Genomic DNA, 72,089 nt, shown 5'->3' on the forward strand with positions numbered 1-72,089 from the left:
TAGGGCCACAAAGAGTTGGACACTACTAAAGTGACTTAAGAAGTCTGCAGCATGCACTATTATTCTGTGTATCACATTTTTTAAAATATTTTTTCTACCTTTAGAATTTAGTATTATATTAGTTTACTCAGGCTGCCATAACAAAAATCCAAAAGATTTAATAGCTTAAAGAACTAATACAATTATGTAAAGTTTAAAAATAAAATAAAATTAAAAAAAAAAAGAACAGAAAATTTATTTGCACAGAGTTCTAAAAGTAAGAAGTTTAAGATCAAGGTGCCAACATTGGTTTCTGTTGAGGCCTCTTTCCTTGGCTTAGAAATGGCCTTCTCCCTCTGTCTTCACATGGTTTTCCCTCTGTGTGTCTTTGTCCTAATTTTATGCTGTCCTGTGACTAGAATGGATACTGGTTATATTGGTTACCCTTCATGATAATTTGGCAAAGTTGCTAGAATGCAAAATTAATACACAGAAATCAGTTCCATTTTTATACACAAACAGTAAAAGATCAGAAAGAGAAATTAAACAGTTTGATTTACCATTCCTTTAAAAAGGACGAAATACCTAAAGATAAACCTACCTAAGGAGGCAAAAGATCTGTACTCAGAAAACAATAAGGTACTAATGAAAAAATTAAAAGATGACACATACAGATGGAGAAATACACCATGTTCTTGGATTGGAATAATCAATATTATGAAAATTACAATACTACCCAAAGCAATCTATACGTTCAGTGTAATACCTATCAAATTATCATTGGCATTCTTCACAGACTTAGAACACCACCACCAAAAAAACCTTTTACAATGTGTACAAAAATACAAAAGATCCAGAATAGCCAAAGCAACCTTGATAAAGTAGAACAGAGCTGGAGGGATCATGCTCCCTGACTTCAACCTTATGCTACAAAACTAGAGTAATAAAAACAGTATGTTACTGGCACAAAAATAGACATATAGATCAATGGAACAGGATAAGAAGCCCAGAAATAATCCCACATACCTATGTTCTATCAGATGAGAAATCAATTGAGAAAAGACAATCTCTTCAATAAAAGGTGCTGGGAAAACTGGTCAGCTACATGTAAAAAATGAAATTAGAATGTTCTCTACCACTGTATATAAAAATAAACTCAAAATGTGCTAAAAACCTAAGTATAAGATCAGATACTATAAAAAGCCTAATGGAAAACATAGGAAGAACACCATTTAATGTGAATAGGAGCAATATCTTTATGGTTCCATCTCCTAGAGTAATGGAATTAAAAACAAAAATTAAAAAATGGGAACTAATCACACTTACACGTTTTTGCACAGGACTTCTCTGATGGCACAGTGAATAAGAATCTGCCTACCAATGCAGGGGACATGGGCTTGATCCCTGGTCCAGGAAGATCCTACTTGCTGTGGAGCAACTAAGCCTGTGCACCACAAATACTGAGCCCCTCTCTAGGGCCTGCAAGTCACAATTACTAAGCCTGCCTGCTGCAACTACTGAAGAGCGTGCACAGAGAGCCTGTTCACAACAAGAGAAGTCACCACAGTGAGGAGTCCATGTGCCACAGCAAAGAGTGGCCCCTTGCTCATTGCAAGTAGAGAAAGCCCTCACGCAGTAAAGAAGATCCAGGGCAACCAAAATAAATATTTTTCTTTAAAAGTTTTTCCACAGCAAAGTAGTTCAGTTCAGTTCAGTCACTCAGTCCTGTCCGACTCTTCACGACCCCATGAATCGCAGCACACCAGGCCTCCCTGTCCACCACCAACTCCCGGAGTTCACTCAGACTCATGTCCATCGAGTCAGTGATACCATCCAGCCATCTCATCCTCTGTCATCCCCTTCTCCTCCTGTCCCCAATCCCTCCCAGCATCAGAGTCTTTTCCAATGAGTCAACTCTTTGCATGAGGTGGTCAAAGTACTGGAGTTTCAGCTTCAGCATCATTCCCTCCAAAGAAATCCCAGGGCTGATCTCCTTCAGAAGTAAACCATAAGCAAAACAAAAATGTAATCTACAGACTAGGAGAAAATATTTGCAAACAATGCTACCGACAGGGATTAATTTCCAAAATACACAGTCCTGGGCATATATCTAGAGAAAGCTATAATCAAAAAGATGCATGCACCCCCATATTCATAACAGCACTATTTACAATAGCCAAGACATGTTAGCAAGCTCAATGTCTATAAACATGAGGTTGGATAAAAAAAATGTGGCACATATGTATGTGGCACATAGAGTACTGTTGTTATTTACTAACTTGTGTCCAATTCTTTTGCAACCCCATGGACTGTATCCCACCAGGCTCCTCTGTCCATGGGATTTCTCAAGCAAGAAAATTGGAATGGGTTGCCATTTGCTGCTTCAAGTGATCTTCCCAACTCAAGGATTGAACCTATATTTCCTAAGTCTCCTGCAGGTGGGTTCTTTACCACTGAGTCACTTGGGAAGCCCACAGTGGAATATTACTCAGCTGTAAAAAACAATGAAATAATGCCATTTGCAGCAAAATATTTGGGTGCACCTAAAGAAGGCTGAGTGCCAAAGAATTGATGCTTTTGAACTGTGGTGTTGGAGAAGACTCTTGAGAGTCCCTTGGACTGCAAGGAGATCCAACCAGTCCATTCTGAAGGAGATCAGCCCTGGGATTTCTTTGGAAGGAATGATACTACAGCTGAAACTCCAGTACTTTGGCCACCTCATGCGAAGAGTTGACTCATTGGAAAAGACTCTGATGCTGGGAGGGATTGGGGGCAGGAGGAGAAGGGGACGACAGAGGATGAGATGGCTGGATGGCATCACTGACTCGATGGACGTGAGTCTGAGTGAACTCCGGGAGTTGGTGATGGACAGGGAGGCTTGGCGTGCTGTGATTCATGGGGTCGCAAAGAGTCGGACACGACTGAGTGACTGATCTGATCTGATCTGAAAGATTATGATATTAAATGAAAGAGAAAGAGACAGATATCATTTGATATCACTTACATGTAGAATTTAACAAAAAATGATATGAATGAACTTATTAAAAAAACAGAAACAGGCTAACAGTTATAAAAAGCAAATATATGGTTACCAAAGAGGAAAGAAGTGGAGAGGATGAATTGAGAATTTGGGATTAATGGATACCCAGTATTATATACGGAGAAGGCAATGGCACCCCACTCCAGTACTCTTGCCTGGAAAATCCATGGACGGAGGAGCCTGGTAGGCTGCAGTCCATGGGGTTGCTAAGAGTCGGGCACGACTGAGCAACTTCCCTATCGCTTTCAGTTGCATGCATTGGAGAAGGAAATGACAACCCACTCCAGTGTTCTTGCCTGGAGAATCCCAGGGACAGGGGAGCCTGGTAGGCTGCTGTCTATGGGGTCGAACAGAGTCAGACATGACTGAAGTGACTTAGCATAGTACTATATATAAAATAGATGAACAATAAGGACTTACTATATAGCACAGGGAACTATATTCAATGTCTTATAATAACCTATAATGGAAAAGAATCTATAAAAGAGGGTCTATGTATATGTACTATACACACACACACACACACACACACACACATGAAATTGGGTCACTTTGCATTATACCTGAAACTAAAACATCATTGTAAATGAACTATATTTCAATTAAAAATAATTTTAAAAGATATCAAAATTACCTACAAAATAAGGTACTACAGTAGTTTTAACATTTTTTTAGCATTGCCCTACTTTGGGATTGGAATGAAAACTGACCTTTTCCAGTCCTGGGGCCTCTGTGAGTTTTCCAAATTTAATGACATATTTAGTGCAGCACTTTAACAGCATCATCTTTTAGGATTTGAAATAGCTCAGCTGGAATTCCATCACCTCCACTAGCTTTGTTTGTGCTAATGCTTCCTAAGGTCCATTTGACTTCACATTCCAAGATGTCTAGCTCTAGGTAAGTGACCATATCATCATGGTTACCTTGGTCAATAAGACCTTTTTTGTACAGTTCAACTGTGTATTCTTTCCACCTCTTATTAATCTCTTCTGCTTCTGTTAGGTTTTTTGTCATTTTTGTTCTTTATTGTACCCGTCTTTACATGAAATGTTCTCTTGATATCTCTGATTTTCTTAAAGACATCTCTGGTATTTCCCATTCTATTATTTTCATCTATTTCTTTGCACCATTCACTTAAGAAGGCTGTCTTATTTCTCCTGAACTGAGACACAGAAGAATCTTATACACATTTATTCTTATGATCAAAATAAGTAATAATGAGCCATAATGATAAAAGTTGAAATTTTAGTTATGGGTTGCAAAAAAGAAGGTAATTGCCTTCAGCATGAACTTGTGCTGTCCTTATAGTTTTCTCTTTCTTGATCTAGAGAATGGATATAAGATTATGCTGACTTAAAAAATCACCAAGCAACTCACTTTAAATGAATATTGACTCCCTCAAATATACTATATGTTGACCACTTGGGGAACATTTTGTATAGATATTTTTTCTTCCATCAAGTTTTTGCTCATAATTTTGAAAATAGGAAAATCAAATTAGACAAGGTAGGGATTGGCTATTGACATGAAAACTGAGAAAAGTATTTTAATTATATTTTCTGAAGCTGATGTATGGACAAAAATGAAGACATACCATGCTTAACAATCTGATATGTGGTAAAGTATAAATAACAAATATTTTTTCATAAAAATATAGAAGTAGACTTTAAGGTTGACAATAATTTATTTTAAGTCAGAGAAAATTTTATATAAAATTGAGAAAAATATGCTATGAAGAGGATAAAATTTTGTTATTAAGTATATTACAGGATAAAACTACTCTGCTGGGAATATTTCCCATGCTGTTGTAAAATTTAAAACAATCAGATAAGCAAGATTAAAAAATAACTATTGCAGCAAATAACTGTAAATGATCATAAATTTAAAACCAATTCTTTAGAGTTACACATTTTCATGTGTTCACTAAAAATAATCAATTTGTAGAGTATTTTTTTTTTATTTTAAGGAAAGTTTAGGGGAACATAATAAATGCTGAGGACCCTAGAAATTAGAAAAACATCAAATGAAATTTTGAGTAAATTTACATGATTACTGAATTTCATTAATTGCATAATAAAGTTTATAATCAAAACCTTTAGTACAAACTGAAGTCTTATGTGAATCCAGAGCCCTTTGAAGGCTCTTTATAAGTTCTAAGAATGTTGACATTTTCCAAAAATTTTATTAATGAATCTTCATGAGTATTGCAAACAAACTATCATAAAACATTTTGTGAATGTCTACAAGGAAATAGGTAGCACTGAGTTTTAAGCTATGGGGGCCTGACTCCATGCAGTCACGAGTTCCTGATCTTTTGCCAGATTGAAAGGTTTACCGGTTGTCTGCCAGTTACACTAACTTGCCCTCTAATTCTTAGAGCTTCTGTTTAGAGAACAAGACTCTTTTTTTTTTTTTTTCTTTTCGAAGTTAGACATAGTATAAACCAAACATTTCAAGCAATTATGCTCAATGACACTGTATTAAAAAATGCTTTTTAAAAGTACATCTTATGATGATCTGAAATATCTCTTCCAATCAGTGTATGCTCGGTTTACGTTAATCATCCTGCTCCTTCTTAGAGATATTGATATCTGAGAGAAAGACAGCAGTAGTAAAATAAAAGTAATGATCCAACACAATGTTTTTAAGCATAATTTAATGATAATCTGGTGTCTCAGGATAAATTAATTGAAAGGAAACAACAAATTATCTGTACTAACATCATCTTTACAGAAAGAACTGGGGTAATATTTTTATGTATATTAAAACTCCAGCTCACAAAAGTAGGTTAATAGAGCATAATGCTTGGTCTGTTACACAGTTTGTTCAAAGTTTTACTTTTTATTTAACATTAAAATAATCAACACACAAAAACCACCTCACTTTTTCTGGACTAAGACATGGCCAAACTTGTCAATCTACATTGATTCTGGAACAGTTGCTGGTGATTTGATTGGAAGGTCAGATTTTTAGGAAAGAAAAAATTTGAAAGATTGGTTACAGGAAGATGTGGGAATGAGGTATGTGAGTGGAACTTTTAGACTAGGCTAATGTGAAGATATTTAGTCCCTCCTAAATGATTAACACAAGCTGGAATCAAGATTGCCGGGAGAAATATCAATAAACTCAGATTATGCAAATGACATCACCCTTATGGCATAAAGTGAAGAAAAACTAAAGAGGCTCTTGATGAAAGGGAAAGAGGAGAGTGAAAAAGTTGGCTTAAAGCTCAACATTCAGAAAACTAAGATCATGGCATCTGGTGCCATCACTTCATGGCAAATAGATGGGGAAACAGTGTCTGACTTTATTTTTGGGGGATCCAAAATCACTGCAGATGGTGATTGCAGCCAAGAAATTAAAAGACGCTTACTCCTTGGAAGGAAAGTTATTACCAACCTAGACAGCATATTAAAAAGCAGAGACATTATTTTGTCAACAAAGGTCCATCTGGTCAAGGCTATGGTTTTTACAGTCGTCATGTATGGATATGAGCTTTCTATAAAGAAAGCTGAGCATTGAAGAATTGATGCTTTTGAACTGTAGTGTTGGATAAGACTCTTGAGAGTCCTTTGGACCACAAGGAGGTCCAACCAGTCCATCCTGAAGGACATCAGTCCTGGGTGTTCATTGGAAGGACTGATACTGAAGCTGAAGCTCCAGTACTTTGGCCACCTCATGTGAAGAGCTGACTCATTGGAAAAGACCCTGATGCTGGGAAAGATTGAAGGCAGGAGGAGAAGGGGACGACAGAGACTGGATGGCATCACCATGACATGAGTTTGGGTGAATTCCAAGAGTTGATGATGGACAGGGAGGCCTGGCGTGCTGTGGTTCATGGGGTCGCAAAGAGTAGGACATGACTGAGGGACTGAACTGAACTAAACTGAAATGACTAACCAAGGGCCTCATAACAGAGGAGACTCAACACTCATGGGAATAAAATGACCGATTCTGTGGGAAACCAGTAGCCTGTCTTCTCAGTTAGCCTGGTATTTACTCAATGTGTTTGGGTTAGTCTCTCAGTAGTGTCCAACTCTTTGCAACCCATGGACTGTAGCCCACCAGACTCCTCTGTCCATGGAAATCTCTAGGCATATTACTGGAGTGGGTTGCCATGCCCTTCTCTTCCTTCTTCCTTTTTACATAAGCCTATGTTTAAAAAAAAAAAAAAAATTGGCCATCGTAACAGAGTTCATAGCCTCAAAATCATGTGCTTCTCTTCACCAAACTAAATGCCATGTCTTGTTTAAAATTACAAAGCAAAGAAAAACTCTGAGCCCCTACTCCCAAGGGAGGGCAAACAGTTCATGGAATGCTTTTATATATTGCAATCCATCTATCATCATGTGGGCAAAGAAAGTGGTTTTTCCTGTTACACTGAATATCAAATGTTTATGGAAGGATGTTTATGGATGCCAGTTAGCTAAAGTATGAAGTATTTCAATTATTAAGCTACTGTCTTTCAGCTTCAAAATACACTAGTCTGTGCTAAGTTTTGTGATGCTGAGCTGGGATGATACAAGACCTGTCTCTGCTTTTTCAACTCTCTCCTTGGGAGTTTCTGTCAATAAAATTACTGGAGGGAGACTGCAGGTTGGAGATGAAGGCATTTTCTCCTATTGTTTGCTTCCTCTTGGATGCCTATCTGTTTTGTCTTCCTCTGAGATTTGCCTTCACGATACTTCTTCACCTTGGCAGTCGGTCAGTTTCTGTAGCAACAGGGCTTTTTAGCACCAGCTCCTTGGTGTGCACTAAATAGACTGATTTCCCACAGAGGCTTATTGAAGTTAAATTTCATTTCCACTACATTACTTTTTTGAACTTCCAAGTATTAATATTTCCAAATTCTTCTCTTAATTTTCTCTGCTCTTAGTTTGATAGCTGCTTAATGCCTAGGAATACATCAATGCTCTTTTTAAAACAATTTTTTAATCAAATTAATAACCTTAAATCCAGCTAAGCATTCCTTTTACTAAATTCTCTCTGTTAAAATATCTTGAGTGATTTCTATTCCCTAACTGAACTCTGATCAATAAATATAGCATACCCTTTTTTATTATTTTATTTTTTCACTCTTTTCTATATCCTTGAATTTAAATGCATTTCTTTTAAGGAACTTAGAACTTAGTTTGATTATTTATTCAGCTTGAAAATCACTTTTTATGGAAAATCAAATTTTATTGGAATCAATTTGAAATTAACTAATTTTATTATGCTTTATGACATGACTGGCATATTTTGTTTAACATCAGTTTTCTGAATAAAATATTAAAATATCCATTATCTGGTTGCATAGAATAGATAGATGATAACTAACTAGCTAGATAGATAATAGATGCAAAGATATGGAAATATTCAGTCAATATTCTGTGAAAGTAATTTATTTTATAAAAATATATTGTGTTATTTTATTAGCTTGAGAAAAATCTCCATTTGGTCAGACTTTAGTTTCTTCATCAACTTAATTAGATAGCATTTACTTCAAATGTTGTTGTTTGATTTAAAAGAGATAATGTTATAACTTACAACTTATGAACAAAGACTGTAATAGCCATTTGAAGCTGAAATATTAGAGAGGAGGCTTTTAATTATCTTGCAATACATGATAGGAACATTAACCGAGATGATAATGATGGACAAAGTGACAAATAGATTGTGGATTTAGTTTGAAGTATCCTTAAGTTTGTTCATGTATTTAGAGACAAACAGGAGTCAAGTCTGATACTAAATAACTAGAAGGAGATACTTGCCATTTAGTGAAATACAGAGGGCAGTGAGAGGAGCAGGGTTAGGATTAAAAGTTAAGTACGGACATAATAAGTTAAAAGATGGTCCTGTGAAAGCAAAGCTGAGCGTTGTATATGTATATGATTCTGTTATTCAGAGAAAAGGGTTACATTGACCGGAGATACATAAATTTAGAAATTTAATTCATGTAGATATCATTTAACAAAGTGGAATTCAGAAACTGAATGAAAACACAGAAGAAAAGAAAGGAGTAACCCATTGTATTAAATATCTCAAGTAGAATGAAGGTTTTGGAAAAACGGAGTTCAATTCTGACTAAAGCCAAAGACAGTATTTTTTTTTAAGTAATGCATTTTTTATTGAAAGATGATTGCTTTACAGAATTTTGCTGTTTTCTGTCAAGCCACAACATGAATCAGCCTTAGGTATACAGTATTTTAAATCATCAAGAATTAGTTGCAAATAGTATTGGAGAAAGTGAATAATCCAGGCACCTGTGATGTGGATTGAAAGGCTACATTAAGAAGAAAAATTGCTACTATTTTAGTAATGTATTTTATTTAAACATTTGCTAAATTCATCAAGAGACAAATTTTCAGCTAAAAAGAAATTTTCTTGCATAAATACTGTTGAATCACTTTGCCAATAGTATAATTCATTATTTTTCTATCACAGAGTTTCCCTTGTGATTGTTCTAAGTACTTGTAAATATTAGTAGTTTTCCAAACAGAAATTTTCTATGTTTTTAAAAGTTTGGAAAGTGAGGCATGTTATATTCTGTACCAGCTCAGTTCAGTCGCTCAGTCATGTCTGACTCTGCGACCCCATGAATCACAGCATACCAGGCCTCCCTGTTCATCACCAACTCCCGGAGTTCACACAGATTCACATCCATTGAGTCAGTGATGCCGTCCAGCCATCTCATCCTCTGTTGTCCCCTTCTCCTCCAGCCCCCAATCCCTCCCAGCATCAGAGTCTTTTCCAATGAGTCAACTCTTCGCATGAGGTGGCCAAAGTAATGGAGTTTCAGCTTTAGCATCATTTCTTCCACAGAAATCCCAGGACTGATCTCCTTCAGAATGGACTGGTTGGATCTCCTTGCATTCCAAGGGACTCTCAAGAGTCTTCTCCAACACCACGCTTCAAAAGCATCAATTCTTCGGCACTCAGCCTTCTTCACAGTCCAACTCTCATATCCATACATGACCACAGGAAAAACCATAGCCTTGACTAGACGGGCCTTTGTTGGCAAAGTAATGTCTCTGCTTTTCAATATGCTATCTAGGTTGGTCATAACTTTTCTTCCAGGGAGTAAGCATCTTTTAATTTCATGGCTGCAGCCACCATCTGCAGTGATTTTGGATCCCCCCAAAAATAAAGTCTGACACTGTTTCCACTGTTTCTCCATTAATTTCCCATGAAGTGATGGGACCAGATGCCATGATGTTAGTTTTCTAAATGTTGAGTTTTAAGCCAACTTTTTCACTCTCCTCTTTCACCTTCATCAAAAGGCTTTTTAGTTCCTCTTCAATTTCTACCATAAGGGTGGTGTCATCTGCATATCTGAGGTTACTGATATTTCTCCCGGCAATCTTGATTCCAGCTTGTGCTTCTTCCAGAGCAGCATTTCTCATGATGTACTCTGCATATAAGTTAAATAAACAGGGTGACAATATACAGCCTTGAGGTACTCCTTTTCCTATTTGGAACCAGTCTGTTGTTCCATGTCCAGTTCTAACTTTTGCTTCCTGACCTGCATACAAATTTATCAAGAGGCAGGTCAGGTAGTCTGGTATTCCCATCTCTTTCAGAATTTTCCACAGTTTATTGTGATCCACACAGTTAAAGGCTTTGGCATAGTCAGTAAAGCAGAAATAGATGTATAGATGTTTTTCTGGAACTCTCTTCGTTTCTCGATGATCCAGTGGTGGTTGGCAATTTGGTCCAGTTCCTCTGCCTTTTCTAAAACCAGCTTGAATAACTGGAAGTTCATGGTTCATGTATTGCTGAAGCCTGGCTTGGATAATTTTGAGCATTACTTTACTAGCGTGTGAGATGAGTGCAATTGTGTGGTGGAAAAATTAAAAAATTCTCTACTGAAAAAATTAATTTATGGTAACTTTAGTCCATAATACTTAAACAGTGAAGACTTTTTTTATAGCAGACATTTAAAATATAATAAGAGCTTCCCCAATTGCTCAGTGGTAAAGAATCCACCTGCCAATGCAGGAGACCAGGGCTCCATCCCTAGTTTGGGAAGAACCCTGGAGAAGAAAATGGCTACCCACTCCAGTATTCTTGCCTGAAAAGTTCCATGGACAGAGGAGCCTGGTGGGCTATAGTTCATGGGGTTGCAAAGAGTCAGACAAGACTGAGTGACTAATACTTTCACTTCACTGTTAAAATATAGAATAGTGTCTGAGGGACATTTATTTATGAAATATTGCTCTGAAGATATAATCATGTGATAATAATCTTGGTTCATAGACAGAATAATTATTACAAGGACTCATTATTGACTCTGGCCATGGGAAAAAGACAGTGAGCAAATATTGGCTGTCATAGTACTGTTTTATGAGGCTTCCACTCCATTATTGAGTTGTAATCTAAACTACAGGAATTTATGAACTACAGATTTACAGAGTGTCAGAATAACCTTTGTCAGGAAACTACATTTGCCATCATAATTAGTTTGTCATTGTGAATTTACAGAGCTTGGTATAATATTGAAATTTCTCTTTGTTACCTTAACAGTTATACTATCTTGAAATTAAACCTGTCAAGCAAAATATTCTCTAATATAAAGTAAAATTTAGTCTAGACATTTTTATTGCATAAGAACTGTGAACACCATAGAGTTTAGATTTATATATTTGACATAATTGCCCATTAAAGTCTAGGTGGAGGCATAGTGTTCATTTTAAGTAAAGAAGAATCACTGAACTCAATTCTAAAATGTATGTTAAGGTGTAATCCATTCCTGTGTATTTCCTAGACATTCGAGTGAATAAAATTTTCCCCATTAACATTCTCTTTTATAAGGTTTAAAACCTCTTAATATGACTCTGCTGGGATTTTTGTTTGTCCTGACAGTTATTTCAGTACCCTTAATGATTTACTCAGTTTGGAATGGATTTAGTATCTATTGTTATGTACCAAGTACTGTACTAAAAGCTCATTTGTTAACTTTTTAATCCTCAGAGTAATCCATTAAAGTAGATCTTACTCTCATTATGGCCCAGTCTGAACAGTTGAATAAACTAAGTCATAGAGCAGTTAATTTATCCAAGGTAGAATAGATAGTTAGTTCCAAAGTCTGAGTTTGCACCCAGTTGTCTGACTTCAGGCTAGAATACTAGAGTGGGTAGCCTTTCCCTTCTCCAGGGGATCTTTCCAACCCAGGGATCAAACCCACGTCTCCCTCATTGCAGGTGGATTCTTTACCAGATGAGCCACAAGGGAATAGTATAAGTTATATGAATCTAAATTTTTTAAGAAATCATGAAATATAGCTGATATAAGAAATTTTATCGATTAATCCCAACTTATGTTAAAATACAATAGAATACTTTGATGATTTCAAAATGTATTTTGATAATCTTTCAGTCAATCCTAATTACAAATACATTTTAATAACATTTTGGTGAGAAAGAATATAAATCTATGGATTATTTAAAACTGATAATTACCTCATGGACTATACTGTCCATGGAATTCTCCAGACCAGAATACGGAGTGGGTAGCCTTTCCCTTCTTCAGGGGATCTTCCCAACCCAGGGATCAAACCCAGGTCTCCTGCATTGCAGGCACATTCTTTACCAGCTGAGCCATAAGAGAAGCCTAATAGAATACTTTGATGATTTCAAAATGTATTTTGATATTCTTTCAGTCAATCCTAATCACAAATACATTTTAATAGCATTTTGGTGAGAGAGAATACAAATCTACAGATTATTTAAAACTGTTAATTACCACATCTGAAAAATCTGAAACAATACTTTCCATAGGGTACAAATTCAAATAATTATTTTAAATACATTAATAAGGGAAGTATTATTAATAAATATGTAATAATTGCTTCTGTATAAAACTTAAAAATGTCTTCTGTATAAAATTCCATATAAAATTTCATGTTGTATCCAAAATTTGGTAGTATATCATATAATAACTCTTGTATTCTGTACTTTTCACATTTCTTCTAAACTTATTCTAGACCACGTTTTTATTTATATGCTGCATCCTATCTCTGATATATTTATTTTTATTTTAAAAATGAAGTTTGAAAAATTATAATATATTTGACACAAACAAAACTTGGGATGAATGAAATCACCGTTTTTAGATGGTTGCTAGTACAAGTAGTAGTTATATTAATAATATTCTAAGTAAATAATATTAATCTGGCAATTTAAAAATCCTTCAATTTGTATAGCAAATAAATTGAAATAATAAATATGAATTTAACTAAATTTATAATAATTGAGTGAATCAATTACACTATGAAGAAGTAGCAATTTGAAAAAACTTCAGTGGTAATATTTTAAAGAAATTAAGATTTCTAATGTCAGTATTGGAGAGCCACTCAAAGAACTGCAATATTTACGATTAACATCACTTCTTCAGATAGCTTAATCACATGAAGAAAGGAAGATAATTTTGGTTAACTGATAAATGGATATAAAAATGCTTCAAAATTAAAAATAGCAGCCTGTTTTATTGATTAAATTGGAGCAATAAATAGAAAAGTTAGTTTTATTATTATCTATATTTTTACAAACTGGTTATTGATATGCTTTTTAAAGTATTTAATATTAACTTATTTTAATAACAACCATCTCAGGCCATTTCATTAAATTATTAAAAAAAAAATTTAAAAAGTAGCCCTCAAAAATGTGAAGAACAATGGCTTTTGTTAGTTCTATCAGCTCTGAAATAATCAACACTGTCTTTTTAATTTGTGTTCAGGATATACTAGTATAGAATTCTGTGTCATAGGAAAGCAGGTGCAAGTGGCTAGAACTGCTCAAATAGCTGTAAGTCACATTAAGATGAAATTATTCAACGTAGAAGAAAATATTTTTCTTTATTTGTAGTGATTTCTTTATAAATGGGACCTGCACTATATAGAAATAGTATGTTTACCTGTGGCGGATTCATTTTGATATTTGGCAAAACTAATACAGTTATGTAAAGTTAAAAAAAAAAAAAAAGAAATAGTATGTTTGCTAGTAGCATCCAGTTCTGGTTGTCATATTTTAAAAAATTCCCAAAGAGTTTAAGAGTATAAGATTCTGCACAGCTGCTAATGCTAGGATTGCTCTTAATTTAGATAATGATAGTGATCAATTACTCATTTCAAACTAATTTGAATTGCAATAATATGTAAGGATATAACAATATGTGAGAATATATATCTGTTAATTATCTAATAGTCTAAGTCTTTTCTGTATTAAGCTTCAGCATGAGGACCTGAAATTCCAGGTGAGTTAATTATACAGGCAGCAGTGGGCCATGGAAAAGAGTCCCAGCATGTCTGGTGAACATTTTTAGTCATTCGCTGAGGCCACACCCATTTATGCAAAGCCATTCTTCTGTTTAAGTTATGTGACTTCTCACAATTATAGGCCTGGGGAGAAATATTAGAAAGTGTTCAGAGCCTCACTGGATTTCATTCATCTCAATCAAATGATTACTATTTGCCTTGGACCTGCAGCCAATTAAAGTGATCCTCTAAACAAATTGTAAACAACTGACAAATAAATCCAAGTATATTTTAAGAACTTTTACCTATAGAAATAGGTTTATTTTCCTATCAATTTATATTTCACCTTTCCCCTGAGAATACATGGATCTTTTTACTCTTTCCTGTCTCAATCGGGTTAAATATTGCTCTTGCAAGACAGCTAAGCTGCACAAATCTTTACTCATTAAAAGTTAAAATAGCATCTCATATATTTATGAATTCGTCTTTTAAGCATATGGCTGCAGAAACAGATAAAAGGTTAGTGGTTTATTATTGAAAGAATGGTAACCACTGCTGCCCACTTATAATAAAAGGTATAAAAGTATTTTAGATACTATAGAAGAATACCATTTAAAATAAAGATTATTACTATTAAGAATATTAAACTTGAAAATAAATCATTACATTACTTCTGGTCCTCTCAGCTCACTGGCACTCATCACTACCAAAAATATATTAATCTTTAAAATTCTATAATAATGTTGGATAAATATCCGACAAGGTATTAGCACAAGCAGAGGAAGTTGTTAGTAATTAATGAATAAGAGAGAAGTGAAGTAGAAAAATATTGAAAGCCTGCATACTAAATTGAACAACAGATAAAAGAGTGATGTTTTTACAACTGGGAGCAGCACATTGTTAAACCATTTGTATAAACAGTTTTTATTGTTAAAAAGTAATATAGTAAAATAATAAACAAATAACCAACTGTAAAGTTTTATTATTTTCCTATAAAAAGTTATTTTCATATACACAGTCCTGAACTTCAGTCGTGGTTAGGCTTGGTTGGCTAGGTCATTCAGATCAACTTCATAAGTCTCATCTTGGGATCTAGGCTGATGAAGCATTGTTAGTGACTATTCTGTGTATGATATTCTCACCATGGGTCAACAGAGTTCAGGAGCAAAAACACATCCTGTTGATCTCCTCATACACACTCACATTCCACTGAACAGCATCACCTCATACTGATATGCCTATCATCAATGGGACAGAGAATGATACTATGTCCAAAATTCAGTTCAGTTCAGTCGCTCAGTCATGTCTGACTATTTGCGACCTCATGAATTGCAGCACCCCAGGCCTCCCTGTCCATCACCAACTCCCAGAGTTCACCGAAACTCATGTGCATCCAGGCGGTGATGCCATCCAACCATCCCATCCTCTGTCGTCCCTTTCTCCTCCTGCCCCCAATCCCTCCCAGCATCAGGGTCTTTCCTAATGAACCAACTTTTCGCATGAGATGGCCAAAGTATTGGAGTTTCAGCTTTAGCATCATTCCTTCCAAAGAACACCCAGGACTGATCTCCTTTAGAATGGACTGGTTGGGTCTCGTTGCAGTCCAAGGGACTCTCAAGAGTCTTCTCCAACACCACAGTTCAGAAGCATCGATTCTTTGGTGCTCAGCTTTCTTCACAGTTCAACTCTCACATCCATACACGACCACTGGAAAAACCATAACCTTGACTAGATGGACCTTTGTTGGCAAAGTAATGTCTCTGCTTTTTAATATGCTGTCTAGGTTGGTCATAACTTTCCTTCCAAAGAGTAAGCGTCTTTTAATTTCATGGCTGCAGTCACCATCTGCAGTGATTTTGGAGCCCCAAAAAATAAAGTCTGACATGGTTTCCACTGTTTCCCCATCTATTTCCCATGAAATGATGGGTCCAGATGCCATGATCTTAGTTTTCTGAATGTTGAGCTTTAAGCCAACTTTTTCACTCTCCTCTTTCACTTTCATCCAGAAGCTTTTTAGTTCCTCTTCACTTTCTGTCCAAAACTGGAATCACTGAAAAACTAGCACCTCAGAGAAATGAGAATAACACTACAATGAAAAAAAAACAAGTGATTGATCACTCAATCTAGTACATCATCCTAAAACTATTTTGAAATGATAACTTAGAACTAAGCAGTTTCCAATTTATTTTCGTATTTTTCCTTTGCCTCAAAATTTATAAACTACATAATCCTCTGTCTTTTAAAGAAAATGTGTTTTAACTAATGAGATCTAGAACAAATTAATGCCTTTTGCCTTTACTTTTTATTCCTCTACCCAGAATCCATCCCGCCAGGGTACGGTAGAATCTTATGTATTGGCTTTAATTAATATCAAATATAAATGTATCTTAAAACCGTGATCACCTTTATGGGGAAAATGATAGAAAAGTAAATTAGATTTGCAGTAGAATAATCATTGTTGTTGTTTAGTTCCTCAGTCATATCTGATTCTTTTCAAACCCATTTACTGCAGCACACCAGGCTTCCCTGTTCTTCACTGTCTCCTGGAGTCTGCCCAAACTCATGTCCATTGAGTCAATGATGCCATCCAACCATCTCAATCCTTTGTCATCCCTAACCTGTCTTATACTGAATGTCACAAAAATGCACAATTAGGTCCACTTTCTACTGATGTTCTTATTTAGCCTGAGATTACCCTATAGAAGTGAAATTATGAAATTTACCACAAATAGAATTAAATTAAAGTAATATCTAAAATGCCTAAGGGTACCAATATAAATTAAGAAAAGTAACTAAATGCCTAAGTTATCCTTGAAATTTTATTGACAATCTTTAAAGCATGTGTTTGTATATTCAGTATAATGAGGTAATCTAACTGAATTGCTTTTTCATACTGTTCATGGGGTTCTCAAGGCAAGAATACTGAATTGGTTTGCCATTCCCTTCTCCAGTGGACCACATTTTGTCAGACCTCTCCACCATGACCTGTCCATCTTGGGTGGCCCTACATGGCATGGCTCATAGTTCCATTGTGTTAGACAAGGCTGTGGTCCATGTGATTAGATTGGTTAGTTTTCTGTGACTGTGGTTTTCAGTCTGTTTGCCCTCTGATGGAGAAGAATAAGAGGCTTATGAAAGCTTCCTGATGAGAGAGACTGAGGGGAAAACTGGGTTTTGTTCTGATCGGTGGGGCCATGCTCAGTAAATCTTTAATCCAATTTTATGTTGATGGGTAGTGCTGTCTTCCCTCCCTGCTGTTTACCTGGAGCCAAACTATGGTGAAGGGAATGAAGATAATGGTGACCTTCTTCAAAAGATCCCATGCATGTACTGCTATACTCACTGCCCCCAACCCCACAGCAGGCCACCAACAACCCATGCCTCCGCTGGAGACTCCTGAACACTCACAGGCAAGTCTGGGTCAGTCTCCCATGGGGTCACTGCTCCCTTCTCCTGGGTCCTGGGGCACAAGGTTCTGTTTGTGCCCTCCAAGAGTCTTTTTTGCAGTCCTGTGTAAGTTCTGGCAGCTCTATGGTGGGGTTAATGGTGACCTCCTCCAAGAGGGCTTATACCATACCCAAGTCTGCTGCACCTACAGACCCTGTCCCTGTGATAGTCCACTCTTGACCTGTACCTCCGCAAGAGACGCTCAAACACAGTTCTGTCTCAGTCTCTGTGGAGTTTCTAAGTCCTGGTGCAGACAAGGTTTGTTTGAGCCCTCTTAGCGTCTCTGGCAAGAATGGGGTTTGATTCTAAATGAGAATTTGCCCCTCCTACTGTCTTGCTAGGGCTTCTCCTTTGCCGCTGGAGGTGGGGTATCTCCTCACAGTTGCTCTAGTGCCTACCGTCTTCCTGGGGTTTCTTTGACCTTGGACATGAAAACCTTGAGAACCCCATGAACAGTATGAAATGGAAAAATATAGGACACTGAAAGATAAACTCCCCAGGTCAGTAGGTGCCCAATATGCTACTGGAGATCAGTGGAGAAATAACTCCAGAAAGAATGAAGAGACGGAGCCAAAGCAAAAACAACACACAGTTATGGATGTGACTGGTGATGGAAGAAAGGTCCTATGCTGCAAAGAGCAATATTGCATAGGAACCTAGAATGTTAGGTCCATAAATCAAAGCAAATTGGAAATGGTCAAACAGGAGATGACAAGAGTGAACATTGGTATTTTAGGAATCTGAACTAAAATGGACCGGAATGGGTGAATTTAATTCAGATGACCAATATATATACTACTGTGGGCAAGAATGCCTTAGAAGGAATGGAGTAGCCATCATAGTCAACAAGAGTGTCTGAAATGCAGTACTTGGATGCAATCTCAAAAATGACAGAATGATCTCTCTTCATTTCCTAGGCAAACCAATCAGTATCATGGTAATCCAAGTTTATGCCCCGACCAGAAATGCTGAAGTTGAACAATTCTATGAAGACCTACAAGGCCGTCTAGAACTAGCACCCAAAAAAGATGTCCTTTTCATTATAAGGGACAGGAATGCAAAAGTAAGAAGGCAAGATATACCTAGAGTAACAGGCAAATTTGGCCTTGGAGTACAGATTGAAGCATGGCAAAGACTAATAAAGTTTTGCCAAGAGAATGCACTGGTCATAGCAAACACCCTCTTCCAACAACACAAGAGAAGACTCTACATATGGATATTAAAATATGGTCAACAACGAAATCAGATTGATTATATTCTTTGCAGCCAAAGTTGTAGAGGCTCCTCGATACACTCAGCAAAAGAAACACCAGGAGCTGACCATGGCTCAGATCGTGAGTTCCTTATTGCCACATTCAGACTTAACTTGAAGAAAACAGGGAAAACAACTAGACCATTCAGGTATGACCTAAATCAAATACCTTACCTTTATACAGTGGAAGTGAGAAATAGGTTCAAGGGACTAGATCTGATAGACAGAGTGCCTGATGAACTATGGACGGAGGTTCGTGACATTGTACAGGAGACAGGGATCAAGTCTATCCCCAAGGAAAAGAAATGCAAAAAAGCAAAATGGCTTTTTGAGGGGGCCTTACAAATAGCTGTGAAAAGAAGATAAGTGAAAAGCAAAGGATAAAAGGAAACATACCCATTTGAATGCAGAGTTCCAAAAAATAGCAAGGAGAGTTAAGAAAGCCTTCCTCAGTGATCAGTGCAAAAAAATAGAGGAAAACAATAGAATGGGAAAAACTAGAGATCTCTTCAAGGAAATCAGAAATACCAAGGGAATATTTCATGCAAAGATGGGCTCAATAAAGGAAAGAAATGGTATGGACCTAATAGAAGCAAAAGATATTAAGAAGAGGTGGCAAAAATATGCAGAGGAGCTGTACAAAAGGGATCTTCATGACCCAAATTATCACGATGGTGTGATCACTCACCTAAAGCCACACATCCTGGATTGTAAAGTCAAGAGGGCCTTAGGGAAGCATGACTACGACAAAGCTAGTGGAGGTGATGGAATTCCAGTTGAACTATTTCAAACCCTAAAAAATGATGCTGTGAAAGTGCTGCACTCAATATGCCAGCAAATTTGGAAACCTCAGCAGTGGCCATGGGACTGCAAAAGGTCAGTTTTCATTCCAGTTCCAAAGAAAGGCAATGGCCAAAGAATGCTGAAAAACTACACACTTGCACTCATCTCACAGGCTAGTAAAGTAATGCTCAAAATTCTCCAAGCCAGGCTTCAGCAATACATGAACCATCAACTTCCAGATGTTCAAGCTGTTTCTAGAAAAGACAGATGTATGAGAGATCAATTTGCCAACATCTGCTTGATCATCGAAAAAGCAAGAGAGTTCCAAAAAAACATCTATTTCTGCTTTATTGACTATTCCAAAGCCTTTGACTGTGTGGATCACAAAAAAACTGTGGAAAATTCTGAAGAAGGGAATATCAGACCACCTGATCTGCCTCTTGAGAAATCTGTATGCAGGTCAGGAAGCAACAGTTAGAACTGGACATGGAACAACAGACTGGTTCCAAATAGAAAAAGGAGTATATCAAGGCTGTATATAGCCACCCTGCTTATTTAACCTATATGCAGAGTACATTATGAGAAATTCTTGGTTGGATGAAGCACAGGCTGGAATCAAGATATCTGGGAGAAATATCAATAACCTCAGATATGCAGATGATACCACCCTTATGGCAGAAAATGAAGAAGAACTAAATAGCCTCTTGATGATGAAAGAGGAGAGTGAAAAAGTTGGTTTAAAGCTCAACATTCAGAAAACTTAAGATCATGGCCTCCGGTCCCATCACTTCATGGGAAATAGATGGGGAAACAGTGGAAACAGTGACAGACTTTATTTTGGGGGGGGGGGGGCTCCAAAATCACTGCAGATGGTTTCTGCTGCCATGAAATTAAAAGATGTTTACTTCTTGGCAGAAAAGTTATCACCAGCCTAGACAGTATATTAAAAAGCAGAGACATTGCTTTGCCAATAAAGGTCCATCTAGACAAAGCCTTGGTTTCTCCAGTAGTCATGTATGGATATGAGAGTTGGACTATAAAGAAAGTTGAACACCGAAGAATTAATGCTTTTGAAATGTGGTGTTGGAGAAGACTCTTGAGAGTCCTTTGGACTGCAAGGAGATTCAACCAGTCCATCCTAAAGGAAATCAGTCCTAAATATTAATTGGAAGGACTGATGCTGAAGCTGAAACTTCATTACTTTGGCCACCTGTTGCAAAGACCGGACTCATTTGAAAAGACCCTGATGCTGGGAAAGAGTGAAGGCAGAAGAAGAAGGGAATGACAGAGGACAAGATGGTTGGATGACATCACCAATTCAATGGACATCAATTTGAGTAAACTCCAGGAGTTGGTGATGCCAGTGAGGCCTGGAGTGCTGCAGTCCATGGGGTTGCATGGAGTCGGACACAACTGAGCCACTGAACTGAACTGAACTGAATTGCTTAAAAATAAAAGTGTATACAAATCCCCCCCTCACTCAGTGAGTAAAGAATCCATCTGCTATGCAAGAGACACATGAAACATGCGTTTGATCTCTGGGTTGGGAATATCCCCTAGAGAAAATGGCAACCCTCTCCAGAATTCTTGCCTTAGAAATCCCCTGAACAGAGGAGGCTGCAGGACTACAGTTCATGGGGTGGCGAAGAGTCGGACAAGACTGAGTGACTCTGCATGAACATGAATGTGTGTTAAAAATCGGTTAAACCAAATTTTAGACAGGTCACTATTGAGTTTAAAATATTATTTTTAAGCAAGTTGAACTCATGGGAAGCATTGAAAATGATGTTCTATCCATTTGCAATGATGTAATGGACAGAAGAAAATTCAAAATATGCCTTAGCTTTAGTAGCTTTTAATTCACCATATATATTCAGACTGAGGACATTGATTGTTTCTGTTCATATATACATTGATCATCATTGTGAAAAATTCTTCTTCGTGGGTTTTCAACTTTAAGTATGAATAAAGAGTCTATTTAAGTATATGCACTTAAATCCTTACACAATGAAAGAATGATTAATGTCCTGCTAAACCATGTGAAGTAACTAAAGAAACTATAGGCAGGGACAGGTGGGTTTTGTCATGGTTGAATGTCTTGCTCAGCAGACCATAGGAAGAAATTAAAGCCTACATTTTACAATTTTAGTTATCACATTGATTTTGCAGGCTGTCAGCTGGCAACATCCAGAGGAATCAGACACTCTCACATTCATTGTGTTAAACAAAAAAAGAAAAGAAAAAAAAAAAAGAGAGAGAGAAGTTCCACTTTCAGTAACTCAAATCTAATGAATCTTACATATACATGATGTAGAGAAATTATGAGTTAATTTTAAGAATTGCCGTATAGCCTTTTGAAAACTTCTCAAAAACTATAAAGCAATTTGTTTCACAATTCACATTTAGAATGGCACCACTAGTCCTTGGCTGTCCCATGAGGTAGAGGAAACCCCAGTCATGATTTGAGGAATCTATCACATTTAGAACATTTTCATAGTGGTGAAGATTTGAAGTTTGTCATTATGCATATTATTTTGGTCCCAGGTTATCCAATAAGTCATTAAATAAAACTGAGGGGCTTATATTGCTTCTCTTTCACTTTCAACTCAAACAGTCTAACTGATATTACATAGACCTGAGGATCAAGATTAAATACATTAAATGTGTGAAGACTTTTACATGGTTTCCAGTACATACAAAGATCATTATTTATTTATTAAGTTAGTTTCACTGTTTAGAGATTAATTAGAATTTATCCCATACTAAAGCCCTCCCCTGAATTTTGAAATGTGTATAGATCAAAGATCTTTTTCATTCATTAAAAGCAATCATAGTTTCATCTGAAATGTGAAGTCAGTTCCCAAGTTCACATGTTGATACATAGGTGCATTGCATATTGAACCCAGCAGTTTGTATTTATATACTCACTAATTTACTATTAGTGAGTCTGTATATACTCACTAATTTTCCCATTGAAGTTTACTGATAATTTTCATTGGCTGCATACAAGTAACATATTTAGAATAGACATTAAATACTTTTTGTGTGTTTTTGACTGCTGTTTTCCATTATTCCAAAAGATATGCATTGTATTGGCTTTATAAACTAGTCAGATTTTCAATGTAGGTAACAGATAATGTGTAGATAAAAGAGACCCAGACTGAGTGCATGGCTGACAGGACTGTTTAATCTGACATAGTACCTGCATGTCCAGACTTGGAGATCTAATATCCTGAAGTAAGATTTGTTCAACATTTTTTAAAGAATAACATATAATTATTTGATTCCACAAAGATTCATTTTTTAACTTTTAATTCAATGTGTTATAATCCATTAATATTATTGTTTTTCATGTTTACGTTGTCTCAAATTTGGCCAATGTAAGTTCCTGCCAGCTGGTGCCAGAGTTCTTCTGTCATGTTCCCATCTGGTATTTTCAGAATATTTAACAGACTAAATTTAAAGCAACATGGAGAAAAATGTGATATTTTCCAGCATGTTTAATACAGAAAAAAAAAAAAAACAACAACATTTTTCCATAGAAAGAAAAGCTTAAAAGTAATTGCCCTCGTTGCTATAGATTCTTAATATTGCTGCAACATTGTGAGGAGAACAGTACTGATGATAACAGTTAGAATAACACAATTTCAAGTTAAAGTTACTCTTATATTTTACTTTTCTATCAAAAAATGTTATTTCCAACAGAGAATCTTGAAATACTCAAGAATTTGAGTTGCTATTAATTTTTAATTGCCTCCTATAGAAGTACATTTTTGCATTTTAGTTCTCCAATTAACTAGGCTTGACCATAATACCTAATTATACATCATCAAATTAGATTATGGTATAAGAAAAAATCATTGATATTTTGAAAGAATATTATTCTTAACAATATTTACCATGCCCACTTTATATGAAGTAGGACTTTCACCCTTAGCCTGCTTGAAAAAAAAATGAATAAAACAGCTCAATGAGGCTCTAAATATATATGTACTTTTTTTTCTACAAAGTACATTTAGCACCGCAATTAATATCTGCTCAATATTTGATTTTATTATTTTTCAAATGCCTGTGAATGTTTGGAAATGTGTTCCATCGATATTACCTAGGCTCACACATGCACCTGCATTTATCTGGTGGATATTACAGAGCTGGAGAGTCTAAGATGATCTTATTCATAAATATCTTAAAAATAAAATGTGAAATATCAGTGGACCAATTTGTTACATCATCTTATTTACTGTCTCTACTTTCCATGTCTCTCACTTTCCTGCAAAATTTGTTACAATCTGGGCAGTTCTTAAAAAGGATCTGAGTAAACCCCTATGGTATTTTATCTTCTGTTGGACTTAGTTCCATTACATTCTGTTTTACTGTGTTATGTTCTAGTCCAGTCTGTTCTTTATTTAAGAAATAATATTCTGATGTGAAATCCAGTAACTTGGGGTTCCTGCCTCACTAATAGGCAACAAGAATCTGTCTAACAAACTTGTTCTGACAAAACGTCATTCACTGGAAGGGAAAATGGCAACCCGTTCTGGTATTCTTGCCTAGAGAACCCCATGAACGTTGAAAAGGCAAAATTAATGACACCAGAAGATGTCCTACAAGAAAGGTCTTAATGACCCAGATAACCATGATGTTGGGGTCAGTCACCTAGAGTCAGACATCCTGGAGTGTGAAGTCCAGTGGACCTTAGGAAGTACTGTGAAGTGAAGTGAAAGTTGCTCAGTTGTGTCTGACTCTACCTCCCCATGGACTATATGATCCATGGAATTCTCCAGGCCAGAATACTGGAGTGGGTAGCCATTTCCTTCTCTAGGGGATCTTCCCAACACAGGGATCAAATCCAGGTCTTCTGTACTGCAGGTGGATCCTTTACCAACTAAGCCACCAGGGAAGCTAGGAAGTATTACTATGAACAAATCTGGAGGTGACAGAATTTCAGCTGAGCTATTTCTAATCCTAAAAGTTGATGCTGTTAAAGTGCTGCACTCAATATGCCAGCAAATTTGGAAAACTCAACAGTGGCCACAGGACTGGAAGAGGTCAGTTTTCATTCCAGTCCCTAAGAAAGGAAACGCCAAAGAATGTTCAAACTACTGTACAGTTGCACTCATCTCACATGGTACAAAGGTGATGCTGAAAATACTTCAGGCAAGGCTTCAGCAGTGTATGAACAGAGAACTTCCAGATGAGACTTAGGTCTCCTACATGGAGACAATATATGAAACTTTCAGGAATAATTTTGACTTTATGTGACTTTGGACAACTAAATGCTATGGAAGCCACAATGTGTGTTTCATTTTCTCATCCAAACATGGCTTAAGAAAATCAAGCATAAGGAAAGTAAAAATGGAGATATGTATATATATATACACACTCACTTATATGTATGTATATACACATACACATCTATATAAAATTTCCCAAAGAAACTAATAATATAATATTTGAAACAAATAAATGAAAACTTCTAAGCAACCACGTAAAACCTTATGTTTCCTGAATAAAAACTATGCATTTGGGCTTAGTAAAAATTTAGCATTATAAAACTTTAAAGTTATTAATGAAAATAGATATTTTTAATGTTAAAAATTTAAGTGTTTATCTTGGTAATTACAGAATAACATAATTAATTTGGGGCATGATTCTCAAATATATTCAATATTCTTAATAAGACAAAGATTTAAGTTGTGAATGTTATAAAAATATTATGTTTTCAATTTTATATAAGTAGAAATTTAGACAGACAAAGAAAAAAGGACATAATAACAATCTTACAAAAAAGGAAATGAGTGTAAATATACTAAGAATTGAGTTCAGACAGGATTTCCTAGTGGCTCAGCAGTAAAGAATCTGCCTGCCAATGCAGGAGACATGGATTTGAACCCTGAGTGGGAAAGAAACCCTGGAGAAGGAAATAGCAACCCACTCTAGTATTCTTGCCTGGTAAATCCCATGGACAGGGGAGTCTGATGGGCTACAGTCCATAGAGTAACAAAAAGTCAGGCACAATTTAGCAACTAAGCAACAAGGAGTCCAAACAGGAAGAAAGAAAAGCAAGGTAACTGACTTATGTAGTTAGCCAGTTTGAGCCCAGGAGCTAGATATTGAATATTTTACAGAGCGGGGCATACAACATGTTATTTTCCAACACGGATACCAATAAACATCAAAAAATCCCACAAATAAAAATCATTATACTTTCAGTTTATAGTACAAAAAAACTAGGACATAATGAGAAGAAATTTGACAGAAAGGTATAGGTTACTATTCATTGGAATTTTAAGACAAGAAAGAAAAAAATAGAAAAAAATATTGTGTATTTTTGAACTTCATAACAGATGTCCTTCCTTTTGTCATTTGCTTTAAGAACCTAGAACAGATATATTCTAGGAAATGAGCCTTAAGGGATAGTTAATACAAGGTGCAGCAGTAGAAAACATTTCTTCTCATATTAAACCCTCTCACTTCTGGTTGTTCTTGGTTTCTCCCATCTAAAGGGAAAGATCTGCAATGGGTCCAGTGACTTAAGGTTAACTGAGCTGCTTCAGAATAAAAGAAGTCAAGTGTTTATGATATGCTTTTTTCTATGCTAATTTGACAACAATTTTAAATTATTATTGGTAGATTCATGTTGATGTATGGAAAAACCAATACAATATTGTAAAGTAAATTAGCCTCCAATTAAAATAAATAAATTTATATTTAAAAATAAGTAAATTATTACAAAGCAATATTATTCAAAGGAATTTGAGGCACACATAAAATGATTACTTAATCCTAATTAACCCATATTTTTTAATGAATCTGCTGTGGAATATTTGAGTCAATATTCATGAAGTATGACTGAATGGACTATCATTGGTCATTAATTTACTCAAGAAACACTTACAAAGTATCTCCATGAAACTTTCAGGAGATTGGATATTTGAAAATACAAGACTCCAAAAACCATATTAATAAGGTGTTTTTTTTGTTTGCTTGTTTTTTTGTTTTTAATGGTAAAGAAGAAAGAGAAAGAGTGTGTAGTCAAATTTGGATGGTCTCAAAAATAATTCAATAACACATTCCAAGTGTTCTTATTCTGAAACTGACCATCGAGATCTACACAAAAACTTTTGACTTTGAGAAGTTTCAGTAAAGAAGTTCCCTGTAGGGGGTTTTAAGCCCCTGTGATCATGTGAGTTGGTAAAGCTAGTTTTTGTAGGTCACTAGTTGAAAACCATAGTAAACATAATTTCCCAGGGTGTTTCAAACTTTAAGCAGCATTGCATAAAGACCATCATTCTTATCTTCAGTTCAGTTCAGTTCAGTCACTCAGTCGTGTCCGACTCTTTGCATCCCCATGAACCGCAGCATGCCAGGCCTCCCTGTCCATCACCAACTGCTGAAGTCTACCCAGGGTGCATGTCATCCTGTCGGTGATGTCATCCAACCATCTCATCCTCTGTCATCTCCTTCTCCTTCTGCCCTCAATCTTTCCCAGGATCAGGGTCTTTTCAAATGAGTCAGCTCTTCACATCAGGTGTCCAAAGTATTGGAGTTTCAGCCTCAGTATCGGTCCTTCCAATGAACACCCAGGACTGATTTCCTTTAGAATGGACTGGTTGGATCTCCTTGCAGTCCAAGGGACTCTCAAGAGTCTTCTCCAGCACCACAGTTCAAAAGCATCAATTCTTCAGCACTTAGCTTTCTTTATAGTCCAACTCTCACATCCATACATGACCACTGGAAAAACCATAGCCTTGACTAGATGGACCTTTGTTGACAAAGTAATGTCTCTGCTTTTTAATATGCTATCTAGGTTGGTCATAACTTTCCTTCCAAGGAGTAAGCGTCTTTTAATTTCATGGCTGCAATCACCATCTGCACTGATTTTGGAGCCCAGAAAAATAAAGTTAGCCATTGTTTCCACTGATTCCCCATCTATTTCCCAGGAAGTGATGGGACCAGATGCCATGATCTTAGTTTTCTGAATGTTGAGCTTTAAGCCAACTTTTTTACACTCCTCTTTCACTTTCATCAAGAGGCTCTTTAATTCTTCACTTTCTGCCATAAGGATGGTGTCATCTGCATATCTGAGGTTATTGATATTTCTCCCGGCAATCTTGATTCCAGCTTGTGCTTCTTCCAGTCCAGCATTTCTCATGATGTACTCTGCATATAAGTTAAATAAGCAGGGTGACAATATATAGCCTTGACGTACTCCTTTTCCTATTTGGAATAAGATATTAGCTAAGAGTTAAAGCCAGGTAGTCAGGAGATCCCAGAGATATTCCAGCTATAAATCAACTCTATCTTACACTCTTACAGTGTACCAGGCACTGTTCTAAACCTAGAGGATACAGCAGGAAACAAAAGGAACTAAATTTCTATTTACCTGGAGGAGACAAAATAAATAAGTTAAATAAATATTTGTTAAGCTACACAGTGGTGATGTTATGGAGAAAATGAAAAGAGGACAAAAGATGCATTGTCAGAGGTGATGTAATTATTATTTTAAATCTAGTGGCCAGAATGATTTGATTTGCAAAATGTAAGTAAAGACATGAAGAAAAAGGAGTGCGTCTTGTTTTTTGTCCACGGAAAGAACATTCCAGGCTGAGGAAATAGCTAGTTTACAAACCTTGAAATGAGGCATAATGTATTGTTCTAGGGAGAGAGCAATGGCACCCCACTCTAATACTCTTGCCTGGAAAATCTCATGGATGGAGGGGCCTGGTGGGCTGCAGTCCATGGGGTCGCTAGGAGTCAGACATGACTGGGCGAATTCAATTTCACTTTTCACTTTCATGCATTGGAGAAGGAAATGGCAACCCACTCCAGTGTTTTGGCCTGGAGAATCCCAGAGACAGGGGAGCCAAGTGGGCTGCCGTCTAGGGGGTCGCACAGAATCAGACACGAGTGAAGCCACTTAGCAGCAGCAGCAGCAGTATTGTTCTAGAATTGATAAAGCCAGAGTAACTAGAAGACCTGCAGGAGGAATTGAAATGCCAGAGCTAACTAGAGGCAGATTTCATAGGACTTTCCTGCGTGTGTTTTGGCGGGGGGTGAGGGAGCGGGCGTGCTTCATCATGTCAGACTCTTTGTGACCCCATGAATCACAGCACGCCAGCCCTCCCTGTACATCACCAACTCCCGGAGTTCACTCAGACTCACATCCATAGAATCAGTGATGCCATCCAGCCATCTCATCCTCTGTCGTCCCCTTCTCCTCCTGTCCCCAATCCCTCCCAGCATCAGAGTCTTTTCCAGGGAGTCAACTCTTCGCATGAGGTGGCCAAAGTTCTGCAGCTTCAGCTTTAACATCATTCCTTCCAAAGAAATCCCAGGGCTGATCTCCTTCAGAATGGACTGGTTGGATCTCCTTGCAGCCCAAGGGACTCTCAAGAGTCTTCTCCAACACCACAATTCAAAAGCATCAATTCTTCGGCGCTCAGCCTTCTTCACAGTCCAACTCTCACATCCATACATGACCACAGGAAAAACCATAGCCTTGACTAGACAAACCTTTGTTGGCAAAGTAATGTCTCTGCTTTTGAATATGCTATCTAGGTTGGTCATAACTTTCCTTCCAAGGAGTAAGCGTCTTTTAATTTCATGGCTGCAGTCACCATCTGCAGTGATTTTGGAGCCCAAAAAAATAAAGTCTGACACTGTTTCAACTGTTTCCCCATCTATTTTCCATGAAGTGATGGGACCGGATACCATGATCTTTGTTTTCTGAATGTTGAGCTTTAAGCCAAATTTTTCACTCTCCACTTTCACTTTTATCAAGAGGCTATTTAGTTCTTCACTTTCTGCCGTAAGGGTGGTGTCATCTGCATATCTGAGGTTACTGATATTTCTCCCAGGATTCTTGATTCCAGCTTGTGTTTCTTCCAGTCCAGTGTTTCTCATGATGTACTCTGCATATAAGTTAAATAAGCAGGGTGACAATATACAGCCTTGACGTACTCCTCTTCCTATATGGAACCAGTCTGTGGTTCCATGTCCAGTTTCTAACTGTTGCTTCCTGACCTGCATATAGATTTCTCAAGAGGCAGGTCAGGTGGTCTGGTAGTCCCATCTCTTGAAGAATTTTCCACAGTTTATTGTGATCCACACGCAGTCAAAGGCTTTGGCATACTCCATAAAGCAGAAATAGATGTTTTTCTGGAACTCTCTTGCTTTTTCCATGATCCAGCGGATGTTGGCAATTTGTTCTCTGGTTCCTCTGCCTTTTCTAAAACATATTGCTGAAGCCTGGCTTGGAGAATTTTGAGCATTACTTTACTAGCGTGTGAGATGAGTGCAATTGTGCAGTAGTTTGAGCATTCTTTGGCATTACCTTTCTTTGGGATTGGAATGAAAACTGACCTTTTCCAGTCCTGTGGCCACTGCTGAGTTTTCCAAATTTGCTGGCATATTGAGTGCAGCACTTTCACAGCATCATCTTTCAGGATTTGGAATAGCTCAACTGGAATTCTATCACCTCCACTAGCTTTGTTTGTAGTGATTCTTTCTAAGGCCCACTTGACTTCACATTCCAGGATGTCTGGCTCTAGGTCAGTGATCACACCATTGTGATTATCTGGGTCTTGAAGATCTTTTTTGTACAGTTCTTCTATGTTTTCTTGCCATCTCTTCTTAATATCTTCTGCTTCTGTTAGGTCCATACCATTTCTATCCTTTATCGAGCCCATCTTTGTATGAAATATTCCTTTGGCATCTCTGATTTTCTTGACGAGATCTCTAGTCTTTCCCATTCTGTTGTTTTCCTCTATTTCTTTGCATTGATCGCTGAAGAAGGCTTTCTTATCTCTTCTTGCTATTCTTTGGAACTCTGCATTCTTGTAAAGACCTGCTTTTCCTGAGTGAGATAGAAAGTTGCTGGAGGGTGTTAAGCAGAGGAATGTTATACCTTGTTGGTTGCTCTGCTTTAAAAAGAATAAAGGAAGGTAATAACAGAAGCAGAAAAATACTTGTGGGAGCTGCAAATTCAGATACAGGTTAAGGCTGACTATGGCCGTCTGTATATCTCAAAAACAATAAAGATAGTCTTGCTTCAGAGTACTCAGGGAAGTTTCAAACTTTAAATAGCACATTATAAATCACTAGCAGCCTATCTCATCCTTATCTTGGGCAAGGGTCAATAGCAGACTTCATTGTATCCCTAGGGATAATCCTAGAACCTTCCCATGAGATATAAGATAGTGCTTTCACACATAGCCCAATTTCCTGACTGATGGCAAGGCTTTTTAATTATAAATTGCAAATAGTATCATTTTTCTTTCTGCATATTTTGTACCATTTACTAAACAGAAAAAGAAAAAAAATAGTACCAAATTACTAGCTATGCATATCATCCAATGACATTTTTTTTTTTTAAGGAATAACTCAATTAAATAGTCCAGCACAAATTGGTTTAAAACAATACACAATCTCAACAATTATTTTACCTCTTTTGACCATTACCCCTTTTCATTTTTTGTGTGCATTTTGCCTGCATTTTAATTTTCTTCTTTTAGTGCTTATCATAAAATTTTGCCTGCATAGTTTCTAATTCTCTTATGAAGCATGGATGCATGCTAAGTCACTTCAGTCGTGTTTCACTCTTTGCGACCCTATTTACCATAATCTGCCAAGCTGTTCTATCCATGGGGTTCTCCAGGAAAGAATACTGGAGTGCATTGCCATGCCTTCCTCTAGAGGATTTTTCTGACCCAGGAATCAAACCCATGTCTCTCAGGTCTCCTACATTGGCAGGCAGGTTCTTTACCACTGGGCCACCTGGGAACCCGCTTTCAAAGCACAGAACAAATTTCTATTTTTCTTTTAACAAGATATAAACCATAAAATTTTCTATCCTTCTTTATTTATTTATTTTTTTTAATTTTATTTTATTTTTAAACTTTACATAACTGTATTAGTTTTGCCAAATATCAAAATGAATCCGCCACAGGTATACATGTGTTCCCCATCCTGCTTACTCTATTTTTTTGTATTTTTATTATTTGTCCACATCTTTAAACTCTTGAATTTATCAGCATACATTTTATTTACACAATTATTTATGTTCAATCCTTCTTTAAATTTAGAGATATATTCCACCATCTTATTTTACCGTTTTTTTTTTTTTTTTTTTGCACTCTCTCTTTTTTTTAAATAAATTTTCATGCTTAGGTTTATTTTTAGTTATTTCCAGAAATTGTATGGGTAGCAAAATCTCCTGCCTTGGTATATCACACAGAATGTCATTATTCCATCTTTGCTATTAAAAAAATATTTGGAACATTCTTATGCTTATGGCTCAGTGGATTCTTCCTTTACTCAAAGATCTTGTTAGTTTTTCTTCAATTAAAGGGACATAAGAGCTTAGTAGCTAGCTATCTCCCTTTGATTATTATAGTCTCAGTCTCTTAGGCATGTATCCTGTTTGGCTAACTTTGTGGTTAAACAAACTTATGTGTGCTCAGTAACTCAGTCGTGTCTGACTCTGCAACCCATGGACTGTAGCCTGCCAGGCTCCTCTGTCCATGGGATTCTCCAGGCAAGAATACTGGCGTGGCTTGCCATTTTTTTCTCCAGGGGATCTTTCCGATCCAGAGGTCATGTCTCCTGCATTGGCAGACAGAAGATTCCTTACCACTGAGCCATCAGGGAAGCCTGAAATAGACATATACTAGTTAAATTTTTTCAGTTCTTAATCTCTTTATTTTAGTTAATGTAGTCTCAATTTTGTAAATTCAATTGGTTTTATAACTGCTTTTTATAAAATCATTTCTTATGTCAAAATATATGAATATCACCTCACAATGAGAATTTTCTCTGATTGGATTATGTGCACACATCCACACACATTGTTTCTACATATTTATTAACTCTTCAAATTTCTACAGATTTTTTAACAGTACACATTTGTTAATATATTCAGTTCACACATACGTTAATACTTATTTATTTTCTTATTCATAGTAGTTTTATGTTCTTACAGTACTTGTGAATCTTATTACTTTGGGGGCCTATGCACAATGCTCTGTGAGCTTTTAGGTTTGTTTCACGCTTAAAAAATTAATTTTTAGTGTCTTTAGGTTCATGTGACATGCATGATTACATGGGTATATATGCTCTCCAACCTGAATTAATAGTACATCAATACTAAGCAAGAAAAACATCTAAAAGAAAGAAATGGTAGTTTGCTATAAGTGAGCAAAATGTTGGAAGAATTTCTTAGAAATAGAAAGAGAAAAAGAATGGAAACTGATTGATGAACAATTAAGCATAAAAGCTCTCAACCTAACAAGTTTAGGAGATGACTCCAGAAATTAGCAGAACACCCCTTAAAGAAGCTGTGAGAACTCTGAGCTTCACAGTGGTGAGAGTCACGGGGTGCTTTTTAGAACCATGAGGGATAGCTAGAGTGGCCAGCCCATCCTTTTTTCTCATGAATTTAAAGACATTGTCTGTAAAAATTCACTCAGGGATAGAAATGAGAATAAAAAAGAACACAGTGACATGTAATTGGTCTCTAGATCTAATGCCAGCTCCCACCCCAAACATACTTAAAATAAATCTTTGTCCTGTTGACTCAGAGATCCTTGTATTTATTCTTCCAATTATTTATTAATACACCCACACCCACACCCACACCCACACCCACACACACATATATATATAGAGAGAGAGAAATAGATAGATAGATAGGTAGATAGTGAGAGAGAGTGAGAGCATGCACTCTTACTATGTTCCAGCTATTCTTTCAAGATCTTGTATGTGTCATCAAGCAAAACAACAATCTTTGCATTTATTGACCTTACATTTAGCAGGGAACAGCCACAGTGAACAAAAAGAAAAACAAGCAAATGGAAAGGATAGAAGAAAAAAGCAGTGTTTCAAAAGTGATTTTGGTATGAAAGAAGTGATAATTGGACGCAGTATTAAATGAGGTAGTCAGGTTAGGAATTACGGATGATTTGAAATGTAGCAAAAAAATAATGATGATAGAGAGAGCCACACAGATGTGATGGTTATACCACAGTGTGAATGTATTTAGTGCTACTGAATTGTATACTTACAACTAGTTAAAATGAGATTATGTTAGCTATATTTTACAATAGTTTAAAAATGAGCTATCAAACCACAGGAAAGGTCATAGGTAAACCTTACTGCATATTGCTGAATTACAAAAAATAGTGTGAAAAGGTTGCATACTCCATGATCCCAGTAACATGGCATTCTGGAAAAGACAAAGTACAAAGATGGCAAAAAGATCAGTGGTTAGTAGGGGTTTGAGGGAGGGAAGGAGAGAAGATTCAATAGGTGAACTTAGGGGATTTATTTTTTAAGAGTAGTGGAACTATTCTATATACTTTAATTCTGAATATGTAACACTGCATTTTTCTGAAACATTTTACAGTACAAAGAGTGAGATTTAATATATAATTGTAAAAAGTCATTTGAGAGGTTGCAAAAATTCCAGGATAAAGCAGACTGTGACTTAAAAAAATATATATATATATATTTACAAACATATAAAACGACCTCAGTGATGTGGGTGAGGAAAAAGTTGCTGACCTGAGTAACTTTGCAAATAAGGGGACATTAAAAGACCAGCAAAACTATATATAAGTAATAATGTTATATCATAAGGAGTATAGGTTAAAAATGCTGATGCTGCTATAATGTATGCTAGAACTGAACAATTATGGGAATGGATAGTGGGCAGAGTGGGAGCCAAGTTTTTAACAGCTTGAGTGGGAGTTTACAGATAAGAAAAGAGAGAAGAAAAGAACAGTGTGCACTCATGCCTACCTTAATATAGATACAGATAACTACATACAGAAATATTACATATGTGCATGATAAGGTTAATATACATGCATATATTACATTTCTCTGCCTGCCAAGAAGGCCTGGAACAAAAACATCCCAGGAGCAGGAGCAAACTTAAACTTAGTTTTTGATGTGTAATATCATTCTGCTGTAAAAGAAGCAGGATTCCATGGACATATGAATGATTCTAACAATGGGACAGGAAATATACAAGATAAGTCTAGAACATTGTTTAAGATCAGAGTAACAAGTTGCTCTGAAACAACCAAACAATCTCAAAGGAACAGAACAAACTGAACAAACTCGGAAAATTCAAAGCTAGAACAATTTGAGTAACAAAAACAAATGAAATGCTTGTTGTTGTTCAGTCTCTCAGTTGTGTATTTGCAACCCCATGGACTGCAGCACACCAGTGCTCCCTGTCCTTCACCATCTCCCAGAGCTTGCTCAAACTCATGTCCATCGAGTCAGTTATGCCATCCAACCGTCTCATCCTCTGTTGTCCCCTTCTCCTCCTGCCCTTAATCTTTCCCAGCAACAGGATCTTTTCCAATGAATTAGTTCTTCCATCAGGAGGCCAAAGTATTGGAGCTTCAGCTACAACATCAGTCCTTCCAATGAATATTCACAGTTGATTTCCTTTAGGATTGACTGGTTTGATCTTCTTGCAGTCCAAGGGACTCTCAAGAATCTTCTCCAATGAAATGTTATTGATTTATAAACAAAGGAATAAAATAAATATCCATAAGTCTATAATCATATAACTAAATGATTTAATAAATATATGTATAAAAAGGACAATTAAGTTTCCTATGCAGAACAGGTCCACCTAATTATTATACATACTGTACCCTATGTCTGAAATTAATATAAGTACTTTTGTTTTTTGGTTCAACTTTTATCTCCACTGTTTCTCTTTTATGGTTTTAAATGAGCATCTTGCATGATTCTATTTTATCTTCAGTTTTAGCATATTGCACTCTTATCCTACTTTTTTAGGTTGCCTTCAAGTTTACAATATACATTTAAATTTAATCCAAGTCCAATTTAAAATAACACTATTCTCATTCACAGGTAATACTAATACCCTATCATGATAAAGCAATCTTTCACTGTCATTCATTTCACTTACACACACACACACATGTATGATGTATACAATCAAATACATTGTTGTTATAATTTTGAACAAACATCTATTAAATCAGTTGATTTAAGGAAAATAAAAGTTTTTATTTTAACAACAGTCCTTCTCTATGAGCTTCCTTGGTGGCTCAGTTGGTAAAGAATCCATCTGCAACGCAAGAAACATGGGTTCTATCCCTGGGTTGGGAAGATCCAATGGAGGAGGAAATGGCAACCCACTCCAGTATTCTTGCCTGGAAAATCCCATGGACATAGGAGCCTGGCAGGCTACAGTCCATGGGGTCACATACATGGACATAACTAGCAACCAATCTTTCTCTCATGCTCCTTTCTTTTTAAATGTAGATCAAGGTTTCTAATGTATATCATTTTTTTTTTCTTCTTGCTAAACAACACTGTTTCTTGCAAGCAGTTCTACTTGCTGTTTAGTTTCAATATTGGAATTGGAAGATCTCAGATGATATGTGGGTTTTCAAGGGGGAAGTTGGAAATAACATCATCCAAGTAGCAACTAGTTATACCATCTGATACCTAATAATTTTTGTACACACGTTGATATTGTTTTATTTTGTAACAGTATAAAAGAAAAATATGTAATGTTTGTTTTTATACTTTCAGTTTAGTTCAGTCACTCAGTCATGTCTGACTCTTTGTGACCCCATGGACTGCAGCACCCCAGGCCTCCCAGTCTTATCACTAACTCTCAGAACTTGCTCAAACTCATGTCCATCGAGTCCGTGAGGCCATCCAAACATCTCATTCTCTATCGTCCCCTTCTCCTCCTGCCTTCAATCTTTCCCATATTCAGGGTCTTTTCCAATGAATCAGTTTTTCTCATCAGGTGGCCAATATATTTTATACTATACCAAGTGGCAATTATGCCACATATCAGTGATAAGAATTATAATTATAATTAACATTCTTTCCAACAGTCAGATAATGCAAGTATTCAAGGAAAAATGAAGGCAAATCAAACTTTTAAACATTCATAGGTCTTTGTAGAAACAAAATTGAAAATGAAGTTATAAACAAAAGTTAAAACAATTTTAAGCACAAAGTAGAGTTCCTGTTAGAACAGTTTTTATTGTTTAAAAAGAAGTAAACAGTACATACATTTAAAATAAATAACACATAATGTCAGTTTAAGTAAGAAAGTTCAAAATATTTGCTTTACCCAGAGAGACTTGAAGCATTTGAACATTTATGGTTTTGGTTTCTGAGCCATAAGCATATAAGAATTCATTTAAATATATGAGATAATTAAATTAATACATTGAGAAGTACAGATATACCAAATCAGCACTAAATATACTCATATAGCTCAGAGATAATTAGATAGTTTTGCATTTCTTGAGAAATGATTTTATATGACAGTGAAGCCAAAGTGTCTACATTGTTAGCAAAGGTAACAGGAGAATAAATTGAGGAGAAAAAGCATGATACATCAAGGATTGTACTAGATAATAAAAATACACAGTCCATGAAAAAAGTTGTTTTTTTCCAAATGAAGATAAATAAAATATATACACAGAGTTAAAACATGATTCAAACTGCAGAAACTAAATAATTTGACTTGGATATTATCATTTATCTCTTATCTAGTTCAACATTTTAGTAAAGTGAGTGGAAAACCATTAGAAAAGTTTTCATCATGGAACTACTCCTCAAGTGTTAACATGAGAATCAAAAGAAAATCATGTTTTCTTCTTGATGCAAATGTGCTTTATTCTACCCAAATCAAAACTATTCCTTTTGCAATATGATTCATATATAAAGTGTGGAGTAAATTATTGTCAAACTAATTTACAAAATGGCAATGAGAATAGTGTTTAATAGTTACAGATAATTTAACATTTGCCTCCTTTATTACCTGAGAAATGCTTGTTCTGTGCATGAGTAGCATTGGCCATATGTGTCTATAATTAATTACAAATTACCTACTCAGTTGATGATAACTGGCACAGCTGGTTTTTTTTTTTTCCTTGAAACTGTTTAAGTATTGAAATATTCATTAATTTCTGTAGCCATTTGTACATTCATATTTATGTAGTGCACTAGTTCAGTTACACGTTGAAAATTTATTCTTTATTAATCATCATAAGCATTAATATTTAATCAATGAAATTTGAAATTTTACACAAAAATGCTACAATTGCTGTTATTTACTATGATAGTAGGAAAGTTTCACACCTACTGCACTTTCTGTTCTGCTAGGGCTTGTAGACTTGTTCAGTACATTAATCAGACAATGTAATGACAACACAGCCAACCTTGAGATTCAGTATTTGCCTTAATATATTTCATGATTCTTTCTTCCCTGAAAAATATGACTGTGCAGGAGGTAAAGTTCTGTGAAGCATTTCACTAGAAATAAACTACTCTAACTATGCTTAAGAGAGTTATTGAAAAGTGTTTAACAAAAGGAGAGGGTTGGGGGAAGAGAGATTTTGATTGATAGATTAAGTAAGGTTTAATAAGATCCAAGATGGAGAACAGGTACAAGCAAGAGGGATAACCCTTGAAACAACTAGGAAGAAATATTTTACAAATCAACATGATAAGCTTCTGGGAGAACCCCAAAAGGGACAAATAGCAAAATGTTCCTTCATCAATAGTATTTGACTTTCAAAGTAGAAGGCAAGTGTTGACTGACAATAAGAAAACATATTTCATACAAATTATATTTTGTATCAAAATGCATTTTATATATTCCATGGAATGTACAACAGTGAATTCAAAATACCCATTACTTCAATATTTAAAGTGCTCTGTTTGTCTTAAACATTATATGTAATTTCATAATACAGGGAAAATTGTATTTTATACATTTCTATTACAAATAAAAAATATAGAAAGTATATATTTTTATATGTGTGTCTAAATATGTAAGGGATTAAACTAGTATTTACAATTAATTTACGCATACACACATATATATATACATACATATGAATGCTTGCATGCAAGGTAGCTTCAATCATGTCCCACTCTTTATGACCCTATGGACTACAGCCCACCAGGCTCCCTCATCCAAGGGATTCTCCAGGCGAGAGTATTGGAGTGGGTTACTGTGCCCTCCTCCAGGGGATCTTTCTGACCCAGGAATCCAGCCCCCTTCTCTTATGTGTCCTGCATTGTCAGGTGACTTCTTGACCACTAGTACCACCTAGGAAGCCCATAAATGCATATATGCACACAAAAACATATGTGGATCAAGTAACTAATCAACACAGTGAGAACTAAGTATAATAGAATATATGAATGTATAATCCTGATGGCTCAGACAATAAACAATTTGCCTGCAAAGCAGGAGACATGGTTTCAATCCCTGGCTTGGGACGATCCTCTGGAGAAGGGAATGGCCACCCACTCCAGTATCCTTGCAGGACAGAAGAACAAGGATATTTCATGGACAGAGGAGCCTAGTGGGCTATAGTCCACTGGGTCACAAAAAGTCAGACACGACTGAGCAACTAACACTTTCACTTTCTTTCATACTATAATGTTATATTATAGAAACTTTTCTTGATTAAAGAAACTATTAATCAAAAATATAAACTGATAACTAAATGTCCAAAATATATAGACTTCTTTAGAAATCATTAGATCTGATTGAGTGGTTCTTATTATATGTACTTTGCATATAAAATATAGAAACTAAATTTTATGTATCATTTTCCATTGTTGTTGATTTGTCTTTATAATACTTGATTATGGCATGAATGTGTTCATCTCATATTGAAGAATTAGAAAGGAGTCACTTTTAAAATGAAAAGTCACATTGTACAGATAACACTGCATATAAAAATAAATTTGTGAGCATAAACTACCCAATATCCTGCTATAAACTTTAAATGTCTTCAAGACAATATCTGGGGTTTAGATTAAGTTTATTTCATAAATGTTCAACAATAATCCATTCAAACCTAATTATTTCATAAAATGGATGAAATCTCTTTAAGTAAATTTCTTTGGGTAAATGGGGAAATTTCAAAAGAAGAAATTGAGCTATTAAAGTGAAGCACAGAAATGTAGTTTCATGAATAGCCTCTCAAAAAAATTAGAAATAGCAATTCATAGAATATGCCATTGTTTAAATAAAACTCAGTGCTTATATACTTTCATTCTTAGAAGTAACATATTTAGAATAAAATAAATATTAGGACAGTGATTATTTAAAATGATTTATAGGCATCTTTATATTGGTACTGCACATTCTTATCTTAATTTCATCACCTTATATTATATTTTAGTTTCTAATTAGTCAGATGAGAAACAGATGCTCAGTGATATTAGTTGGCTGATTAGTAAACAGCAGATATCCAAGGAAGAACAAAAGTCAAGCCAAAAACTTTCATTTTATTTCCTTTAAACTTTTTCTTGCATTGGAGATTTATGGCTCAAAGTTTTTTTTTTTTAATGATAAATTCATGACAGAAAAGGTTTTATAATTATTTTAATAAAGATTTTAAAATCTGTTTATATAAAGAACTAGACATCACAGTTATCTGGATAAGAGAATGAAATGAGTAGCAAAAGAAATAGAGAACTGGTAAGTAACAGACATGGTCAAAGACAGTAAGGGAAGAAAATAGTTTAAGAATATAGAATGATAAACGTCATACAGTATAGAATGATGAAATATGTGAATATGTGGAAATCAGTAATACAAAGATTACTATCAATTTTGCAAGAACAGTTCAAATTGTAAAAATGGTAGCCAGAATGCTGTCTGTTGAAAATCAAATAATGATAAATTAAGCTAAATCTATCCACATGTCTACAAGTTCCCTAAGGTACCAGGTAAAAGGTAAGATACAGGGAGAGAGGCATGGAAAGAGAGTGATTAATACCATGGCCTGTGGAACCTAACCTTGCTTCTGCTCAAGGGGCAGAAAGACAAATTAATAGTAAGACTAAAGATACCGTCAGTTTAGTTCAGTTACTCAGTCATGTCCGACTCTTCATGACCCCAAGGACTGCAGGACTCCAGGTTTCCCTGTCCATCACCAACTCCCAGAGCCTGCTCAAACTTACGTCCATCAAGTCGGTGATGCCATCCAACCATCTCATCCTCTGCCATCCCCTTCTCCTGCCTTTGATCTTTCCCAGAATCAGAGTCTTTTCCAATAAGTCAGTTTTTTGCATTGGGTAGCCAAAGTATTGTAGCTTTAGCTTCAGTATCAGTCCTTCCAATGAATATTCAGGACTGAGTTCCTTTAGGATTGACTGCTTTGATCTGCTTGCTGTCCAAAGGACTCTCAAGAGTCTTCTCCAACATCACAGTTCAAAAGCATCAATTCTTCAGGGCTCAGATTTTTTGATGGTCCAACTCTCACATCCATACATAACTACTTTAGAAACCATAGCTTTGACTAAGTGAACCCTTGGTCAGTAGAGTAATGTCTCTGCTTTTTAATAAGCTGTCTAGTTTGTCATACCTTTTCTTCCAAGGAGCAAGTGTCTTTTAATTTCATGGCTGCAATCAGCATCTGCAGTGACTTTGGAGCCCAAGAAAATAAAGTCTCTCACTGTTTCCATTGTTTTCCCATCTATTTGCCATGAAGTGATGGCACCAGATGACATGATCTTAGTTTTTGAATGTTAAGTCTTAAGCCAGCTTTTTCACTAACCTCTGTCATGTTCATCAAGAGGTTCTTTAGTTCCTTTTCACTTTCTGCCATAAGGTGTCATCTGCATATCTGAGGTTATTGATATTTCCCCCAGCAATCTTGATTCCAGCTTGTGCTTCATCCAGCCTAGCATTTCACATGATATACTCTGTATATAAGTTAAATAAGCAGGGTGACAATTACAACCTCGTTGTACTCCTTTCCCAATTTGGAACCAGTTCATTGTTCAATATCCAGTTCTAACTGTTGCTTCTTGACCTGCATACAGATTTCTCAGGAGGCAGGTAAGGTGGTCTGGTATTCCCATTTCTTGAAGAATTTTCTGCAGTTTGTTGTGATCCACACACTAAAGGCTTTAGCATAGTCAATGAAGCAGAAGTAGATGTTCTTCTGGATTCTCTTCCCTTTTCCATGATCCAATGGATGTTGGCAATTTGTTCTCCTATTCCTCTGCCTTTTCTAAATCCAGCTTGGACATCAGGAAATTCCAGATGATCTATCTAAAATCCTAAAAGATGATGCTGTTAAATTCCTGTACTCAATATGCCAGCAAAATTTGAAAACTCAGCAGCAGCTACAGGACTGGAAATGATCATTTTTCATTCCAATCCCAAAGAAAAGCAAAGATACTATAATCAAGGTATTTTGTTGTTCAGTTGCTCAGTTGTGTTCAACTCTTTGTGACCCTGGGCTGAAGCATGCCAGGCTTCTCTGTCCTTCACTCTCTCTTGGAGTTTGTTCAAACTCATGTCAATTGTGTAAATCATGCCATCCAAGGTATATAGCATTTTGATACAATTAAGAGATAAAGCAGGGAAAAGAAATATGAGGGAAGAGAATTTTTAAGACTGTGAGAAAATATTAAAAATAGATGAAATACTATCGTTCTAAGGAATGATAATAAATTTGAGTCTTTTTTTTTTTAAATGAAGTATGAGCAGAGTACTGAGATATAAAGGTAAACATATTGAAAATGACCTTGTTAAGGATATTTGAGTGGTTATCATTATCATAAAGCTATTTTTATAAACTTAGGGCCCACATATGGTAAACACAAGATGTAAAGTAGAATACAAAAGTAAATCATGTGGTAGAGTGTTCAAATAATAGAGATGTAACATTGAGGTTATAAACAACTGGGAAACAGGATGCTATACTACATACGACAACTCTGAGGAGCAAGTATTTTATGTACATGTGGAGATATAATAGTCTTCAGTCCATGGAAACAGGTTAATTAACTTTATTCTGTTTCTGCTTCAGAGATGTGTTAGTTATTGTGAAATTAGTATGCTTCCTCTAACAGGGCAACAGAAACCTCATGTATAATTTTAGACCAGGAAAATATACCATTCAATTAAGGTGCTGAAATTACCTCTAGCATCTATAGCACAAAACATAAAAAGAATGAATGGTGATATGAAGGAAAAGTTTCATGGGAAAATAAAGCACATAAAAAAAAGATTAAAATATGGAAAATATCTGGCAATAAAAAGTAGTTATATTGAGATGATGATGTGGAATTTTAGAAATGTGAGCCATGGTGCATTTGCCTGGTTTGATTTAATGATACTTTTCTTAATAAAACTACATGATATCCAGTCTTGTATTTAATCCATTTTGAGTTTATTTTTGCATATATTGTTAGAAAATGTTCTAATTTCTTTCTTTTACATGTAATTATCTAGTTTTCCCAGCACCACTTATTGAATAGACTGTCTTTTCTCCACTGGATATTCTTGCCTCTTTTGTCATAGATTAGATAACCATAAGTCTGTGGGTTTATCTCTATTTATTGATCTATATTTCTGTTTTTGTGCCAGTACAATACATTTTTGATTACAGTAGCTTTGTAGTGTAGTCTGAAGTAGGAAGCCTGATTCCTCCAGGTCTGTTTTTCTTTCTCAAGATCACTTTGGCAGTATGGGGTCTTTGGTATTTCCATGTGAATTAGAATTTTTCTGTTGTTGTTCTAATTCTGTGGAAAATGCCAATGGTAATTTGATAAGGACTGCACTGAATCTGTAGCTTTGCTAGAGTAGTATAGTTATTTTGACAATACAAATTCCTCCAATCCAGGAAAATTGTTTCTCTCTCCTTTGTGTCCACTTTGATTTCTTTCATCAGTATCTTATAGTTTTCTGAGTACAAGTCTTTTGCCTCTTTAGGTAGGTTTATTCCTAGGTATTTTATTATTTTTGATGCTTTGGAAAATGAGAGTGTTTTCTTAATTTCTTTTTCTGATCTTTTATTGTTTGCAAAAACATAGGCAGAACATTCTTTGACATAAAATCCAACAATATCTTTAAAGTTCCATCTTCTGGTGAAATGGAAATAAGAACAAACATAAACAAATGGGACCTAATTAAACTTAAAATCTTTTGCACATTAAAAGAAACCACAAACAAACAAACAAACAAACAAAAAAAAACCCTACAGAACAGGAGAAACCATTGCAAGTGCTGCACCCGACAAAGGATCAATTTCCAAAATATAAAAACAGGCCATACGGTTCAACAGTAAAACAAAAAGGCAGAAGATCTAACATAGACATTTCTCCCAAAGAGACATACGGATGGCCACAAGACACATGAAATGGAGCTCAACTCTGCTAATTATTAGAGATATGCAAATCAAACTACAATGAGATACCACTTCACACCACTCAAAATGGCAATTATCAAAAAAGTCTAAATGCTGGAGAGGGTATAAAGAGAAAGGAAACCTCCTAACTGTAGGTGGGAATTTAAACTTGTACAATCACTTTGGAGAACAGTATGGAACTTCCTTAAAAAAAACTAAAAATACTGAATGGTCCTGCAATCCCACTTCTGGGCATATATCACGAAAAACACAATTTGAAAAGATACATGCACCCGAGAAGCTCTATACAGTCAGCAAAAACAAGACTAAGAGCAGACTGTGGCTCAGACCATGAACTCCACATTGCCAAATTCAGACTTAAATTGAAGAAAGTAGGGAAAACCACTGGACCATTCAGGTATGACCTAAATCAAATCCCTTATGATTATACAGTGGAAGTGAGAAATAGATTTAAGGGCCTAGATCTGATAGATAGAGTGCCTGATGAGCTATGAAATGAGGTTCGTGATATTGTACAGGAAACAGGGATCAAGACCATTCCCATGGAAAAGAAATGCAAAAAAGTAAAATGGCTGTCTGGGGAGGCCTTTCAAATAGCTGTGAAAAGAAGAGAAGTGAAAAGCAAAGGAGAAAAGGAAAGATATAAACATCTGAATGCAGAGTTCCAAAGCATAGCAAGAAGAGATAAGAAAGCCTTCTTCAGTGATCAATGCAAAAAAATAGAGGAAAACAACAGAATGGGAAAGACTAGATATCTCTTCAAGAAAATCAGAGATATCAAAGGAACATTTCATGCAAAGATGGGCTCGATAAAGGACAGAAATGGTATGGACCTTACAGAAGCAGAAGATATTAAGAAGAGATGGCAAGAATACACAGAAGAACTGTACGAAAAAGATCTTTACGACCAAGATAATCACGATGGTGTGATCACTGACCTAGAGCCAGACATCCTGGAATGTGAAGTCAAGTGGGCCTTAGAAAGAATCACTACGAACAAAGCTAGTGGAGGTGATGGAATTCCAGTTGAGCTATTCCAAATCCTGAAAGATGATGCTGTGAAAGTGCTGCACTCAATATGCCAGCAAATTTGGAAAACTCAGCAGTGGCCATAGGACTGGAAAAGGTCAGTTTTCATTCCAATCCCAAAGAAAGGCAATGCCAAAGAATGCTCAAACTACTGCACAATTGCACTCATCTTACACGCTAGTAAAGTAATGCTCAAAATTCTCCAAGCCAGGCTTCAGCAATACGTGAACCATGAACTTCCTGATGTTCAAGCTGGTTTTAGAAAAGGCAAAGGAACCAGAGATCAAATTGAAAACATCCGCTTGATCATGGAAAAAGCAAGAGAGTTCCAGAAAAACATCTATTTCTGCTTTATTTACTATGCCAAAACCTTTGGCTGTGTGGATCACAATAAACTGTGGAAAATTCTTCAAGAGATGGGACTACCAGACCACCTGATCTGCCTCTTGAGAAACCTGTATGCAGGTCAGGAAGCAACAGTTAGAACTGGACATGGAACCACAGACTGGTTCCAAATAGGAAGAGGAGTTCGTCAAGGCTCTATATTGTCACTCTGTTTATTTAACTTATATGCAGAGTACATCATGAGAAACACTGGACTGGAAGAAACACAAGCTGGAATCAAGATAGCTAGGAGAAATATCAATAACCTCAGATATGCAGATGACACCACCCTTATGGCGAAAGTGAAGAGGAACTCAAAAGCCTCTTGATGAAAGTGAAAGTGGAGAGTGAAAAAGTTGGCTTAAAGCTCAACATTCAGAAAACGAAGATCATGGCATCTGGTCCCACCACTTCATGGGAAATAGATAGGGAAATAGTGGAAACAGTGTCAGACTTTATTTTTCTGGGCTCCAAAATCACTGCAGATGGTGACTGCAGCCATGAAATTAAAAGACACTTACTCCTTGGAAGGAAAGTTATGACCAACTTAGATAGCATATTCAAAAGCAGAGACATTACTTTGCCAACAAAGGTTTGTCTAGTCAGGGCTATGGTTTTTAATGTGGTCATGTATGGATGTGAGAGTTGGACTGTGAAGAAGGCTGAGCACGGAAGAATTGATGTTTTTGAACTGTGGTGTTGGAGAAGACTCTTGACAGTCCCTTGGACTGCAAGATCCAACCAGTCCATTCTGAAGGAGATCAGCCCTGGGATTTCCTTGATGATGCTAAAGCTGAAACTCCAGTACTTTGGCCACCTCATGTGAAGAGTGGATTCATTGCAAAAGACCCTGATGGTGGGAGGGATTGGGGGCAGGAGGAGAAGCGGATGACAGAGGATGAGATGGCTGGATAGCATCACTTACTCAATGGACATGAGTCTTAGTGAACTCCAGGAGTCGATGATGGACAGGGAGGCCTGGCATGCTGCGATTCATGGGGTGGCAAAGAGTTGGACAGGACTGAGCGACTGATCTGAATGTTCAATGCAGCACTATTTATAATAGCCAAGAAATGGAAGCAACCTAAATATCCACAGACAGAAAAATGGTTAAAAATGTTGTAGTATATACAATGGAATATTGCTCAGCCATAAAAAATGATGAAATAATGTCATTTGCAGCATGAAGGATGAACCTAGGGATTTTCATGCTGGATGAAATAAGACAGACAAAGAAAGGCAAATATCGTATGATGCTGCTTCTGTGTAAAATATAGAAAGTTATGTAAAGGAGCTTAGCTATAAAAAGAAATAGATCCACAGGTATAGAAAACAAGCATATGGTTCTCAAAGGGGAAGGGGGAAGATAAATCTGAAATTTGATATTAACAGAAACACTCTACTATACATAAAATAGATAACCAACAAGGACTTATTTAATAGCACAGAAACTATACTCAATATTGTGTAATAAATTATAATGGAAAATAGTCTTAAAAAATAAATGTGTATTTATAACTGAATCACTTTGCTGAACATCTAAAACTAACACAACATGGTAAATCAGCTATACTTGAATTAAAAAAAGAAAAAAATAGATAAATTGAGTGGATTACTAATTGGTTGCACATCTAAGAAGCTTAGAGGAAGTTAAGAAGTTTCAGCATACATCCATATAACTATAAGGGAAACTGAATTCTTTGTCAAAGCTCTACAGCCAATGTAAACTTCAATGATTGAGATTTTTAAATTTGTTTAAAGGAAAGCTGCTCATGATGGACATAATAGCAAATATGACAGAATGGACTCTGCACAAAAAAAGCATAGTTAACTCAAAGACTCAATGTTAGAAACTGCCAAAAGTTAAATACAAAAAAAGAAGAATCTAACGAAAGCAGGAGGAGACAGCGTCATAATTGAGCTATGAGACAGATTCAAGTGAATTGATGTGTGTTATTTGAGATAATGAAGGAGAAGAGAGAAATAAAAGAACAGAAAAAAATAGATTTGAAGGAAAAAATGGCTGAATATTGTCCACATATAATAATCACTATAAATATATTACTTCAAAGATCTCATTGAATTTCAAGCACAAGAGATATAAAGAAACTGTTCTCACCTGAACAGTTTGAAATATTGCATGGTCCCACTCTGTTCTGACCAGAACATGATTCATCCCCTTGTCTAGTGTACCCTGCTATTAGTCACTTAGTAGCCAACTTTTTGGGCTATCAGATGAGCTGTCTTGGTACTGCAGCACTTGTGTTCACATAACCTTTATTTTACTTGTTTTCAGATGTTCAGTCATGTCCAACTGTTTGCAACCACATGGATTGCAACACACCAGGCTTCCCTGTCCTTCACTATCTCCTGGAATTTGCACAAACTCATGTCCATTGAGTCAGTGATCTCATCAAACCTTCTTATCCTCTGTCACCCTCTTCTCTTCCTGCCCCCAATCTTTCCCAGCATCAGGGTCTTTTCCAATTAGTTGTCTCTTTGCATCAGGTGGCCAAATATTGGAGTTTCAACTTCAGAATCAGTCCTGCCAAATAATATTCAGGACTGATTTCCTTTAGGATTGACTGGTTAGATCTCCTTGCTGTCCAAGGGACTCTCAACAGTCTTTTCCAACATCAACAGTTTAAAAACATCAGTTCTTTAGCACTCAGCCTTCTTTATGATCCAACTCTTACATCCGTACATGACTACTAGAAAAACCACAGCTTTGACTATGGGGACCTTTGTCGGCAAAGTGATATCTCTGCTTTTTAATACACTGTAAGATTTGTCATAGCCTTTCTTCTAAAGCAGCAAGTGTCTTTTAATTTTATGGCTGAAGTCACTGTCCACAGTGATTTTGGAGCTAAAGAAAATACTCTGTCACTGTTTCTATTGTTTCCCCATCTATTTGCCATGAAGTGATGGGACCAGATGTGATGATCTTCGTTTTTTTCTTATTGTTGAGTTCTGAGCCAGCTTTTCCACTCTCCTCTTTCACCTTCATCATAGGGCTGTTCAGTTCCTCTTTGCTTTCTGCCATTTAGGTGGGGTTGTCTGCATATCTGAGCTTACTGATATTTCTCCCAGCAATCTTGATTCCAGCTTGAGCTTCATTCAGCCTGGCTGTACATCACATGATATATTCTGCATATAAGTTAAAAAATCAGGGTGACAATATATAACCTTGATGTACTCCTTTCCCAGTTTTGAACCAGTCCATCATCGCAACAGTGTAAATTGTCTAAACAGTTTAAATTGTTCTTAACCTTTACAGGTTTCTCTGGAGGCAGGTAAGGTGGTCTGGTATTCCCATCTCTTCAAGAATTTTCCATGGTTTGTTGTGATCCACACCATCAGAGCTTTAGCATAGTCAATGAAGCAGAAGTAGATGTTTTTCTGGAATTCCGTTGCTTTTTCTATGATCCAACAGATGTTGGAGTTTGATCTCTGGTTCCTCTGCCTTTTCTGAATCCAGCTTGTACACCTGGAAGTTCTCAGTTCATGTACTATTGAAACCTAGATTGAAGGATTTGGGGCCTTACCTTGCTAGCATGTGAAATGAGCACAGTTGTACAGTAGTTTGCACATTTCCTTGGCAGCTACATTCACATGAATATTACATTATATTGCTTTCATTGTTGTGTATTATTATTAGTTATTATATTATGGCTAATCTCTCACTAGGTCTAATTTATAAGTTAAACTTTACCATAATGTGTATGCAAGGAAAAAGCATAGTGTAGGTAGGGTTCGGTACTATCCCTGGTTTTAGGCATGCAATTGGAACATATTTCCTGTGAGTAAGGGGAAAATATTGTATGTAAATAATTAACAATTATGAAAAGCAAAAAGTTAAGTGAATTATGTGAGTGGCTCTGTGTGTGCTGTGAGGCTCAAATGAGGGAGTAATGATCATTTAGCACAGTCTTTTCTGTTACCTTTTGCATTTTTCTTAAATATTCTTCTTATTTTTACTTTAAATTAATATTAAAGCTATTTTACTACAGTTGTTGAACTTGAAGAAAAAAATATATACAAGTTACCCCCCACTGCTTAAATGGTTTTAAGCAATTTTCCTTTTTCTTAAACAGAGATATCAAAAGCATTTTAAACATTACATAAAATTGACATCTGGTTTAAAAAAAAACAGTGCTTTTATTTCGACTAGCAGCTGTCAAATATATACTTCAAATTCAGCCATAAATGGATTCACAGTGTAGTAATATGTGTTGAAATGACATTATGAGTTTGCAATATATTTGAATTCAAAAGTTTCTGTCTTAAGTGTTGATTTTTATAAAGAGAAACAAGACAAACTGAATCAAATTTTTGTATTTTTTATATCAGATAAATAACTTTCTATATGATAAAAACATTTAAAAAGGTGAATCAAACATGCTATTAAGTCTAAAATATTTGGAGGCTTGAGGAACATTTATGTTATGAAACATTCATTTTCCTTTATCCATCCTTCAAAGGCCAGGCCTCATTTTCCTTTAATTCAATAGTTAACTGTTGTTGTTGTTGAATTAGTAAGTCATGTCCCACTCTGTGACCCGATGGACTGTAGCTTGCCAGGCTCCTCTGTGTTCTCCAGGCAAGAATACTAGAGTAGGTAGGCTGACTCAGGGACTGAACCCAGGTCTCCTGCATTGTATATTGATTATACTAAAGCCTCTGAGGAATGAATAACAGGAAATAAAACTCTCTCTTTACCTGGAAATCAATGGTGTGTGTGTGTGGAGGGGGGTTTCCCTCATAGCTCAGTTGGTAAAGAATCTGCCTGTAATGCGGGAGACCTGGATTTAATCCCTGGGTTGGGAGGATCCCCTGGAGAAAGGAAAGGCTACCCACTTCAGTATTCTGGCCTGGAGAATTCCAAGGACAATACAGTCCAGGGGGTCACAAATGAGTGACTTTCACTTTCATTATATATAGAGAGAAAGAGAGAGTAATCATTTTTAAATTATTTATTTTATTGAAGTATACTTTATTTACAATATTGTATTAGTTTCATATGTACAGCAAAGTGACTCAGTTATACATACATACATATCTGCATTTTCAGAGTCTTTTCCCTTAAAGGTTTTCTTTTAAAAATTTTACTGAATATAGTTCTCTGAGCTATACTGTAGGCCCTTGTTGGTTATCTATTTATCTGTAGTTGCATGTAATCATTTAAATGAGAGAGCTTTATACCAGCTGAGCATTCATTCATCAAATATTTCATTACTGACATACACAAGTTATTAAATAAAAAGATAGAACTGACTGCATGCCCAGTAAATTTGCTTACAATAAATAATGAGTCACACACACACACACACACACACACACACACATATATATATATATATATATATATATGTAAAATAGGGATTCATGGTGGCTCAGTAGTAAAGAATCCACCCACAAATGCAGGATATGCAAGTTCGATCCCTGAGGTGGGAAGATTCCCTGGAGAAGGAAATGTCAACCCGCTCAAATATTCTTGCCTGAGAAATCCCATGGACAGAGGAGCCTGGCAGGCTATAGTCCATGGTGTTGTAAAAGAGTCAGACACAACTAAGTGACTAAACAAGAGTGAACAACATATATATATAATAATAATATAAGTCAGAATGTCAAGTTTCATAGAAATAATTCCAGGTGAAATCAGAGCTGAAACAAAGAAAAGTCAGCAATGTTTAATGTAACCTCCCTCCCCCAACTGAGCTTTGGTGCAACTTATAGTACCACTTGATACCTAGGTAGTATCTTCCTTGGAGATTCTGAACCTCAAACACCCAGTGTAGCTGTTCCTGGATTCCTGACCCACAGATACTATGAGATAATATACAGTTGTTTTAAGGCACAACTTCTAAGTTTGGTGATTTTAAGTTTGAATGATTTGCTATATTTCAATAGATAACCAATACAGTAATTATATTTGTTGTTGTTCAGTTTCTAAGTCATGTTCAGCTCTTCATAACCTCATGGACTGTAGCACGCCAGGCTCCTCTGTCCATGGGATTATACAAAGTTTAAAATTATGAGGTTAATAGGTTTATAGATGATATTTTCTTCACTGAGATATTTCTATTTTTCCCTAAAATTAAATTTCTGATAATTTAATTTTGATAATGATAATTATCTGAATAATAGAAATTACTTTAAAATGCAGTTCTTTGCTATTATAATATATATAATCAAATATAAATATATTTTGCAATATCATTGTAATTCCAATGAGATTTTTTTATGACATCTCTTTTGAAAGTCTGGTCTCAATAAACATGACATGGAAACAGTAGTTTACATAGTAAAGTAGTGGTAAAATGTAATGGTAAATGGAAAATAATGGTAAAATATAAATATGAAGCCTATTAAAATAACTGTTTTAGCCTTCTAAATAAAGACATATTAAGACTCTTCAGAGGAAATATAAATGACATGAATCCCAGTTATAAATCTTATATATTTATATCTTTAACTATATATTTGAAAGTTATTAAATGCTACTATATTACTGAAAAAATATTACTTATGAACTTAACTGAGAAAAAATAATCTGCCTTATCAGTAAACAAGAATGACTTTACATTCTTTTTTTTAATTTTATTTTATTTTTTAACTTTACAATATTGTATTGGTTTTGCCATATATCGAAATGAATCCACCACAGGTACACATGTGTTCCCCATCCTGAACCCTCCTCCCTCCTCCCTCCCCATACCATCCCTCTGGGTCGTCCCAGTGCACCAGCCCCAAGCATCCAGTATACTGCATCGAACCTGGACTGGCGACTCGTTTCATATATGATATTATACATATTTCAATGCCATTCTCCCAAATCATCCCACCCTCTCCCTCTCCCACAGAGTCCAAAAGACTGTTCCAGTATGATAACCTTACACTAGTAGAAAAGAATGACAATGTTAGATACATACATTAAAAAATAATGCTAAAACTACTTTCGTTAGCACCCTGTCGGCTAGTACTTTATGTCTATTTTGTCTAATTTACAGATTTATCTTTCCTTCTGTAGTTTTATTTTTGTTTAATAATATGAGTAAAGTACACAGAAGAATTCACATTAAATGTTCTTATATTGATATTATAAATGTAATCATAAAAGTTTTTTTTTTTTTAAGCCATTGGGATACCATATCCTTCAACATGACACCATTTTTATTAGATAGAAGCCACATCCTGTATAACTTTTTTTGTTGTTGTTGTTCATGAAGAAATTTATGTTATCTATCTTGATTTCCATGTTTCAGTCACTTTTTCCATATATTAGAGTTTGCCTTTTTGGTTGTTCTTTGCTCAGCACCTGTAACCTATTTTATCTTTCTCAAAGGTTTTTGCCCTTTCACAGAACCTCTCTTATATTGTCAATGACTAGTTATTCTCTTGTCTCTGTTAAAGGACACATTTTATTTCAGTACAACCTTACACATATTGCAGGCATTAGTAGTGATAATTACTTTGAGAGTATATCCGTTATAGAATTAGAGCTTCAGATGCAAAATATCAATCCCATCCCATTGTTTTTCTCATCTCACAACAAAATAAAACCTCATCTAAATTTCAGGAGAAAATATTTATTCTTTTAAATTACATCTATGATTTGAACTGATGCAAGTTTAATGAATTTCCATATTATAATGAACTACTGTTCAGTATAAATTTGAAAATAGTATGCCTAATCACAGTCACCCTGAAATAAAATGACTGAACAGCATTCTCCATTACATGTGAGCTTTTAAAAATCAATTTGAAACAAGAGGAGAGGGAAAATATAAATGATTAATGATAATCCTCCACATTACCATGTGGATAGATGAAGAGATTTCATAGATGGTTGTTATTACTATAAATATAAAAATACAATTTTGGAGGTGTATATTCTACCACTTTAAGAGAAAGTGATACACCATGAGATGGGCTGAGTTAACACAAAGATTAGATAATCATGAAAGACTTTGCTACTGGAGATCACTGATAAAATGGAGGTACTCTAGGATTTAAAAGAATAAAAATGGCGTCTATTTATGTGCAGTGGAAGTAACTATAATGTGCGTGCATGGTAAGTCTTCAGTTGTTTCCGACTCTGTGACGCTATGAATGGTAGCCCACCAGGCCGTCTGTCCATTGGATTTTCCAGGCAAGAATACTGGAATGGGTTGCCATGTCCTTCTCTGAATAACTATAGGATCATTCTCAAACACATTTCAATGGAAAATGATTTGCTTTGTTTATTTGTCACAGACGGCTACTTAAGAAAAGGAAGAAAGTAATTTTTCATGGCTAGGTATAAGCTGACAAGTCCCTTATGACCTTCACATTGAATGAAGCAGAAGCACAGCAGCACTCCACTTAGATGATTCACCAAGGAGAGGCATTCTGTTTATCATTGTTATTTTTCTAAAACTGACCTAACTTACTCACTGCAGAGAAAGTCCCTAATCAATTCAAAATTCCCTTGTTGTAGAAGACTACTTAGCAGCAGATATAGAAACAAAAGGAAAAAGTACTATAATTCTTACTTACAATACAGGAAATGAAATGCAACATTTTTTGTGTTGTATTTATTGTTGTGAAAAGTTACTCTTTCAATTTGATTGTGATAATCAGAGTATGTCTACATATGGTAGAACTAATACATTCAGAAATCTTAATTTGGTGACATGATTCTCATTATCTAATTAGTTCTCTCCTCCACACCCTCTGATATGGTTTTTAAAAGATTAAATTTTGAATGAGTTTTAGGAATGTAAAGTGACATTTCATATTAAATATGATAGTTTGTGATATATATTATATAATACTTTAGTTGAGCCTATATTAGAAGAAATCAGCAATATCCACTTTGGAACCACTTTTCTAAATGTAGCTGAACAGAGGAAAATTATGGGTTAAATTTTTGGTGACCCTTGGAAGAATTTGAGAGACTATTAATTAGATTTTATTTTGACCTTTAAATAGATGAAATACATGAAATTTAGAACTCTTGGTTTCTGCACCTATAAGAGAAGGAAGCTTTTAGAGTAGCTGAAAAATCTGTGTAGCCAATATTATTAGTTAAGAAAAATGAACACAGGTTTAACCAGTTGCTTTCAATATAATATATATTTACTAGAATGAAACATTAATTTAAACTTATTCTTAAGTAGTAAGTGTTCATAACTGGATTTATTTTCCAAAATTAAAAACTAATTTCTGCTTTGGCTATTATTTGAAACATTGAAATTTTACAACATAATGTACACCATAACCTGTAAAATTTTAAATTAAGAGCAGTGTTACTCAAAAAGGGCAAACAATATGTTTTAAAATGAGATGGGTTTCAAAGTAATTAATGTGAGCCAATAAATTCTCTATTTTTCATGAATTGTGTTTCAGCATTTAAACAAAAGTGTACTAAACTATATTATGTGGCAAAGTTATGACCCATAGGATGCTTATGCTAAGACTTTAATTATTTAAAACACATACAAAGAGATCAAATATCTAAATAATTTTCATATGTGTACCTATAAACTGTGAGTAATTCATAAAGTGTTGTAATCATTACATTAATGAAGGGCACAGTAACCGTCATACATAAATACATAACTCATAATGGTCCATGATGCCAGAAGTAAATTTTGTGTATATATCAAAGGTTCAGGTCAGTTCAGTCGCTCAGTCATGTATGACCCTTTATGACCCCATGAATTGCAGCACACCAGCCCTCCCTGTCCATCACCAACTCCCGGAGTTCACTGAGACTCACGTTCATTGAGTCAGTGATGCCATCCAGCCATCTCATCCTCTGCCATCCCCTTCTCCTCCTGCCCCCAATCCCTCCCAGCATCAGAACCTTTTCCAATGAGGCAACTCTTCACATGAGGTGGCCAAAGTACTGGAGTTTCAGCTTCAGCATCATTCCCTCCAAAGAAATCCCAGGGCTGATCTCCTTTAGAATGGACTGTTTGGATCTCCTTGCAATTAAAAGGGACTCTCAAGAGTCTTCTCCAACACCACAGTTCAAAAGTATTGATTCTTCGGCGCTCAGCTTTCTTCACAGTCCAACTCTCAAATCCATACTTGACCACAGGAAAAACCATAGCCTTGACTAGACGGACCTTTGTTGGCAAAGTAATGTCTCTACTTTTCAATATGCTATCTATGTTGGTCATAACTTTCCTTCCAAGGAGTAAGCGTCTTTTAATTTCATGGCTGCAGTCACCATCTGCAGTGATTTTGGAGCCCAGAAAAATAAAGTCTGAAACTGTTTCCAGTGTTTCCCCATCTATTTCCCATGAAGTGATGGGACCAGATGCCATGATCTTCGTTTTCTGAATGTTGAGATTTAAGCCAACTTTTCACTCTCCACTTTCACTTTCATCAAGAGGCTTTTGAGTTCCTCTTCACTTTCTGCCATAAGGGTGATGTCATCTGCATATCTGAGGTTATTGATATTTCTCCTGGCTATCTTGATTCCAGCTTGTGTTTCTTTGAGTCCAGCATTTCTCATGATGTACTCTGCGTGTAAGTTAAATAAACAGGGTGATAATATACAGCCTTGATGTACTCCTTTTCCTATTTGGAACCAGTCTGTTGTTCCATGTCCAGTTTTAACTGTTGCTTCCTGACCTGCATACAGATTTCTCAAGAGGCAGGTCAGGTAATCTGGTATTTCCATCTCTTTCAGAATTTTCCGCAGTTTGTTGTGATCCACACAGTAAAAGACTTTGGCATAGTCAATAAAGCAGAAGTAGATGTTTTTCTGGAACTCTCTTGCTTTTTCCATGATCCAGCGGATGTTGGCAATTTGGTCTCTGGTTCCTCTGCCTTTTCTAAAACCAGCTTGAACATCAGGAAGTTCACGGTTCACATATTGCTGAAGCCTGGCTTGGAGAATTTTGAGCATTACTTTACTAGCATGTGAGATGAGTGCAATTATCTGGTAGTTTGAGCATTTTCTTTGGCATTGCCTTTCTTTGGGATTGGAATGAAAACTGACCTTTTCCAGTCCTGTTGCGATGCTGAGTTTTCCAAATTTGCTGGCATATTGAGTGCAGCACTTTCACAGCATCATCTTTCAGGATTTGAAATAGCTCCACTGGAATGCTATCACCTCCACTAGCTTTGTTTGTAGTGATGCTTTCTAAGGCCCACTTGACTTCGCATTCTAGGATGTCTGGCTCTAGGTCAGTGATCACACCATCGTGATTATCTGGGTCGTGAAGATCTTTTTTGTACAGTTCTTCTGTGTATTCTTGCCACCTCTTCTTAATATCTTCTGCTTCTGTAAGGTCCATACCATTTCTGTCCTTTATCGAGCCCATCTTTGCATTAAATGTTCCCTTGGTATCTCTAATTTTCTTTAAGACATCTCAAATCTTTCCCATTCTGTTGTTTTCCTCTATTTCTTTGCATTGATTGCTGAGGAAGGCTTTCTTATCTCTTCTTGCTATTCTTTGGAACTCTGCATTCAGATGCGTATATCTTTCCTTTTCTCCTTTGCTTTTTGCTTCTCTTCGTTTCACAGCAATTTGTAAGGCCTTTCCAGATAGCCATTTTGCTTTTCTGCATTTCTTTTCCATGGGGATGGTCTTGATCCCTGTCTCCTGTACAATGTCACAAACCTCTTTCCACAGTGCATCAGGCTATGATAGAGTTATCTATCAGATCTAGGCCCTTAAATCTATTTCTAACTTCCACCGTATAATCATAAGGGATTTGATTAAGGTCATACCTGAATGGTCTAGTGGTTTTCCCTACTTTCTTCAATTTAAGTCTGAATTTGGCAATAAGGAGTTCATGGTCTGAGCCACAGCCAGCTCCTGGTCTTGTTTTTGTTGACTGTATAGAGCTTCTCCATCTTTGGCTGTGAAGAATATAATCCATCTGATTTTGGTGCTGACCATCTGGTGATGTCCATGTGTAGAGTCTTCTCTTATGTTGTTGGAAGAGGGTGTTTGCTATGACCAGTGCATTTTCTTGGCAAAACTCTATTAGTCTTTGCCCTGCTTCATTATGTATTCCAAGGCCAAATTTGCCTGTTACTCCAGATGTTTCTTGCCTTCCTACTTTTGCATTCCAGTCCCCTATAATGAAAAGGACATCTTTTTGGGGTGTTAGTTCTAAAAGGTCTTATAGGTCTTCATAGTACCCTTCAACTTCAGCTTCTTCAGCATTACTGGTTGGGGCATAGACTTGGATTACTGTGATATTGAATGGTTTGCCTTGGAAACGAACAGAGATCATTCTGTCGTTTTTGAGATTGCATCCAAGTACTGCATTTCGGACTCTTTTGTTGACCATGATGGCTACTCCATTTCTTCTAAGGGATTCCTGCCCACAGTAGTAGATGTAATGGTCATCTGAGTTAAATTCGCCCATTCCAATCCATTTTAGTTCGCTGATTCCTAGAATGTCTACATTCACTCTTGCCATCTCTTGTTTGACCACTTTCAATTTGCCTTGATTCATGGACCTGACATTCCAGGTTCCTAGGCACTATTGCTCTTTAAAGCATTGGACCTTGTCTATCACCAATCACATCCACAGCTGGGTATTGCTTTTGCTTTGGCTCCATCCCTCATTGTTTTTGGATTTATTTCTCCACTGATCTCCAGTAGCATATTGGGCGCCTACTGACCTGGAGCGTTCCTCTTTCAGTATCCTATCATTTTGCCTTTTCATACTGTTCATGGGGCTCTCAAGGCAAGAATACTGAAGTGGTTTGCCATTCCCTTCTCCAGTGGACCACATACTGTCAGATCTTTCCACCATGACCCGCCTGTCTTGGGTTGCCCCACGGGCATGGCTTAGTTTCATTGAGTTAGACAAGGCTGTGGTCCTAGTGTGATTAGATTGACTAGTTTTCTGTGAGTATGGTTTCAGTGTGTCTGCGCTCTGATGCCCTCTTGCAACACCTACCATCTTACTTGGGTTTCTCTTACCTTGGGCGTGGGGTATATCTTCCCGGCTGCTCCAGCAAAGCGCAGCCATTGCTCCTTACCTTGGACGAGGGGTATCTCCTCACCGCCACCCTTCCTGACCTTCAATGTGGGATAGCTCCTCTAGGCCCTCCTGTGCCCATGCAGCCACCGCTCCTTGGACTTGTGGTTGGTTCTCCCGGCCGCAGCCCCCATTCTAATAACCTGCATTTTGTAAAGTTGCATTTTGTAAAGACTATGTAACAACATCTCTGTAATGTATCACAGTGCTGTCCTGTGTTTAGTCATTCAGTCTTGTCTGACTCTTTGCAGCCCCATTGACCAAGAGCCCCACCAGGCTCCTCTGTCCATAGGGATTCTCCAGGCAAGAATCCTGGAGTAGGTTGTCATACCCTCCTCCAGGGTATCTTCCCAACCCAGGGACAGAACCCAGGTTTCCCACATTGCAGGCAGATTCTTTACCATCTGAGCCACCACGGAAGCCCAAGAATACTGAGGTGGGTAGCCTATCCCTTCCCCAGGGGAACTTCCCATCTCAGGAATCAAACCAGTGTCTCCTGCATTTCAGGTGGCATACTTGGGAAGCCCAACACATGTTACCTGTTTAGTATTCTAAAGATAAAACTTATGTTTGCAAAATAAGTAATAGTATAAAACTATATTTATGATACCTGAAATATAGCTTGAATTTTAAAAATGAATTATGATATAAATAGACAGAAACATGTTTTGAGCATACATATCCTCTTCATTAATTAAATTTCAGTATAGAGCATTTTTCTGATTTATAAACTGTAATAAATTTTTTCCTTTATTTACTTGCCACATCTTGTTCAGAGATACCCTAAACATAGTATTTATTTATTTAATTTTTTCATTTTATACTGTGTCTGATCTCATCCATCCTTTTTTTATTTTTTATTTTTTAACTTTACAATATTGTATTGGTTTTGCCATATATCAAAATGAATCCGTCACAGGTATACATGTGTTCCCCATCCTGATCCCTCCTCCCTCCTCCCTCCCCATTCCATCCCTCTGGGTCGTCCCAGTGCACCAGCCCCAAGCATCTAGTATCGTGCATCGAACCTGGACTGGTAACTCGTTTCATATATGATATTATACATCTTTCAATGCCATTCTCCCAAATCATCCCACCCTCTCCCTCTCCCACAGAGTCCAAAAGACTGTTCTATACATCACTGTCTCTTTTGCTGTCTCGTTTACAGGGTTATCGTTACCATCTTTCTAAATTCCATATATATGTGTTAGTATACTGTACTGGTGTTTTTCTTTCTGGCTTACTTCACTCTGTATAATAGGGTCCAGTTTCATCCACCTCATTAGAACTGATAGTATTTAATCTTAGCAACATTCCGCTTCCGTCATAGCTCAGCTGGTAAAGAATCTGCCTGCAATGTGGGAGATTTGGGTTCAATCCCTGGGTTGGGAAGATTCCCCTGGAGAAGGGAAAGTCTACCCACTCCAATATTCTGGCTTGAGAAATTCATGGACTGTATAGTCCATGGGGTCACAAAGAGTCAGACACAACTGAGCGACTTTCACTTCCAACATTCAGCATAAGATACTCGGAAACAATCTTTTTTTTTTGATACAATAGTCACATTTTTATCTATTCTTTAGTCTTTATAGTTTACAGTAGTTTCCATTTTAAAAGATCAGTTTATTGTCTCATTAGTGTAAAAATAATAGCTATCTAATTGTTCCTCCTGTTTTTCACTTTTATCATCCTATAGTCATTTCTGAAATGTGACTACTTCAATGAGGTCCACACTCCCTGGGGAGGTATACAGAGGTTTGATGATCAGATCCTTCTTTTTCCTGCACACACCTCCTCACTATACTCTAGTTACAGTCACTCAACTTGTGTTCCTGGATCAGGGTTTGTTTGTATTACCTGTATCTGCATGAAACATTCCAGAATCTTCACAAGGGTGGCTGTTTTTCTGCACTTGATCTCAACTCATATGTTCATAAGAGAGCCTTCTCCTGACTCCCATTGTAAAGAAGGTACCTCCACTCAGGCTCCCTATTATCTTCATTCACTTTAGTGCAACTAACTTTTCCTCAAATTTCAACACTTTGTGAAATAATTGACTTATTGATTATTTCTCTACCTCCCACAGAATATAATAATAATGATGAACAAGTGACTTGTTTTCTGTGTGTCCCCAACAACAGTGACTGTCCCTGGCATATAGAATCCACTCAGTAAATATTTTTGACCCAATGAAGAAAAATGAATGTGCGAAAGGAAGATTAGACTTGGAATTCATTCTATGTACATGTTAGCTCTGTGAATAAGAAGCCTAGGAAAATAATTTAGTTTGCTTGAGTTCCGTTCACTCATTTCAGACTGAGAGTGGTTTTGAATTAAGTAAACTTGAAAATCCCTTTTATGAAATAATCAATTAATAAGCCATGTATATATATTCTTCTAAAATTTTAATACTAGACAGACAATGTTGAATGGGTAATAATGCTTTTAGTCAAAGTAGAGACATATGCCACTCTTTTGTAGTAGGTAGTATAAAAGGAACATAAAATATTTTTATGAAAAGGGTAAATAATTATGTCATATCTAGGCAGATATGTAGGACTTCCCAGATGGTGCAGTGGTAAGAAATCCACCTGCCAATTTCATGGACAGAGGAGACTGGTGGGCTCCATGGGGTCACAGAGAGACAGGACTGGGTGTCTGAGCACACACACACAAGGCAGATATGCACAGCTCACTCTGAAAAACATTTTAATAAAACCATACTATTGAGTAATATTTCATACATAATTGTTTTAAGCAATAGCCATTAAATAATATGTTGTGTCTCTCCACAGATGTGAGGTTTTAGCTTGAATGAACTTGCTAAACACATCAATTAAAATCGTCATTTAGTTACATTAACTCTCCCCCTTTTTCACCCATCAATCAGTCAAATTTCCGTTCATTTTTGGTTGAATTAGAAAATTTGATTCATGGTACATTTAAGTGAATATGTCTACTCAAAAATGTAGTTTTATAGTGTAGTTGCAGCATGTTTTTTCCAAGGAGATATTTTTTATTCAATTCAGGTTTCACAAGTTAAATCGAGTGCTTCTTTCTTATGTTACTTTGTAGCTTTTAATTTATGATTTATGGGTGATCCATGAAAAGTAAAAAGCCACTCATTAAAATTAAGGATCATTACTTTCCAATGAATTTCATCAGGTGCATGATGTGTCAATGAGAAAGATTTCTGATTCTTGTCAATGTAAACTTGGAAAGCTGACCTATAAACAGGGTAAAAAGAAGGAACATCTTGAATAAAAGTACAAAATACCAATTCTTGCTTTATTTCTTTTCTTGATTCTTTGTTTTATTTAGATTAATGAAAAACGACAAAAATAGCACACATAGGCAATCATTAACCCAGCCTCCCAACACAGGTCATCATATTGAATAAATAGTTTGAAGTTGGCTTCTTTAATTTTTAACTAATTCTGTAATAAGAGATAGAAAAATGATTGACAAACATTTATAGAAAAGTTGCCATGAACAAGAAGAAATCATAAATTAATTAAAGATCTGTTTCCAAAAACCTTTATTTTCCTTATTTCTTTATCATTGTCCCCCAACCTTCTAGAGCAATAATTGCCTCATGAGGGCTTCCCCTTATTGCAATAAGGGCTTCCCAGGTGACTCAGTGGTAAAGAATATATCAGCAATGCAGGAGACATGGGTTTGATCTCTGGGTAGGGAGGATCCCCTGGAGTAGGAAATGGCAGCACACAGCACATATCACAATAAATATTCATCATTCTGTTTAACTACATATTTATTATGAGTGTCTTTCTGAAATATATATATATATATATAATATGTTTTCCTGAATACAAACTCAATTTATTTTCTAATTCCTCTCCTTTTCTTCCCACTCACTCTCATGTATTTTATATTTATCACCTCTATTTTCCTTAAATATTATAAGCATCTACCTTTTAAATAAATTAGCTCACTCTGGATATTAATTCAAAACTTAATCATTCTATTTGTTAATGCATTTTTTGAGATTGTCTTGTCAATGAAAGATATTCAGGATAATCTCCACATGTCAAGATCCTTATATAGTCATGTCTGTAAGGATCTTTTTCTTTATAAGATAACATTTACAGGTTCCAGTGTTTAGAACCTGATATCTTCAAGTGGCCATTAATATACTTGCGGCACGTGTGTGTGCTAAGTCGGTTCAGTTGTGTCCCTTTTTGACCCAACAGACTGTAGCCCACCAGTCTCCTCTGTCCATGGGATTCTCCAGGCAAGAATACTGGAGTGGGTTGCCATCACTTTCTTCAGGGAATCTTCCCCATCCAGGGATCAAACCTCTGTCTCCTGCAGCTATGGGCTTTTCTTGGTTTTGATAATCTGTATGACTAGTAGATTATTTCGGAGAAGGCACCAGCACCCCACTCCAGTACTCTTGCCTGGAAAATCCCATGGACAGAGGAGCCTGGTGGGCTGCAGTCCATGGGGTCGCGAAGAGTCATACACGACTGCGTGACTTCACTTTCACTTTTCACTTTCAGGCACTGGAGAAGGAAATGGCAACCCATCCCATTGTTTTTGCCTGGAGAATCCCAGGGTTGAGGGAGCCTGGCAGGCTGCCGTCTATGGAGTTGTACAGAGTCAGACACGACTGAAGCGACTTAGCAGTAGCAGCAGCATGACTAGTAGATTACTGATACAATATCCTCAAATTGGGACTTTTCTATGTTTTACTCATGATTAACTTTACATAAACAAGTCCCAGTATGGAATACTTTATCAGTAATCTACTAATCAAAGCCTTTGACTGTCTGGATCAAAATAAACTGTGGAAAATTCTGAAAGAGATGGGCATACCAGACCATCTGACCTGCCTCTTGAGAAACCTATATGCAGGTCAGGAAGCAACAGTTAGAACTGGAACTGGAACAGACTGGTTCCAAATAGGAAAAGGAGTATATTGTCACCCTGCTTATTTAACTTCTATGCAGAGTACATCATGAGAAACAGTGGGCTGGATGAAGCACAAGCTGGAATCAAGATTGCCAGGAGAAATATCAATAATCTCAGATATACAGATAACACCACCCTTATGGCAGAAAGTGAAGCACAAAAGAGCCTCTTGATGAAAGTGAAATAGGAGAGTGAAAAAATTGGCTCAAAGCTCAACATTCAGAAAACTAAGATCCTGGCATCTGGTCCCATCACTTCATGGGAAATAGATGGGGAAACAGTGACAACAGTGGCTGACTTTATTTTTCTGGGCTCCAAATTCACTGCAGATGGTGACTGCAGCCATGAAATTAAAACGCTTACTCCTTGGAAGGAAAGTTATGATCAACCCAGACAGCATATTAAAAAAAAGCAGAGACATTACTTTGCCAACAAAGATCCATCTTCAAGGCTCTGGTTTTTCAAGTGATCATGTATGGATGTGAGAGTTTGACTGTGAAGAAGGCAGAGTGCCAAAGAAATGATGCTTTTGAACTGTGGTGTTGGAGAAGACTCTTGAGAGTCCCTTGGACTGCAAGGAGATCCAGCCAGTCCATTCTGAAGGAGATCTGCCCTGGGATTTCTTTGGAAGAAATAATGCTAAAGCTGAAACTCCAGTACTTTGGCCACCCCAGGCGAAGAGTTGACTCATTGGAAAAGACTCTGATGCTGGGAGGGATTGGGGGCAGGAGGAGAAGGGGACGACAGTGGATGAGATGGCTGGATGGCATCACTGACTCGATGGACGTGAGTCTGAGTGAACTCCAGGAGATGGTGATGGACAGGGAGGCCTGACATGCTGCGATTCATGGGGTTGCAAAGAGTTGGACACGAGTTGGTGACTGAACTGAACTGAACTGAATGCACTAGTCATCCAGGTTATCAAAACCAAGAAAGTCTGAGAAATTTTCAAACAGGAGGAGACTAAGAGCACATGGCTATTAAATATAATGTGATGTGGTATCCTGGATAGAATTCTAGAGCAGCAACAAGAAAAAGAAGAAAAAGTTGAGGAAATGTGAACAGACTATATATTTTAGTTGTAATCTTATTTCATTAATTATGGAAATTTACCATAATTATATAAATGATTATAAGAGGAAATACTGTGTGTTGATTATACAGGAACTATCTATACCATATTTGTAATAATTCAGTAATTCAAAAACTTCCAACAAGTTATATTAAAATAAAGTTTAAAAAAGGATCCTCATTAGCAAGTATCTTAGCCATTTCTTGTAAGATTGCTACTAAATAGAGTGAAAACACTATCATATTTTCAATTTCCTGATTCCCTCTTGCCTTTCACCCACCGCAGCTGTGTCAGGTATGAAAGCAGGGACTATTATGACTATTATAGTCTTATTTCCCTTGTACTCAGATAGCCTTGTACATAGAGGTGAAACTTAATTAATTGATAGAAAATAGCCAAGAGGACAAACTTTCTCAAATTGATTTACTGGCCAATGAAAAATGGAGTTATAAGTGCATTTCTCTTTTGCTGTCAATATAAGTTTACAATACAATACACTATGATCATTGTAATATAATTTATAGATATGATACACACAGAATAAAATAAACACATTTAAATGTAAAACTCTTGGTTGCAAAATAGCAATGATGCATTGCACATATATGTATATACATGTACATAAACTTGGAAATGGGTACTGTATTTATTTTTCTTAATATTATTATGAAGTCAACATTCTAACTAGAATTTTGTCAAGAGTTATGAAAGAATCTTTTTCCATGCCTGCAAACTAGCAAGTTGACTTTCTACAATACCGTGAAGGCTGCCAGAGGACATGGTTCTCCTAGGTCAGACACAAATAACTTTATTACGTGCTGTGGGAGCAGTAGATACAGTATCAGCATTCCTACTAGTTCTTTAAGTTCTATTTCTCTGAGGGAGACATGAAAAGTATCAAAGGATACCTGTACAATACACTGAAGAGAATTTCAGGAGAGAAACCCCAAGTTTAGGGAAAATGACTATAATGAACTATGTATTTTTCAGGACACTCTGGAGAAAGATAACCAATAAGAAATATATATATGTTTATCAGATCAGATCAGATCAGTCGCTCAGTTGTGTCCGACTCTTTGCAACCCCATGAATCGCAGCATGCCAGACCTCCCTGTCCATCACCAACTCCCAGAGCTCACTGAGACTCACGTCCATCGAGTCAGTGTTGCCATCCAGCCATCTCATCCTCTGTCGTCCCTTTCTCCTCCTGCCCCCAATCCCTCCCAGGATCAGAGTCTTTTCCAGTTAGTCAACTCTTCGCATGAGGTGGCCAAAGTACTGGAGTTTCAGCTTTAGCATCATTCCTGCCAAAGAAATCCCAGGGCTGATCTCCTTCAGAATGGACTGGTTGGATCCTTGCAGTCCATGGGACTCTCAAGAGTCTTCTCCAACACCACTGTTCAAAACCATCAATTCTTAGGCACTCAGCCTTCTTCACCGTTCACCTCTCACAACCATACATGACCACAGGAAAAACCATAGCCTTGACTAGATGGACATTTGTTGGCAAAGTAATGTCTCTGCTTTTGAACATGCTCGCTAGGTTGGTCATAACTTTCCTTCCAAGGAGTAAGCATCGTTTAATTTCATGGCTGCAGTCACCATCTACAGTGATTTTGGGGCCCAGAAAAATAAAGTCTGACACTGTTTCCACTGTTTCCCCATCTATTTCCCATGAAGTGATGGGACCGGATGCCATGATCTTTGTTTTCTGAATGTTGAGCTTTAAGCCAACTTTTTCATTCTCCACTTTCACTTTCATCAAGAGACTTTTTAGTTCCTCTTCACTTTCTGCCATAAGGGTGATGTCATCTGCATATCTGAGGTTACTGATATTTCTCCCGGCAATGTTGATTCCAGCTTGTGTTTCTTTCAGTCCAGTGTTTCTCATGATGTACTCTGCATATATGTTTTTATATTTATATATGTTTATATAAATATGTTTATATATATTTATACATATTAATATATATTTTATATAATAAGTATTTTATTTATAATAAAATAAATATGCATAGATTTATTTGTACACACACACATATTTTTTTTTCCATTGGTTCTGAGAGAGAGATTTGTGATTTATCATAAATAACTGTCTCACATGACTATGGAGGCAAGCTGTGGAACCAGGAGAGCCAGTGTTACATTTTCACTCTGAAAGCTGGCTCAACACCCAAGAAAAGCCAACGTTTCAGTTTAAGTCTAAAGGTAGGCAAATAAAAACAAAGCCTCAGTTTGAAGGCTTTCAAGCAGAAGGAATTTGTTCTTCCTTGCAGAAAAAGCTGTATTTTTGTCCTAATCAGGCCTTCAACTTATTGAATGAAGAAGATAATAGAAATTAAGGAGGGCAATGTGCCGACTGAAATGTTAATCTCACCCACAAACACCCTCATAGACATGTCCAAAGAGTTGTGACCAAATATCTAAGCACCCTGTGGCCCAGGCAAGTTGACACATAAACTAATCATTCTAGGCTGTTAGCCTGTCTGAATCTTCCTCCTAAAGAGAAATTATCTTTATTTGTTTTGATAACAAAAAAAAAAACCCTGCTACTTGCTCTGTTGGGAGACAGTATATCTATTTTTCAAGGTTGTTCATTGTGATCACACCTTTGAAATGATCAGTCAGTACAGTTCAGTGGCTCAACTCCAACTCCCGGAGTTCACCCAAACTCATGTCCATTGAGTTGGTGATGCCAACCAGTCATCTCATTCTCTGTCATCCCCTTCTCCTCCTGCCCTCAATCCCTCCCAGGATCAGAGTCTTTTCCAATGAGTCCACTCTTCGCATGAGGTGGCCAAAGTACTGGAGTTTCAGCTTCAGCATCAGTCCTTCCAATGAACACCCAGGACTGGTCTCCTTTACAATGGACTGGTTGGATGTCCTTGCAGTCCAAGGGACACTCAAGAGTCTTCCCCAACACCACAGTTCAAAAACATCAATTCTTCAGCGTTCAGCTTTCTTCACAGTCCAACTCTCACATCCATACATGACCACAGGAAAAACCATAGCCTTGATGGAACTTTGTAGGAAAAACAATGTCTCTACTTTTTAATATGTTATCTAGGTTGGTCATAACTTTGCTTTCAAGGAGTAAGCATAATTTAATTTCATGGCTGCAATCACCATCTGCAGTGATTTTGGAGCCCCCCAAAATAAAGTATGACACTGTTTCCCCTGTTTCCCCATCTATTTCCCATGAAGTAATGGGACCAGATGCCATGATCTTAGTTTTCTGAATGTTGAGCTTTGAGCACAGGCAGAACTAAAGAGGCTCTTTAGTTCCTCTTCATTTGTTGCCATAAGGGTGGTTTCATCTGCATATCTGAGGTTATTGATATTTCTCCCAGCAATCTTGATTCCAGCTTGTGCTTCTTCCACCCCAGCATTTCTCATGATGTACTCTGCATATAAGTTAAATAAGCAGGATGACAATATACAGCCTTGACATTCTCCTTTTCCTATTTGGAACCAGTCTGTTGTTCCATGTCCAGTTCTAACTGTTGCTTCCTGACCTGCATATAGGTTTCTCAAGAGGCAGGTCAGGTGGTCTGGTATTCCCATCTCTTTCAGAAGTTTCTACAGTTTATTGTGATCCACACAGTCAAAGGCTTTGGCATAGTCAATAAAGCAGAAAGAGATGTTTTTCTGGAACTCTCTTGCTTTTTCCATGATCCAGTGGATGTTGGCAATTTTATCTCTGGTTCCTCTGCCTTTTCTAAAAACAGCTTGAATATCTGGAAGTTCACAGTTCATGTATTGCTGAAGCCTGGCTTGGAGAATTTTGAGCATTACTTTACTAGCGTGTGAGATGAGTGCAATTGTGCAGTAGTTTGAGCATTCTTTGGCATTGCCTTTCTTTGGGATTGGAATGAAAACTGACCTTTTCCAGTCCTGTTGCAATGCTGAGTTTTCCAAATTTGCTGGCATATTGAGTGCAGCACTTTCACAGCATCATCTTTCAGGATTTGGAATAGCTCAACTGGAATTCCATCACCTCCACTAGCTTTGTTCATAGTGATGCTTCCTAAGGCCCACTTGACTTCACATTCCAGGATGTATGGCTCTAGGTGAGTTATCACACCATCATGATTATCTGGGTCATGAAGATCTTTTTTGCACAGTTTTTCTGTGTATTCTTGCCACCTTTTCTTAATATCTTCTGCTTCTGTTAGGTCCATACCATTTCTGTCCTTTATCGAGCCCATCTTTGCACAAAATGTTCCCTTGGTATCTCTAATTTTCTTGAAGAGATCTCTAGTCTTTCCCATTCTGTCGTTTTCCTCTATTTCTTTGCATTGATTGCTGAGGAAGGCTTTCTTATCTCTCCTCGATATTCTTTGGAACTCTGCATTCAGATGCTTATATCTTTCCTTTTCTCCTTTGCTTTTCGCTTCTCTTTTCACAGCTATTTGTCAGGCCTCCCCAGACAGCCATTTTTCTTTTTTGGATTTCTTTTCCATGTGGATGGCCTTGATCCCTGTCTCCTGTACAGTGCCATTAACTACCATCCATAGTTCATCAGGCACTCTATCTATAAGACCTAGTCCCTTAAATCTATTTCTCTCTTCCACTGTATAATCATAAGGGATTTGATTTAGGTCATACCTGAATGGTCTAGTGGTTTTCCCTACTTTCTTCAATTTAAGTCTGAATTTGGCAATAAGGAGTTCTTGGTCTGAGCCACAGTCAGCTCCCTGTCTTTTTTTTTTTTTGCTGACTGTATAGAGTTTGTCCATCTTTGGCTGCAAAGAATATAATCAGTCTGATTTTGGTGTTGACCATCTGGTGATGTCCATGTTTAAAGTCTTCTCTTGTGTTGATGGAAGAGGGTGTTTGCTATGACCAGTGCATTCTCTTGGCAAATCTCTATTAGCCTTTGCCATGCTTTATTCTGTACTCCAAGGCCAAATTTGCCTGTTATTCCAGGTGTATCTTGACTTCCTACTTTTGCATTCCAGTCCCCTATAATGAAAAGGACATCTTTTTTGGATGTGAGTTCTAAAAGATCTTGTAAGTCTTCATAAAACCATTCAACATCAGCTTCTTCAGCATTACTGGTTGGGGCATAGACTTGGATTACTGTGACATTGAATGGTTTGCCTTGGAAACTAACAGAGATCATTCTGTCGTTTTTGAGATTGCATCCAAGTACTGCATTTCAGACTCTTTTTTGACCTTGATGGCTACTCCATTTCTTCTAAGGGATTCCTGCCCACAGTAGTAGATATAACGGTCATCTGAGTTAAATTCACCCATTCCAGTCCACTTTAGTTTGCTGATTCCTGAAATGTTAACGTTCACTCTTGCCATTTCCTGTTTGACCACTTCCAATTTGCCTTGATTCATGGACCTGACATTCCAGGTATGCAATATTCCTTTTTATAGCAGCAGACCTTACTTCTATCACCAGTCACATCCACAGCTGGGAATTGTTTTTGCTTTGGCTCCATCCCTTCATTCTTTCTGGAGTTATTTCTCCACTGATCTCCAGTAGCATATTGGGCACCTACCGACCTGGGGAGTTCCTCTTTCAGTATCCTATCATTTTGCCTTTTCATACTGTTCATGGGTTTCTCAAGGCAAGAATACTGAAGTGGTTTGCCATTCCCTTCTCCAGTGGGCCACATTCAGTCAGACTTCTCCACCATGACCCGCCCAACTTGGGTGGCCCCACACGGCATGGCTTAGTTTCATTTAGTTAGACAAGGCTGTGGTCCATGTAATCAAATTGACTATCTGTGATTAAGATTTCAGTGTGTCTGCCCTCTGATGCCCTCTCGAAACACCTACCATCTTCCTTGGGTTTCTCTTACCTTAGACGTGGGGTGTCTCTTCACGGCAGCTCCAGCAGAGCGCGGCCGCTGCTCCTTACCTTGGACGAAGGTTATCTCCTCACGGCCGCCCCTCCTGACCTTGAATGTGGAGTAGCTCCTCTCGGCCCTCCTGCGCCCGGGCCGCCACCGCTCCTTTGAAATGATAGTTAACACCAAAACCAAACTCAGGCACTGACTCTACTCACAAAGACATACAGAAACACAAAAGACCATAGAGGATTGTTTACCAACAAATATGAGGGCCATTTGTCTCCATACCTAACTTGGATTATTTGTTTTAAAGCAGTCAATGGGCTGCTTTTAGAGTTTGACCTGATGAGCTTTGAAACAAACTTACAAACTTATATGGCTAGGAAAGATAGTATATGTAAAATAGTATCCAAATTACATGCCAAGTAATAACAAAAGTAGCAAAAGTTTTAAAACTTACCAGTAATTCTGTCTATAAATGACTATGATGCCATGGCTATAGAGAAGTGATTTGCTAGGTCATTGCAGAACTTAATTTTAGAACCCAATTTTAAGTAAAATCTTTCCATAGTGTACTATAAAAATACTTCATCTTCTTTATTTGTATATGGCTTCAATAGCATATCCATTTAATGTTACATAAATGTTTCATGTTTCACTTGCATCATATAAAAAAGAAATTATGTTGTGAAATTCCATGTGGATGATTATGGTCATTTCTCCAAGTTATCTGAAAAATAAAAACAGAATAAAGAGATATTCCTCCTGATGATGATGCCCAAATTAAAACTATTGAAGACTGCATCTTTTAAGGGATATAGATTTTGTTACCCTCTCTCAATAATTAGTGGAAGGTCTGATAGCATCAGAGGAAACTATTTGTTTGGGTTTACTGAACACTTAATTTAGGGAAAACTGAATATCAGTTCTGATTTTCAACTCCATACTAAATTTCACGAAAGTTAGATGGCTATGCGTAGGCAATAATCAAGTACATATGTGTGTAATATTTCATTGTGGGAATAGATGATAAGTATTATGATGAATAAGCAGAAACTATAGGGATTTAAAAAAATACTGGTGATGTTGGTGTGGATGGTGGTGAGGTTTTGTAATTCTAGCCCTTTAACTAGACTGATCTATTTAATGCTAAAGATTTGACTTACTATTCTCCCAATCCTGAGATCTAGAACATCTGCTAATGGAAATCTTAATAATTGTGTATTGCATAACAAATTTAGGGTATAATGAAACCCATTTGGGACTATGGAAATAACAAGTCATCAGTACTTTTTGAAGGAGGTGTATTTAACTTCTGAAAATGCATGGAGACATTTTCATTTTTAGTATAGAAAATTTAGGTATATAGTTTTTGCAAGAAGAAGAAACAGAAAATGCACTATGGTATTTACACTTGATCATATGTTAGCATAGCTGAAAAACATGTAAACAGAAAGAGTTGACTGCATATATTAGTATTCAATATCTTCTTATGATTCCACTTTAATTTCATCATAAAACAGAGGAGCTTTTGAGAATTGAAAGAGCTCAGCTTGCTCTTGGTTAGATACTTGCATCATTAATGAGGCATTTAATATTACAAAGCACCTGCATGTTTTTGAAATGTTTTGCTTTACAGTTTAAGATAGACTGTTAGAATATGTGCAGTATTTATGTCCACAGATAACAAGCTGAAATAATGAGAAAAAGAGCAATATGATAAATTATTATTAGTGATCCCTCAGCAGGATTTCATATAGATGATATCATGCAACCTGCCAATACAGACGAGAGCATCCAGAAATCAGCTATAGAACAATGGTTAACAGTTTATTTAATACTTGAAGTGTTTTCAGTAGCATTTTGGAGGGGGGGTACTGTTGCCAGGGAACAAAAATCAGCTATCATTGAGATAACCTTGGAGAAATA

Source organism: Bubalus bubalis, chromosome 19, assembly GCF_019923935.1.
Source record: "Bubalus bubalis isolate 160015118507 breed Murrah chromosome 19, NDDB_SH_1, whole genome shotgun sequence".
NCBI classification, from domain to species: domain Eukaryota; kingdom Metazoa; phylum Chordata; class Mammalia; order Artiodactyla; family Bovidae; genus Bubalus; species Bubalus bubalis.